The 72,089-nt window shown below is 39.2% G+C and overlaps 2 protein-coding genes and 2 long non-coding RNA genes across 7 annotated transcripts in view; 1 reads left to right on the forward strand and 3 right to left on the reverse strand.

The window, feature by feature from the left end:
* LOC111247654 (uncharacterized) overlaps positions 1-10,198 on the reverse strand; it is a 14,826-nt gene extending 4,628 nt beyond the window's left edge. The window contains exon 1 of the long non-coding RNA XR_015323737.1: positions 8,670-10,198. This is a non-coding gene — a long non-coding RNA (uncharacterized LOC111247654). The remainder of the gene's footprint in view (positions 1-8,669) is intronic.
* A 17,282-nt stretch (positions 10,199-27,480) lies between these two features.
* LOC111248083 (uncharacterized) lies at positions 27,481-31,629 on the reverse strand. Of its 4 annotated transcripts, none has more exons than XM_022799837.2 (3): positions 31,482-31,629; positions 30,859-31,054; positions 27,481-30,260 (listed from the first exon to the last, which is right to left on the reverse strand). In XM_022799837.2, the coding sequence occupies exon 3, from the start codon at positions 30,034-30,036 to the stop codon at positions 28,912-28,914; it is 1,125 nt and encodes a 374-aa protein (XP_022655572.1). In that variant the 5' UTR covers positions 30,037-30,260; positions 30,859-31,054; positions 31,482-31,629; the 3' UTR covers positions 27,481-28,911. The 4 variants fall into 3 exon arrangements, with proteins under 4 accessions (XP_022655572.1, XP_086840116.1, XP_022655573.1 ...); XM_022799838.2 differs by having other exon boundaries at positions 30,859-31,076; positions 31,482-31,627; XM_022799841.2 differs by lacking the exon at positions 30,859-31,054.
* Positions 31,630-36,103: 4,474 nt separating this feature from the next.
* On the reverse strand, positions 36,104-39,614 carry LOC111246843 (uncharacterized). Its single transcript, XM_022797113.2, has 2 exons — positions 39,457-39,614; positions 36,104-38,252 (listed from the first exon to the last, which is right to left on the reverse strand). Exon 2 carries the CDS (start codon positions 38,033-38,035, stop codon positions 36,776-36,778), a length of 1,260 nt encoding a protein of 419 aa, XP_022652848.1. The 5' UTR covers positions 38,036-38,252; positions 39,457-39,614; the 3' UTR covers positions 36,104-36,775.
* Positions 39,615-43,898: 4,284 nt separating this feature from the next.
* LOC147756622 (uncharacterized) lies at positions 43,899-46,259 on the forward strand. The gene is made up of 3 exons (XR_015324470.1): positions 43,899-44,135; positions 44,791-45,199; positions 45,666-46,259. It is a non-coding gene; the product is annotated as an uncharacterized LOC147756622 (long non-coding RNA).
* Positions 46,260-72,089: the final 25,830 nt, after the last annotated feature.

Raw genomic sequence — 72,089 nt, forward strand, 5'->3', positions numbered from 1 at the left:
TCATGACTTACTAATACGAGTATCATACGGACACAATATTTCCAAGAAATCAAGTGTTTATCACTTAACGGAAAGCTTTTTTTACAGTGGCATTGGTTAGAGGCAAAGGAAAACGTAAGCAACTTCATTTGTTTCACACCATACAATAATTCTAACTTAGTCTGTGCTATCTCTATAGCTTTTTCTATTGTTCGATGAAATTATATGACCGAATGAATATCGGAAATCCAATGAACCTCGACATTTTCTGAAAGTTTTTTTAAGCAGATGGCTTTGGCAATGGCAAGCGCTTTCTAATAAAAGAGCAAATACTAAGAGATAGATTATTGTCATACGACTAAGGACGATTTTCCTTATTATTTTTTCACAAAGAATGTTTATATTTAGATTCAACAGATTCTATTCTGTTTATGCTACCTGGAGCATCTACGTTGTCGGGCCAACAATGGTTATATGTAAGCTCCAGCTAGCATGCAGACTCATATCGCGGTAGGAAGCGCCGAAACGTATGTGGTATATTATTGTTTCTTCGTATCTCGGCTGTCAATATAAGTTCAGCAGAAGGTCACTTATACTGGGCGTTGTTAGATTTTCATTGTTTATAAGTGAGGCCAACTTATACACAGGTCGTTGATTTTATGTGTAGATCTGTCGGGTGATACCACCCAGGATACAAGTATTTAACGTTTGTTCTGTAACATGTGAGACATTTATCTTTAAATATTTTTAAATGCATATTTTTTTAGGCTTTTTTCGTACCTTAAGGTTTAGTTTGTACGGTTTGACGCACATTTTCTATTCTAGCTTGTGACATGTTGCAGATGCAAATATAGTCATATGCGAAAGTGCCGGTGACGCACTGTTTCCAAAACGTTTGCCAAATTGGCCATTTGCGCATTACTGTCTAATGGTGTAGACCTTGTATGCCCTTTTTTTTGCTATACATAAACTATCCCTATTAGCATTTATGACTTTTACGTAAATATGGCACGACCACGATTTTAAGAACTGTAAAACAATTTTCTATCCGACGAACGCGCGAATCCGCCGCTAAAATAGAACAATTAAGACTATCAATGCCATCACCGCAACAACAGCGACACCAGCGACCACCGCATTGTATTTGGTTAAACCGCAGTTGATCCTGTTAACACACAGACACGAACACGTATCGAAGCGTGGACCAAAAACGGGCAAGGTTCTAGATGTTGAAATGGTACGTGCCCACTTTCGTATTGGGTTTCCGATGATACCGCCATCGTAAGGACGAAGGTGGAACGGTTACGAACGACACCCAACAGCAATGGCTTGTCAGTGGCTGGACACTTGCAGGCGCCATAGCAATCCAAATGAATCAATTCGTCCGGTTCTGGTAAACCAGTTTAGCACCACGTGGTTATAACTCGAAAGAAACATTTTACCAGCAATGTCGTTGTTGTTACCGCAAGTGTTGCTGCTGCTCCTGCTGCTGCTGGTGTATTCCGAATTGTAGTTACTTCGCAGATATCGGCCGGCAATCTCTGATAGGACAGTGGACCAGCACACGGCCTACTGGCTGAGATGGAGTCAAACAACCAAGAGGCAAAGCAATTAGGCAAGATATCCAGGCATCCACGGGGCTCTAATTGGAGCTCCACTTTCTTTGCTTTTTCCATAGCCAAGCTGCCTCAGTCGGATGTATGTACATATACGTGTGTATAAATGTGTGTACAAGGTGCCGGCAGATTTGGGTGGCAGGCTGATTCGCATTGCCATTGCCACAATTACCTCCTGCTTAGCAAAGGCACGGGGCGTCAAACGTTATTGGTACGGAAAATCAATAGCAGCTGCACCAGTAAGCGAGAAATGCGAAATTTCGTCCTCTTTTTCTGCTGCAGCACTGATGGAAAAGGCGCGCGGTGGTCACGTGGATCTGCTAATCGATGTACGCGTATAGGCGGGCCACCAGCACATACAACAACACTATAACGGGCCGGCGTACGAAGCGGTGCTGACGTATCTATTCCCTGCTACTGATCCTCTTGTTACGCGTGCAGTTGCTGCCGATGAAATGTTGGGGAGGACTCTTCTCCCAACGTTACCGGATCGAATTCATCTATACAGATCGTTGGTCACTAGCTTCTGGCTAATCTAATCTTCTCTACTGCGAGAAATAATCTGTAGTATAGTGAATCGTTACACACCGACAGACAAACGACGCATGACAGAGCGTGAAAATATAAGAGGACGCCCCGTGAAAATATGTGGCTATAACATGTATGAAGTAACGGCTTGTTGTCTACTAAAGCCCGCTGTAATCAAAGTAATAGAAGAAAAAAGTATGTAATTACATCTTGCTGATTCGTGTAGTTAACATCTGCACATTCCGAAGCTCGTCTCATATAAATAGTTAAATTCATCCAAAAAGTTTGCAGTAGCGAATTTTTTTAATTAATTTTACTAATACTAACCCAAATCGTAAGAGGTCCGTGAACTTTATTATCTTATATATTGCTACTAGCTTTGAAAAGATGTACACGTATGAGCTGAACCTTGTTTTCTTTCACACTGCCAATGCGCAAGCTACATAAAAGAAATGGAAATGGCCTATGGCATATGAATAATTTAGTGTAACCTAAAAAAAAAAAAGCTCGAAGTTCCAACTATGTTAGCTGTGGACGACCGGTGCCTTGTAAACGGCGACGTTTTCGTGGAGGTGAGAAAAAGCGGATTAATATTAGTGCGCGAGAACAAAGTCGGCTTCAACGATGACTCTTAACGCTAATGCCGATCCTACAATAACTTAAAATTTCAAAAAATTGAGAAAAGTATCAACCATCAGAGGTTAGCTTTTTCGCTGGCTTACTTCTAATTCCCTTAACACGACTCCTACTGGTACGAGATGATTTCTGCGTCCGAAACGCGTTGAAGCATGGCGCTTTCAAAGCTTCCTACCGACACATCGAAGTTTCGGATGCGTCTGGCGTCACGAGCAGACAGCTGCCCGGAACACTTCTGCTGACATCCGTGACAATCCCAATGACAGTACGAATGGGCAAGTTAGAAAACGTCCAAATTAGGAACACGACAAGCGAATTTTGTTATGATTTGTATCATCGTTGGTGTCGCTGTCGCCGTCGCCACTGTAGCCTGTAATTGTCGTTGTGATTGTTGTATTTTCCATTGAGATAATGCGGTAGTGAAGGCACAACGAGGCGGCTCAATTTTAGCGGTAATAGCAACAGTAGCAACGGCGTCTAGTACAGACGCGGCAGTCTCAACAACAATCCAAAGATAAAATTGTGGAACAAAATCGTCGCGGAAGAGATCAAAACGACAGTATCTTAGATTGGTTTTGCGAGTTTTTTATGCCGTTGCCTTTTTCGGTGTTAGGCGGCATTGTTGTTGCCAGCTAAAAGTCTCAGTGGCAAGATAATAGACGGCCATGTAGCATCCGGTATGGTTAAACGAACGGATATACATATTGAGAATTTCGGCACTATCTTATTTTTCCAGTGAATTACCGAGGTACATGCGATCATCTAGTCTATATTGTTTCAGCTAATGATATCGTGTCATATTATCTGTTTTGATACGTGGCAATTAACTTAGCCCTATTACGATGTTCTACAGAAAATCAACACTTTCAGAAGTTTTTTCATTTCGCTCGGGAACAGCAAAATAGACCAAAAACAGTCCTTTTTTCAGCTAAAGCTAACAAACGATAGACCTTTCATGATCCTAACAATCTGAAGAGCAAATCCAATAGCTGATAGTGAGCAGCATTTAAACAATAAACATAATTTGGCGTCATTTCAATGTTAATCTATTGTCAAGGAGTGACAAGCATGCACACCATTAGTGACCGTGAAAAAGTTACGCATTTTCAATGGGTCCTGAAATAATAATAATAATAGTAATAGCAACTTCTTTCTATCTGCTTCTATTCAGTTTACATAGATCGTCATAATTCGACCGTTACTAGACTTCACACTTTTACGTAATAGCCTCATGAGGTTCGCAACTTCTCCAGAGACAGCAAGTCCGCCATCGAAGCGTGACAGTCCGGCAGTGTGGTACCCAGCGTCAGCGTGTGTTGTAGCGTCAAGCAGAAAGGGAATGTGTTAACGGTCCCTAACTGCGATTCATAAAGAGGATAGTTGAAATTCTAACGCTGATCGCACTGAATGCTTTTTCATCTGCTAATATTATATAACATACTATAGATATGCGGGGCTCTGTAGGGGGTACGAACGGCAACGTTATATGTTCGGGCGAAATCGAAACTGCAATTTCGAAGATATTGTTGCATAGAACGCATGTAAATGGCGCCTTTTGAGGCTCATTTGATTGAGGTTCTATAAGCACTTCTGTTGAAATTTGACGGGAATCACCTAAAAGTATACCTGTATTTGAGAAGGTTTCAGAATATCAAATTTTAACAAATATCTATTTCTGCGCTACTTGATTAACAAAACAACAAAGCACATACCGAGTTTCGATACTTTTCAAAGAAGACTTAGCTAGGTAACAGAAGAGGGCAGCTTGATTAGTGTGCAAATTTATAATATAGGAGGATTATATAATCGTCTAGCGATCGTTGCGACGTTTGCTACGAGCAGTATCTCGGTCATCGCTTCTAGATGGTTATGGTATGGCTTTTCAGATTTCAGCCTTACAAATATCAGGTACGTTATTTCGGCTTTGATTAATGTTACTTTGTTAACACCATTATAATGAATTCCAAAATTCTATACGTGGCACACGATTGAGTCGGCTTTTTGAAGAAGCTCCAATGACGTTCATGTTGGAAAAATCCTAAATATGTGTTACCTCTAACGGCACATATAAATTAGAGCTATAACCAACGACCAATCATATGTCAAAATGACCACGAAGATCTAAAGTGACATGGATATGGTGTCTCTTTTAAATCTAGATACAAACTTCTGAAGACTAGAACAACGAAAGTGACATCATGCAAGGGGTGCTTATACTATTCAGCGGATATCGAACAAGACAAAACCAGATTACTATTCACTTTTACAGAATTTGTCCTTGCAGGCTTTATCTTGTTGTTTGCTAAGTTCACACTCTGTCGTAATGCAAAGCATTGAGGAAGAGCTGTTGAGGACGCTAACGTATCTTAATTATTAATTAGGTGGAGCTATTGAAGTAAATTACATGTCGGTGTATGCAGGACGCCGTCTTCAATTGCTCTTTGTCTACCAAGTACTTTGAAGTCCATTTCATCCGTTTACGTGACCTACGTTTGCGTGTCATATAGCAGCGGAGCAACGGCACGCCAATGAGCCGAAAAAGCGTCTCTCTATTAATAGCAACACTGTTTCGACGTCTAACCATCGTAACGCGAAAATTAACTAATAGTAAAATTATAGCGGCCCCCATATTTAATCAAGATGATTGTGAATTGGCGAAAATGATATCAAAAACGAGGAGATACGCCGTCTCATAAATCAAACCCTTAATCAGCGCGATATTTTCTTGTTAACTTGTGTTAAATTAAGAAGTTCTCTATGGTATGCCGTTGACGACATTACTCTTATAAATAACATTTTCGTTGACAGTCGTGTAGAGTCAACGTCTTGTTCGTGTACGTACACGTAGAACGGGTCCACTTATACTTGTCCCAGCATGTGCGGCCGTTGTGCATATACGTATTTTGTATGAGAAACCCAATAGGCGCCGAACGCAGTGTCGATGAGGATAGTTCCTATGGAGGCAACCGATTACTCCGCTTAGGTATGGCTATTATACTGCAGTAATAGTTAAATAGTGTAATGCATTAAAGCTTTTTCCAAAGCTGGCTTTTACAACTACGGTCTCCGGTGGAACAAACCGCGTCGTCGACATTATTCAGACAAAGAATGAATCTGATTTTCATACAGATGTTCATGTTCAAGTGTTTTGAAAAATTAATAATACATTTTAATAGCAGGGTGCCTCGTCATATGAAAATATAATCTCATGCTACGTTAAAACCAATCAAATCCTACTGCCTCGCTGAAAAAAAAACACCAATGTGATAAGTTGTATCTCGAATGGAGATAGCAGTTGGAACTTGGTGTTGCCACGCTCGTTTTTAGTATAAACGTTTTAAACTGAAGGCCCATTTTTCTATTGCGACATAAAAATCTAGAATTTCTGGACTATATCATCAGATCAGTTTTCTTGATGAAATCAGGAGAACAACACTCGGTTTGGGCCATGCATATGTGTTACTCACTTCAAGGTAAAACCACGTTATGCCTCCTTATAGCTGACGTACAGGCATCATCCGAATAGTTGTTTTTTCGAGCCTGCGTGTATCACGCACCTCGTGAGAAATCGTGCTAAACAGCTTATTGATTGGGGGTCTAACTTGTAAAGCAGTTAGCTAATCGTACAATTATTAGATATGAAAAATATTCATTTGATGATCATACTACTTATATAATACATTCTATTCAAGCGGCTTCTTACACGTGATTCAATGATGAAGCATACTCAGCGTAGCAATCACTTTCTTCACGATTTTTTGCTTATTGTAGAGCAAAGCATAAGCATCACTCTTTTCCTTGAAGCTTGGTTTTAGCCCAGCAGTACGTTAATCGCCAAGATATTAAAAATTAATGACCCAAAAGCGCTACGAAACTTTGACCTTCAAAACGTCGTCACAAGATCCATAGGCCTTTAGGCATCCTATCGAACTGTCTACCTATGCCCGGGTACTAACCTAGACCACAACGTGTCCCTACTATCTACTTGGCAAACACGTATCCCACCGAACTGTCACCGCGATTACACAAGAACCGTATTTAGTTTTAAACCTACCGCTAGTGATCCATCTCAATGCCCAAATGCGTGTTTCTTATAGGTTCACGTACCTAAACGTTGTCACGTCAACAGCAAACTCCATGTCATAGAAGATGCAAGTTTAATTATAGAATTAGAAGCTTTTTTTAATATGAGACGCGCACAAAAAGTGTTTGTGGGTTCAGCGTTAGATTCGCAATAGGTTAAAAAAAATTGAAGAATACCAGTAGATTAAGATTTATTGGTAAACGAATACCAGCTTATCGGACGTAGGCGTATATATACGCACGTGGAAATGTGGGTTATTATGTATGTATACTGGGGTATGCCGAACGTTTTTTTAAATGAGAAAATATTTGCACTGCAGCTTAATATTATTACACTCCCTAGCCTTAATATATTCTATGTCGAATAACAAGAGGTAACACTAGTGTTATGATATGATGCGTCATGTTACGAAATTGGCCTGCACGAAGAAAATTATTAATTTATGCCTGATTTTTAGGTTACAACAACTACAAGACTTTTTTTCTTTTTTTATAATCCACACTTTAGATTGCCAGCGTTATAAAGGAAAAAAATTGACCTATACCACAAAGCCTTCCTCGTAAAGTACTCTAAATTTTACTGATACGTAACAAGGAGCCATGTGTAAAGTAGATATGAAAAAATGCTTCCGCCATAAACGTGCTTTCTGATGATTTCTTAGAGGCTTGAAACGCTTAGGAGGAAACGTTGTACATCTGTGGATGAAAACCCTAACAGAAAATTCTACTTTAAGGTTGTAATGCTGAACGCAGATACAGTAAGCAAGCATATCGAAACGAAAAAACATATCTGCGCTTAAATATAAATCATGCAATTTTCTAGTAAACCACAGTACATCGTCGTCAGCCAACCTGTTAGTTGAATGAAAGACAAATCACAGGCTGTGTCGAATAATTTCTTCTATTCTTTATAATTGTATTAAGGAATAATACGTTTGCAGGTACATTCTAACTGTTTGAGCCGCAGTTTTTATGCTTAAGCCATTAAAAATAACTGTTGCTCCTTTAGAGTAGCTAAATTGAGACATTTACAGGTTGGCGACCTTTGTTTTTACAAATTGTTAATGTGAAGAAGGTCATAAAATCGCGTGAGGTTCTTTGCTATACTTGGATCAGCTTTCGCTGAAATGAAAAGTATGTATTTTTCTATTATTTAACGCAACATTTCTTCTTGTAACTATAGATAAATATTGCAAGTGTGCGAATTACAGCTTCGATCATGATCATTTTGTCACACAAAGTACTATCTATGCCAGTCAATCTTCTTGGATTAGCAGCGGGGCTTCTATCATGCACTATATCATACCATGATCTTCTGCTTCAGCTAACGCACTTCCGCTCGAAACACTTAATTATTAGGAAATATAGAGTATCATGTGCTTTAATATTCTTATTGACAACTTACTTGTTATTTTTCATTAAATTCTAAACTTTCAGTATCTTCAAAGAGAATTTCACCGGACTCCTTTATTTACCTCTAGTAACTTTTCCTACTATTGTTCTCTAAAATCTTACGTTTTTTATGGCGGACCATATATATATGACTATAAACCTCAAAGTCAATGATTCATCTTTCATTGTGTCCTCTCCTTTAAATGTCCTTTTCCTAAAACACCTTTATGGCCATCTCTGACTGTTTTTCACGGCCTCTATGTTATCACTTTTCTAACATATACCACAGAACATGCCCGATTAAGTAAATCGGGTTAACTAAGAATCCTCGTGCCTTTTAAAGCAGGTTTCAGGCTGACATCCTCCAACTCTGAAGTCGAACGGACACAGGCCTAATCGGCTGCACGATACGGTATAACCAATCTCATCTCTTACCAATGATGATAGCGACCATGGCACAGAGTTTGAGGCCGATTGAGGACCACATGTTGCATCGGTTTTACATCTCGGGATGAAGTCGACAAGTCAGCCACGGCACAGACCACGAGCACAAAACAGCGCCAACGAATTAGAACTGAAGAACGACAACACGTCACGGTTTCACATGTAAGTCTACGCGGCATACATAGTCGTAGCACAAAGGCACGTCCGTACTAAATCCAATGTATGGTGAAAGTACCGATACGGGACTGACAGCTGAGGGGGCACAACAGTTACGATAAGAGCTACAACAACAATGACATGTACGAAGCATAACACTAGCGAACGCTAAAAGCAGCATCGAAAACTACGCCGTTTGCACGCTGACGCGTCACCTTCCGCCTTCTTTCGAAAGAATCTCGAACGCTTTGAATAAATTCGCTGAACAAAAAACCTTGGTGATATGGACACAGTAGCACAGGAAATCAACGGTAGCCAGGTAGGACAACCTGGAAGGCCACGAGGTTGTGTTTTGCTGGAAACTGAGCTGGGAAGCTGGCAGGTGGAAGTTCCTTGTTTATTCTAGCAAAAGCCGTACACGTTAACACACACATACACCCCACCATAGGACGGAGGTTAATACTTAACAGTGACACAGTTTATGCACGCCGACAGCACGATATCATGCTCAAATATGGCACATAGGCATCCAGGCACAGAGAAGACGTTTGAAAGGGAACAGCAACAGAGATCTTTACCTGAAGCAGTCAACGCGAACGGATGACACAGTTCACACAATGATAGGCTAATTACAAGTAATTATAAGAACAAACTAACATACTTTAGGCAACTGCGTGCAGAAGTCAGAATTCACCTATCATCACGTTTGGGCCGAATAGATCGCGATGGTGGTATAGATAACCATTAAAATGGAGGTAGGACACTGTACAGGAATGTACACTGCGTTCTTGAAGCTGTGTAGTTCGATTTTTAATGATCCTTGTGTAGGGTAACAAATGATTATTGCAATAACCAGATCAACGACGATGGTAATTAAACACTTAGATAAAATGCAAAGTGTGAGAATTACTTTGCTTAGGATTATCACAAAGCACAAAGTATGGGTTGCAACAGCAGAGATGGCCGAGGGCCCGAACAAGAGAGCACGTTCGTTAGACGAACACCCACGTCACAGCACGAACAGTACGCTAACGTAGACTCGTGCAATGTATTTCGAGTGTACAGGCCACGAAAACTTATCAGCCACAGACGTGAACAAAACAAACGGCACGTAACGAAATCACGAGCGGCAGCAGAACACCCATAACGAACACAGGACAACACGACACGCAACAGGACGAGCGGCCGAGAGTCGGCCCGGTGGCCCTACGCTTGCTGGCCCATGCTGGTGTCGTTGTGGCAAAAAAAGGACAACAAAAATATAGCCGGCCTATCGGAGGGGTGTGCTGCCGGCCTCCGAACGACGGCGTGGCACGAACTGGGGGCGATCGCGTCTGACAGCCGAAGCCACCGATTCAACGTCACCGTTAGATTCGTCTTTGGTCGGACTGCGAGCCGTATCAATTTGGACAACGCTCACAGGACAATTCGCTCTCGCCGATCGTCTCCCGTGCGCGATGCGAGGAAAGAGGAGGCAGAGCGTCAACAACGGCGAAAGCCCGATTGCCGCCGCAGCGGCAGCAGTGGCGCCTGTTGTGGGCTTGGGTGACTTCGATGCACCACGAAGCAACAACCACCTGCCTACGGCCAACACCATCGAACGGCGCACCAAGGCAAGAGCTCAATCGACATCGCTCGCAGCAGCAGCAGCAGCAGCAACAACAACGGCTCAAACAGCGTCGTCGGTGCGTCCAGCAGGCGCGAGAGCGGCAGCTGGCGAGGCTGAAACGTGAATACGCTGGAAGGCTTTTAGACTGTTGTAGGCCCATTAGTTTGTGATATACATATAACCACAAGCGTATGGCTAATGCCTGGATGATACCGAGTGTCGCCGGGCAGCGACGACATTGATGATGATTTTTATGAATAATAATAATAATGAGTTGATCGAGATAATAATTTTGTTAGGGGATATTATAGTGGTGATAAAAGAGACGATGCCAGATCAAAGCAGCTGGCAGAAATGCACCATCTGTCAAGGTGGAGACGTCGCAGGAGGAAGACGATATGATTCGGAATGGATAATCCCACATGTTACCCGCTATTCTGGTCAGCGAAATTCTTCACTATTTTCACAGCGGACGCTCTTGAATTAGAAAACAATGAGTAAAGCACGCAAAAACGACCTGCCCCAAAAAATTAATTATTACGTACAGAATGCGCTTTGCTGACGTTGAATTGCACCGATGATTATGATAGTATCAAGGAAAAAAGGGCTAGCTATCTGAAGTTGGCGGGGCATTTTTGGTTACGCATGCTGTCAGATACAAGAAAATAGATCAGGTTATCTAGTACTATAAGCGTGCAGTATACTTCATTGTTATGATCATTATTTCACAACGTAATAGTAAATGTTCTTACTATAATTTCTAGCGGCTTGTTGAGACTCGTCGATGTCAATTTACAGGGTTTCACTCTCGGGAAGATTTTTTTTCTAATTTACATATCTTGATTTTTCGAGAAATTCGAGTGCAATCATTGACCGTGTACAAAGCGATCTGGTAAAAGACGGATCAAACGGCTGCGTCCTTTAATGTAGAAAGATCAGATTTTGATACTGTATGACAAGTAAGTGAATAAGAACCCTTAAGGCCACATGCGTTTGACAGCCTTAGAGAAAATTTCAAGTAACAAAAGGCCCAAGTGTCCCAAACCACTAGGACCCATTCAGCTTGAAACATGAACGTAGCCTTTTGCAGGTGAAATACACAGACGGGTACTGAAAACTCTATCAATAAGCAGCCGGCTCCGAATTTGATGACGAGTCTCTCCGATAGAAATGACGGCATTCTCTTTGTCACGAAAACAGCTTTTACAACAAGGAACCGTTAGAAGTAAGCTTGCAGCAATTTTGGACTTCGTAAAACTTTCGTAGATATGAACATGACAGAATTGCTACAACTGTTCGAATATTTTTTCGGAAAAGGTAAAATGTAGAATTATTATGCTTTTAGTGCATAAAAGACTTCTTCGTCACTTTGGTTGCTTGCGGCATTAGTCGTTGCCTACAGATGCTACAGCACAAAAGGACATGCTATAAAGTGAAATAATTGTTTCGCTATTCCAAGCGGATATAACAGATGTAGCACATCGCTTCAGCCTAGAGGAATAATGACTAAGTTTCAGCTATCAACAAAAGTTAATGAAGTTTCCTTAAGCTATTCGTTCATTGTTTTTAACTTCCTCATTGTTCACATGTTTGTTTATACACCACTCACACGATATATTTATCTCTTTCTTTTTCTATAAACGTGTTTACAGCAAGTCTTATTTTGTCGTTAAGTATCAGGGTTTAGAAAACGTCATGTTTTATGCGTAAGCAAACCTGGACGGCACTACTAAAATCATTGTACTGTAATCAGGGATCTGAGCATAAACCGGATGCCATTATCAGCCAGCAAATGAATTTCATATGGTCTCTGATGCCACGAAACAGTGCGATGATACAATGTTTTCAGTGTCCTCACGTGATCTCGCTGCGAACCCTATCATCTTAACTGACCAAGGAACGCTCCTAGTTCTGATATTTTCGATAAACGATCTAAACAATACGATATGTTGCTTCGCATGATTGTGTTGTGAGTCTGCGGCGGCAATACATTATAAACACACTTAAGTGAAAACTCAGCAAATCCACGGGCACGAACTCGGTTGTCGAGCTAATGACAGTTGAGAGTGTTAGAGAGGAAGCCGAATGAAGCTCACTAAAGTGCAGCGTTCTAAGGTCAATCTTCAGAATATCGGTGCCCATAAACGTAAAAAATTGTTGAAAAAGTTGATGAAATAGGTGCACAGGCAGCCCTTCATGCCTTAAAGTTATATAACAGATTAATTAATAAACAAACAAACTGCACTAGAATAGCACGGGTCTTTCGTTTAAGGGAGAATGAAACATTTCTATAGACTCAAACGAAGAGAGCTTACTTTGTTTACTTGGCAACCAAATGCATGGTTCATCAATTCGAAGGTTCTAAGGCTAAAAATGTTTATGCGTCATTTTCAGATGTACATAATCGGATCTATTTAATTGTATAGTAACAGTTTAGTTGTTAAAGTGGCACATACTTAGAGCTAATTTTCTTAATATAAATAGAGCATGCCCAAATAGGGCCACTCTTTTGATAAATATCTAAAAAGGTCATCGTGCACAAAGAAAGTTCCTCTAAGTTTTAAGCTGATCCCTTATCAATTACATGTGTAAGGGATTAGGCGACAATATCGCCTATATAGTATAGAAAGAAACGTGTAAATAAATCAGCTCTTATGTTATGTATTAATGTTATACTAATTTCATAGTTATTATATATTATTCGAGATAAACTTGAAGTCAACACTTGTATCGCTTTTTCCTTCTTCTACACGATATGGCTATTACATGGCAAGCGGATAGTGGATTTTGTTCGCAACTTACCAGTTATCCCATGGTAACGACGATAACATCAATATACATACATGAAGAGCAGTATAAAAAGTAACACTTATACGACGATGTAACAGCCTAACGAAGGATACCGAAAGAAACGTGACGACAGATACTATCGTCGAAATTCGAGCGATGAAACCGAAGAAGTTGGCAATGAAGCGGACCACAAAAGAGGTGCAAGGAAGAAAACTCTGATGATCGACTGCTGAAGGTCTTCCTTTTTTACTTCACTTCTTGTTTGTAATGTCAGTAAATAGGCGAGCAGAAGAACAGGTAAGTTCTTAGATTTTTTTCCTTCTTATTTTTTTCTAGAAAAAAAATCATATTATTAGAATATAGTAATAATAATATCTATTTTTCTATCTGCTATTAAATCTCTGTATCATAGTGCTTGTGCACGCGGCCATGAGAACGTCTGTGTATGATTAGCGCTATCCGCGCGATAACGCGATTAACGCTATTGTGTATAACGGAACGGTACGAGGGCGACCCGATAGAATAGTCCTTTAGTGATTATACATATCAAAACGGCGGCGTTTCTTGCCTTCGGTTCAAGCCGAAGGATGAAAGAAAAGATATATCTAGGTACCAGCGAACAATGCTATAGACCCAATACACGAGATTAAAACTAACTGCATCGCCGACAACAGCAAGGGTAGCGGCCGTGATAGACAGCACTATTTCCAAATGATGACTGACTGATGTTTGTTCAATGGACGATTTGCACGACAGACACTTGGGCAGAAGCGACAATCGTTGTCCACGAGTCGCAACTCTCTGAAGGTCCAAGGACCTTTTCTGATGATGGTGAGTACCGGCGGATCCGTAGACTATCCGGAGGCGTGACAGTTAGATACCGATCATTGTCACCGACAACAAAAACTTCTCGCACTGAACTGTCTGTCATTGTCCCTGCTGCCATCTTGGGGATCGTAACAACGCTAATGGTGTGTTCGAGTTTTGAAATGAGTCAAAGTGCCTTATATAATTTCATAGAACTGGAGAATGTGGAGCGGACCATGCAGGCAGAGGCATAAACTTTACCTAATGAAAGGAAATGTATAGATAATGTCAGAGCTTCAGATCGGTGCGGTGATTTGGAATATTTTGAGAGAGTCGGGGGTGTTGTCACCGATATTTAATGCACTACAGGTGCGACGAAATAAAGCAATTTCAATATCTGTAGATGGAGCCCTATGACCTGTTCTATGCCAGCGTCCCGTTGGGGTCAGGGGAAAACAAAGGACATTTACTTGTAATAATGGTTTATTCCTCATAGGAGGTAGTTTTCTTGATTTTGCTTTTGCCGATCGGTGAAAGCGGTGCCGGTGAACGAAAGAGAGGTGGTCGTCAAAATTATTTGGCAAAAATGTATCACGAAGTACGCAAATCCTGTCCTATTCCTTCTTTTTCACAATATCTTTATAAAATAGAAGATAATTTAGATGTTTCTAATGTTAAATTTACCGAAATCAACAAAACGCTGCCTTGTTTTCGAGCTCTCAAATCACGCGTGGGGTCCCATAGGAAAATTAGCGTAAACCATTCAAATAGGCAAACTTAGCGGCCCATTCTAACTTGTAGAAATTAGAAACTTTAACTAAAGATAGCCTAACTTATCACGACTAATCAGTAGCCAAACGCTAAACTTATCATTTATCTTGTTTAGCGTAAGCGTTAATGATAGCGCAGCTTAGGTTAGCTAAAATAGATATTGCGGTAAAGGATTTCGTTGGCTCCGCGGTCAAAGCCAAGTAAATGAGAAAAAATTTCGTGGCAGCCAGCATGCTTCCAATAGGCACCATATGGGCAAGAAGTGTTAACGCCAAATTGGTCGCAGCGACCTAAATGATCTTAGCACTTGCTAGGGTCCTGTGAGAGAAACCCTCACCATTTTATATGTCTAAGTATTTACTCCGTTTTTTTTTTTTTTATCACCGATCGCTACATTCGACAAGGTCGGCCAGTAACAGCCCGCCGAAACTGTCCCGTACTACTTACCGAAGCCCTAGAAATCAAAAACACAACTGGAATAGTGTCGCCTTCCACTTTGCATTTGATTAATCGCGATGGGCCAATTGACAAAATCATTAAACTGATGGAATCGAGTCATAACTGTTGCTATATTAAAATGAAAATGGTTGGCTGTTATCTGTAAACGTATGCGGTTTAATTGTATTGCATAAGACCCAACGTTAACGATGAACTGTTAGGGCTCTCCATGTCCGTAGTATTTCCCATAATGGCGCTCGTTTTTACAATCAAGGGTAACTGAAACGCCTACTGATCGCTAAGGATACGCTACAAGTACGCATTACAGAACATGTATGATCCCGAATTTCTTGCAGACAAACACATAAATACGGCTCTGCAATAGCAGATGGGCTTCGATCATCAAATTTCGTGTAGAATACGTAACTTGCAAGCAGTTCTTTGAGACAAATAATAGCGGCTTCACTATATCTGAATCCTGCGCTTTTAGCCCCTTTTTGCCACAGTGAAGTCGAGCACCAAACCACATAAAAACAAACACCTGTTCTATTTGGCTGGAGTTGGTTGTCATGCATCGCTCTTTCGGTATTTTTTGCCCATTACTTTATTACCATGTGAAAAATAATATTATAATGTATACTATTCTATCGTCCATCAAATAAATATTCCCAGACAAATTGTGCTCCTTGGATTGCTTACCTGGATGACGCACCACTCCAACTGCTCTGATCGGCGATTCAATTTACTACGGGAATTTCTCGTCCGCCGTGACTCATAAGTGATCAGTTTACGAGGAAAACACGAACTGATGTTTCGTAATCTAAACGTACGATGATTTTTTGTCACGATTCAGTGTTTCTTTTCATAAGGCTAGCGCTGAAATTACTACTTTCAGACACAGGCGTTTAGCCACTCTATTACCCACTATTACAGAAGCTTTACCGAATTATCGCCGTTTTGTTATGGCGTTCACACATGACAAATGCAGTATTTGACATACGTATCTCTATTATATAACGTAAAAAGCAAAAAAGCCCATACATTTGTATACAAGGTAAAGGTCATTGATGAATGACGGAAAAGATTCTATGTCAAACAGTTAGAAACGATGCTTGCTATTTGCAACAGAAAAAAGACCTATTTAATTCTGTCTAATTTCTTTTTTTGGCTTGTATAGATAATGGCTTGACGTTATCATAACAGGAAGATATTTATTGTTATAAGTTCTACGCTACTTCTTATTGGTTTAACACAAGTGAAGTCAGCAATAACTAGCTTTGCTAATTGTTCATTTATACAGTGAAGTGATACGGCCTTCGAAGGACCGGTGTCGTCTAATCTCGTTATAAGTACGGGCGTAGAAAGGACACGCGTGAAGCTTTACAAGTACATAATTTATTATCTAAAGATGTTACGAAATAGCCACATTGGAAACCTTGTATTAGAATAACCTTAGGCTCGACTTAAATTACCGTCTACGGTCAATTCTTCTTCTATTTGTTATAGCGTTATATGTTATATGGTTTGTATTATAGCATCTCTCAATGAAGATCTCTGAAGCCGTTATGTACATTGTCATCGCCGTGAAGTGGTCAATTACTGATCTAAAACGGGCAGCTTTACAAGCAAGAGACGGATGCACATCGTGAGACACTAAACAAGCCATTCATCAGGAAAAATAATTCCAATTAAAAATTTCCAGTAATCTCGAGGTACGAACGCGTTTCATTCGACGGCATGATTAAGACACGCGATCGATGACCGTTTGTTAATTAATGTACAACAGATGTAGAGGCATAGTTTCAATCAATTCTAATGCCATACTAAATATATAACGCAGTTCCGTTCAAAACGTACAGCCCAACGACAAATCAAGTGCAGCCATCACCTCGAACTCTACAACACCCGAATTCAAGTAACTTCAAATAATACCGTATGGCGTAACTTCTTAACAGCAAAACAATCACATGCGACAACCGTCGAAACCTGCAATCAACCTTTTCCTCAACAGCCTTCCCCGTATCCCAATATCGACAAAATCTAAAATTAAAACTTAATAACATATATACAGTGATTACACTGTCATAAGGTATTGTGCAGTCTTCTCTCCTTTTTTACCTCTGTCAAATTGTAAACCATCCCCATCATCATCACAAGCAGCATGTGTATCGAACTATAACTGCGTACGCAGCTGGGGTACGGCGGTGTCGTGGTGACGAACGGTGACCTTGTTCGATCGCATCACCGCATCTGAGTCACCGGTATCAGCTGCAGGCAGATTAATAGCATCACAAGCTGTTTCTGCTGTTGAGGCGCACGTTACTGCTGCCCCTAGGATCGTCTGTCTTCATGACCGAGTGGATGTACCTGCAAGGCTTTGCGCGCCCGCGTCCGTTTTTTTGTCCATCTGTGTATGTTAGCTACCGTATATGTTGTTGTTGTTGGCCCTTTTGCTCCACGTTATTCGCTGAGTACAGCGTATAGGCAAGGAACCTAAACTTAGCTTAGCTGAACAAAGGTGACGTCGCCGTCATGTTATATTTGTTGTGGCAGCTCTATTTTGTCGCTCTTATATTCTTCTTGTATTCTAACGCGGTGCGTGTACATAAGCTAACGTATCTTAGACGTTATTTGTATCTTTACTTGTCTGGCCGTCTGTGCGTATGAAGCACCTTCGCGCTTTTGACGGCAACTGTAACAAAGGCGACGGCGCTTGGACTGCTGCAGCAATAGATGGACTCTGAGGTCGAGCGTGGAGAGGAGGGTTCTAGGGCTTTTTTTTTTTTCTTAATTTTTAGCTTCTAGAGCTGGGCGTGTTTCTTGACGCGCGATATGATGCGATCCGGATATCTGAGCTTTGCCTTGTTAATCCTATTTCTGTATTGAACCAAAAACGGGGATGAAATATGTATCATACAGTTAGACAAATCCATGGGGCTTTGAAGGGGCCAGTATTCGGTTTTTATTTCTATCATAGTTTCGTCGGTTCTAAAACTATGTTTTAGCGAAACAAGCTGAAACCCGAGGAGGTACGGATAATTAAGTGAGTTGTATTTTTGTAGGAGCTGATAGTACTTTAGGTCCTGATATTTTTATTTGCTTACAAAATAAACGATTCTTCTGTGGCGCGAATTACGCACATACAGAAATCAAGCGGATAAACGAGGCTACAAGGTAAACTAGTAAATCTTATTAAATTAAGCACGTAGACAGACTCAACAACCAATCGAGTATTTTTTGCCAGATAAATGAATTTGTCGTTCATCTGTGCTATAGCTTCATACATGTGTATCATATACATGTCTAGTTCTTATCTGTAAGACACCTGGACAGATTGTGATTTGGCTCGCATGCTGACGTTATTCAGTCTTGTGTGTGCACGTTTGTTAGTTACCGAGGGCGTTTGGCCGTGGGTGCCATTACTTAGCCAATTACTGCATATACCTGGTACCTGGTAATGTGTGCATATAGAGTTTCACTTGTTAATAACTCGGCCTATCAAAATGGAGGCGATAGCTACCTTCAGCGGTAGACACATTATAGGAAAAGCACAAAAAGAAGGTAGGCGTCTACCCCTGCAGTGTCTAACGTTATGGAACAAATGTTCTGCATCTTATTTATCCAGTGTAATAGTATCAGTAATATATTTCTGTCAATTATTATTGTCAATGTTAAATTCAGTTTTGAGACAGACAGAGTCACAATTCTCGTCTGTCATCAGTAGTAAAAGAACAGACACCCAATGAACGCTGGACGTTCATCACCCGCCAGAGTTATGGATCCAACAAGGAGACAATTTCAATTGGTACGCGATCGACAGCCAGGTTTCAAAACCGCTGCTTTGCGCTAGCTGCGATTGCTGACGCGTCCATTAGCCCTGTCTGTGTTTCTTGCTATATATATATATTTATATATACATATATATATATATATAGCATGGATGATTAACTACAATAATATAACCTGTATCTAATTGTCTGTGCAAGTAGACGAATTATAATATGACGTTGTAGAGACACAATGTCACGAATATGGTGCTGGTTGGATACCTTGGAAAAATCGAACATTGACTGAATAACTTTTGTGGCGAAGTTTATGGCATGGGCTATTAATATTGATGATCAAGATCGCTAATTACTTCAGAGAGGCAATAGTGTTCGGCTGGCGGCATAGATATTTTTTCTAAATCATATCGCAGTAAAAGCTAGTTGAATGTTCTGTAAGATAGGGATATCTGTTCGTTTTCCCCGAACCGCTTGTTTAAGCTTTGCCATCGACATATACTGCTCGACAATGATGATTAAATAAGGAAACAATTAAAGTAGTATTTTTAATTGTAGGAAACAAGGCTTCAAAGTCTCTAAGGTTCCGACGGTAATGCGCCTGTCTGTCTGTCTGTCCGTTGAGTCCGGAACCGCTCGTTCGAGTCCCATTCCTAATCCACGTAGCTCTTCTATCTAAAGGTTAAGAAAGCTACAAGTCAGCAAATTCCAGAGTACCTGCTAGCGAGATTCAGTCTCCCTCACGATGCGTGAGGACGACAATGATGAAATATATCAATTTAGTACGGTATCTAGTTCTAGAGCATTCGATAGAGCACGGGCTTGCGCAGAATGGACTTGTTTCGAAATTGGAAAATGTTTACCAAAAGCCTTCACTAGTTATTACATTCAAAAACTCTTTAAATTCTGACCAAGTTATGCCAAAAAAGGTCAGCCCGAGCAAATGTGTAAACCCACTATGAGAACAATGATTATCAAATCATGAACAAATGAAGGTACTTCTTCTTCTTCAATTTGTGCTTATTAATGAGTTGATTTATAAAAAAAAAATAATAATAATAATAACTTTTCCAAAATCAAAGCAGGTGAAAAATTCCTAATTACCCTCGGTTGAGCTGGTTCAGAGCGTAAGAATCGCATGTCACCGAACTTTCTAATTATCATTTCCTAATTCCACAGGTATACCCCAATAGGATACTCCTCACGTGCTCATCAAGTTGCCTTAGATATTATATAATAGAGTGCTATATATAGAGAGGCCCGTATGTTCCAACACGGTAATTAAAATAAAGATTTACTTCTTTCAAAGATAGAATTCTCTGTACTACCAGAGCCATTGCTGAACTGGGGGAAAACTGTTATCTACTAAATATAACACTCTGTAAACTTCATCGGTCAGAAACTCGGCCTGATGCTTTAGATTACCTGAAACATTTATTTTATACACACAAACAAACTGCTCTTAACAGGATTGTACAAAACGCCGTGGAACGTCGAAGAACAATAAAGGCCAACAACATTAGCTGGCTATTTACAGATAGCAGATGTCTAAATAAACGTTGCTATCTTGAAATGGTAATTGATTTATACCCTTTATTAAATTAATTAGACTAGCGCCAAACGAACACCTGCTGACGATGGTTTCATATATGATATTTGACAAATGTATTTATCATAGCCCGTGAGTGAAAGCCGCTTAGCTAGGAATTGATTCAGTATAAAATGTATGATAGCTCCTAAAACCTACGAGACGATTTTCTCTTATGTTACTGTGAAAAACGATACTAGACACGAGAAACCGTTAACGCCTAACGCATTTTTATGATTTAGACCTGTATACAGTAACGGTCTATTTTGTATTAAGGCAAAGGTTTGCATCACGCGTGTTCCAATGTATTAAAGCTATTCGAATTTGGCTTCCGTAGCCGTGTTGCAGGGCGACTGATCGTATGTTCCAAAATGAACGAAAAATTACGCCAGAGCATTGTATCACGCAAGCAACAAGCCACCTCAAAAATGAAACAAAAACTTTTCCTAGGGATACTTGAAATATTAAGCAGTGCTTTATTGCTGTCGGACGACCTATTGAAAACCCAAAATCTGAAAATCTGCAGGTTAAAAATACATACCTTCTAATGAAGAGAAATAGGCATTTTTACCAGTGCCAAATTGGGTTCGAAACAGATGCATTCAGGGTTATATAAGAGACAATATCAACTTGCTTACTTTAAGTTTGTCTCAACGCTTAGTCTTCTCCGTGTTTCTAGTGAGCCTCTGCGAATATTGGCACGTGACGACTGGCATACATAAGTCTTAGTGAGCTCTGTGAGTGAATGGATTAGAAAGCAAGGTGTCGCTGTTAAGACCTAAGCAGCAATCGTTATTACCTCATACGAATGATACCAGTCAGATCATTTAAAAATTAGATCAGCTATGTATACCGTTATATATGCTATTACGACCGAAGAGCTGAACTAAATTAATTACATATTAAACTCAAACAGAGTTTCATAAAATGCTATAATATATGGTCAGCTAGCAAACGATAATCACTAGAATCTCAAGACTAGGTCCATAGTTTATGCGACCATGAAGGCTCGAAGTGCAAAGCTGAGTAAGAATTTGCCTCAAACGTACCATCGTCCTCTCTAGCGATTTCACACAATAGTTATGGTTGCTATATGTTCCTCGAATAGGCTGTAACTACGCATCGGGTTGTCCGTATCTGGTCGAAACAAAACTTCAAGCTGATCAGTATGCAGTCAACTTAAGCTACCCTATATTACTATAAACTCTACTGTGCAAAATACGGACAGTATTTGACGGCCCAATACAAATTTCCTCCTGTATCCACCTGTGCGGTGCAGATGAATGAAAGGGGTAAACGGCTTAGATAATTCATCAACAGGGAGTGCACGCACAAAACCGTCGCACGATCAATGGCCGCGAACAGTGTTGCCGCTGGACATTGTTATTAGCCATTGTTATGTACACATAGCACACCTTCTAACTAGCGCAATATATAGATACACACAACATAGAACTATGGGCTTAGTCGTATTGTTGTTAGATAATGCCATTGAGACCTTGGAACTGCGACTAAGAGGCCCTATAGCGATTGTATTTACTACTCGTAATCTTTAGCGACCTGCACGGCGTTGCCATTTGTTTGTTTTTTCATTTCATGCCACGTCACACGGTGACCTGCATTTCTTGTTTCCAAGTTAGTAACAATATTAGTGATTCACCTTTAATTTGGACAGAGAATTCAATGGGACTGGCTCGGCTTCCTTCTGCATTTTCTAGGTACTGAATACAGCGATCGACAGGAAATGCTATAGACGCTTTTATGGGCCGCCACGATCAAGACCACGTGTGTACGGCGCCGCGTCGGCTATCGGTTTGTACACCTCCTAGAGGACCATTAAAAAAATGAGTTTCCTAGATTGTACAGAGTTTGCACATCTTAAATCGATTCCATGTGAAATATGCCTGCAAAGCACTGCTGCTTTAACAAGTAGTGATCCGTTACTAGTAGTCTTTTAGCGTTGCTTCGAGAACTACCAATAGAACGATTCCATAAACTTATGCGTAAACAGTAATTTAGCATTGTGTTAAATAGCGCCGCGGAGACAACAAAGTTGAGTAGAAAGTTAGACGTTCATATGCGCGGAAAAATATTCGTATCTTCACATCAATGAGCCGCTTATTTCTTTACCTCTATCGAAGGCTTATGGTACTTATCACGCCTAAAGATGCATAACTAGTCATGTTTGCTCAAAATTGGTTTCCGGCAGTTGGTCACCAATCCGAGCTACTACCATATAGCCAAGAAATCAAAGAACATAACGACAGTCCATTAAATTGGTAAATATCTCTTTGGAAGAATCTTTCCTCAACGTTGGCCGACCTTGTTCGTGTTCATTCACTTGTTATTATCATATTTTCTCAGCTCATATTCATAGCTGAACAAAAGCCAAGATCAATCTTCACGCGAAATCTATGGGGGACTCGTTTCTCCAGACGAACGACGCGCTCACTGATCGATAGTTGGCGTTATGTGTGAAATCACAAAATTAAGACAGAATAAGACGTTGATATGTATTGTAAGGCAACTTTTGCGGATTAAGTCTGTTGCCCTTGACCAAGGCCAGTTTATTTTCAATTTGAAAAATATTTACTTGTCTATGTAATATATGTAAGAGGATGTGTAACGCATTAAACAATTCCACAAGGACAGCTTATTCAGCTTTGTCCAGTAATCAGCCTCGCATCAATGTTATGGAAAGGGTTCAAAATAAGAAAGTTTTCGTTTCAGATTTTGCAGTGTGTGTTTGCTGGTCTATCAAATTAAATACAGTGACATAAACAGTATAAGATATAATTTATATATCATATTGAAAAGCTGCTGCCTATTAGGTGTTTCGGCTGTAGTTCTTCGAGGACAGCAAGGTTCCTTTGACCTTTGATTTAATAACCTGTTAACGAAATATTTAGATGATGGATCCTTATTTTAGGCAAATGTACAGTGAAAAGATTAGCGTACTTGCACATGAGAGGTGCATTATTTTCAAAATGAGAATTCGTTTGCGTATGCTAAAATTTGGGATTCTTCAAGTACTAGTTGCAACAATGAAACAATGAGGGTCTTTTTACCAGAGTTCAAAGCAGATTCATATTTGCAGACCTTTTTCATCCGGTCATAGTCCCAGTTTCTATAACAAGTCATCACACACGGATCTGACTGAATGCGTCAAGTAGTTACATAAAATCTACCCAAACGTATGCTAACATTGTTGTTCGGACTATTGAGCTAGAACCATTGAGGTCTGAATAACGTAAGTCGATTGATTAATGGCGCTCGCTTCCAGTAAGTAACTACAGCCTCCGTAATATTTATGATGAAAATAATTGTTTAACAGTAGATATACAGGAATTATCGAATGGTTACAATTATTGATGATTTGAAATTGTGAAATTTTTTTTTCAAAGAGCCATTTCTTGTTCTTGAAAGCCTAAATGATATGTCGTATTGAGCACGCATACTGTGGTTCCAGTCAGACAGAATTGTCATCTATTGTTATGGGTATGAGCGCTGGACCATTTTTCGCAAAATTTTTGGCGCATGGAGCAATGGTGGATTTCCGCGTAACACGTAGGTGCTATACCTGAGATATTTGTGTGGTATTAAACAATCTAAACGATTTATAATATTTGAAATGTGCTTCTTCTAGGATACCGAAGAGAAGCGCGAAGGGCGCTTCTTTGACGAAATAGGCTGATCTGACGAGCATGATTAGCTAGCATGATATGCAAGTAATGAGAGGAAAGTACCTTCTTCATTTATTTTGAAAAACGTCGAACTGTACAAACTAGAGGCTACAAAGTAGTAAAAGCTACAAAGCGTTTTGGTAGGGTTAACATTGACATACTAATAGTAACCTTGCCAGTACTATGTTGAATTGAAGGCGAAAATTTCTGTGTATGAGCAGATAATATGATTTTAATTATATACTCTTGACCTTCTTAATGAATTGACAACGGATCTGTTTTGGTTAAGGTCCAATTATAGATTACAAGAAACAAATGTGACCTTTTGATATCGAATTTTCGCACCGTACTGTTGCTAGTATTTGTTATTATATAGCATTATTTTGCTAGTAGTGAGTAGATCTGAGTTAATCACTAGCGCATAGCAGCAACAAGAATACGATAATGTACAATAATAAATTAGTGGTACAAGCGTAAAAAAGTACGTCTACTGAAACGTCTGATCACCCAGAAGATAAGCAAACTAATTAGTTTCAGAAACAGTTTCCTGATACAAACTAACCTGTGAAACCGGGATTAACGATAATACGCTAATTAGGCGGTTAGCGAACGGGTGGTGCTCAATAGTTTACCTAGCGGAACTAGACATGAGCCCGCTGCCGCGTCTTAAACATGTAAATGAGCATTATGATATTTTCAATATATTTTTTTATATTATTGTTCTGATGGCTATTAATTATTCGTATATAAGGCCCACAATTACTTTAGTCGGCTAAACGGTTCGTTGTATCAGCAACTCAAATGAATAACTCGTCTATACAAAGGCGTGGTACTAACGATACTCATACAAATATCGAAAACCATTGTATAAGTACAATTGATGGTGAAATATATCGAACACCATGGCTGTTTTTGCATTACTACTGGATTCACTAGTGATAAAGGCAGCAGCTAAAGGAAGAAAAAAACGTACATTTTTGTGCCTCAAAATCGTTAGACAGATAAATGATACAAATGGCAAATAACTATGCTTATATGTGCAGAGTTGTACACTAACTGGTTATCGAGAAAAACAGGGAGTGCTTTTTTCACCTCTAATAAATGCGTGTCAGTGCTTGACGGCTATCTACGATAATCAGACCTAAGAGTTCTTCGAAGCTTAGCTTAGCATAAACATGCAAGTAATAGTTGCAGATTGGTAGTTACGACCAACTGCAGTGCCTGAGCTTCAACAATGAGTATTAAAAAGAGGAATCATGAAAAAAGTAAAACAACTCAAATGTTCGGCTTCTATAAAAGTTTGGTAAAAAAAAAAGTTACGGGAGAACAGTTAGCAGTATTTTACTTTGACTCAGCTCATTCCAAACCAATTTAATGAGTTAAGAATCTTTTTGTCACCAGACAGAAGAGGTGGACAGAACAATGGTTTTCGGTTAAGTGCTGTCCTGGAGAACCGCAAAGCTACTACAGGCTGTTGTAGACCACCTTGCAAGCACTGCGCTCTATACGATGATCGGCTCTGAGGAGGCGCTGAAGACATTTGATGCATTTTAACGGACTGTGCACAGTGGCTTTAGATGATGGTCATGAGCCGTCGGAGCTTCGGTGAAACACAACTTCAATGAGGCCGCTTCACCCTGCACCTGTAGCTCGTCGTTCACCTTATCCGCTTTTGAGCGCCACGCAGATTACAAACAGGATAACGGCAATAGACGGTCGCGTGCAAAAAGCCTCAACAAACCGCGAAGTGCTTCTTTTATGCTAACATATATTGGTGGTCCTCTTAAGAACGATAGGAGCAATATTTTAAACTAAACGCAAAAAACATTATGCTGGCAATCGGTAATGTTGTAGAGAAGTGCCTAGATGAAAGGTTGTTGCTGCAGTAATCAGGCAATAAGAGAGAACCTTTCAAGCTGTTTCCCGTCCACTGTTACGAATAAAAAAATACGGAAGAAAGATCTAGGTATATTCTTCAAGTAATTAAAAAAAAAGAAAAAAGATTTCCGCCAAGAAATAGCATGTGCGAGCCAGTGACGTGTGTTGCCAGTACAGCACTTGCGAACAAAGCATTGAAGTCTTTAGAGGTTGTTGGAATTTCCGCATTCTTATGTAGCAAACCGGCCTTCTACTGGCCGTGATTCCAAAAAACGATAGTATATAGTTCAAGCTCTCAAAAGACTGTTTTAATATATTCATAGTTCACGTAATGCAGAAGCAGAGGTTTACTTGTAATGAAAAGCCAGTATATTCAAAAGCAAATGTCGGCAAAAGTGAGCACTTTCTCTGAGGTCCACCTTGGCTGGAGCTGTGATTATTAAGCATTCGCACGAATCAAATTTGTATATTACAGAATGTCACTTTATGGCACTTTATGACGCTGACCTTATCGACAAGTGAGCAGTTATCCTCTCCGTTTGCCACGAGACGCCGAGATCTTCTTGTTGACGTTGATTATTGCTGGATGTTATTGTGCAGAGAGTTCTCACGCCGAGCCAGCGGCGTAAGAACTCTCTGCACAATAACAAAAGGTTAGGTGCTTTTTTACGATGTTTTAAAGTACATATGAGCTCACTAACAGACGTTCCTTGGAATACATACGGAACAGCATATTAGAAGCACCTCTGCCATTTTGAATGGTGTTTTTCTAATTAAAACTGCTATTGTTTCACTTAGATTATACTTAAAACGATTAAACCATGAAGATCTTGTTGCTGTTGCCGTTGCATACATGTTTATTTGAACTAAATCCTATGTCATATGCACGCATTGCGTCACAAGCTACTCGGTTTATATTAATTCAAGTTAATTGTAAAACTAAATAATTTTTATTTTTGTATGACGGGTATAAGAGATACTTCCAGTAAAAACATATGTTATTAGTTACATGGTTCAATTTTTAATTTATTAAAAATATCGGCTTGGTGACAGTAGGAAGCCAATCTTCCGCAGCAGCACAAATTCTACGAATAGAGTTTTCAATTTTTCGAGTTTTCCGTCTGCTATTGCCATTAGGCATTCCATCAGATGGCTTGCTTCCAGCACAAAACGAGGTGTGTCTACCTCTGGGTTTGCAACGTGTTACCAATATCAACAAACAAATAAGTTAATCTGTAAGCTATCTCGAGAACCTGTGCATAGATCTACTTACCTTGGCATGGCATTCAAAACAGTATAATTTTCAAGGTTGAGATTCACGCAAACTTTATTTGACAAACAAAGGTGCTTTGTGAATACTAAATGACCATTTATTTTAAGCATGTATAACTGTCCTTGCAGCGAGTGTTATGATAATATGCAGAACCTAAATGCACTGCCTGATTGTTCCATTTAATACAACATATGACTATAATATGAGTAGCTAGGACAAACGGTTCCGCTGTTGTGGCAGAAGTTGAATTCTTAAGTTCTACAGAGATTAAATAAATACCTGTCACATTATCATAAGCTAGTTTATTAAAATCCAGCCAGGCAATAATACCGATGATTGTTAATTGATCATAGATTTGGCACTAAATGCGTACTCATTATAATGTTGCTCAGGCGGTATGCTGTAAGTTGAAATTTTAACAAGAAGAAAAGTTAACAGGGGATAATTAGGATGTGAGGATATATAAGTGTAATATAAGAAAAAAAAACTTTTACGAAAAATCAACGTTTTGTTACTGCAGGATCATTATAGAGTCGTACGACCCTATTGATGAGTAGAAAAATGCGTGAAACACGCACTGAAGCTAACGCCGGAGCTAGCGCCGTGCGTATCTCCAATATCAAGTAACAATCGCCACTTGACCTGTGCCGTAGCGAGTCTTACCACGCATCGGCCGTTGTTTGCAAATTATGGATACACTCAGTTTGAAATACTTCATTTTTTGTTATGTAGGCTGAACAATGTACTATATTCATTTTTAGAAAATTATATGGTTTCTCTTGCTAAGACCTTGCATAGAACCTTGCATATATATATTGATCAGCTTCTTTGGTTGACGTATCTGTTTCTTGTTAGTAAACGCTGACCCAGCATCACTGCTTCTCAATGACGGTCATAGTTTCCTATAGCATACGTCTCGGAATATTTTTTTTTCGAAATGTCAAAATTCATGATTGGTTAACCGAGAAGAAGAAAAGGAACTTATTTTTATCAAGTTTTAAACCAGTTTTAAGCTCAAATCTTAAATAATCATTTACTCACAAATTTCATAAGCACTTTGGCCACAGCAGAAACAATGTCAGCACCTACTTAGTAGTATTCAGACAGTAACTGCGATTAGATGTACTGAAGCACACACAGAAAAAGACGGCTATAGACACGACAAAGGAGTAGCGAATAAAAAACAATATTTTTGCTATTCAGAATATAGCCACATCCAAAGATAACGATGTGCAAGTTACGTTTTTCTACGTACGGTTTCGAAACGTCCCAATGAGTTTAGCAAAAAAAATAATACTTCTGATCATGAGCTGGGGCGTGAGACATCCAAAGCTGAACGCTGTGTCAAAAATCTGCTCTTCGTGACTTGAGAAAAATAGCTTCGCTCATTCATTAAGTAACGGCTTCCGTATTACTGATCATCACCAATTCAAGATCAAACTGCAACCTACACGATCTTCAGTTACGTATATATATATATACATACACAAATATATATATATATATTAGTATACTTGTGTATTTTATTAGATCGGTGTTAGTTTCGGAGCCATGATGACGGCCACTTCGTTCGTTATCCAAATTGTCTTTTCGATTAAAAAACTCGCTTTGATTATTCTCACGTTTTTGGCGCTCCATAGGTTCCAATTTTAGCCGCCTGGCAATCTCAGCCTCGAAATCTGTGTTAACCTGGGGCCGAAGATTTTTTTGTGAACTGCCAGCAGAAGTTCCACTGCAGGAGTCCGAGTCACTACAAAGACTAATTTTGGGGTATGGTGATTGGGAATCTGTTATCTGGGTGACCATTTTTTGTGGCTTGAGTATGAAGATGCGGGCTGGACAAGTTTCTTGTTTTCCAACTAAATAGTTATTTTGAGTGGATCGGTCTTTTTTCGAGGAAGTCTCATTATCACAACTTACATCGTTATCGGAATCAACTCTCTGAGGCCGTGGCTCATTTGAAGCAATATATTGTGAAGGCTGTTGTTTTGTTGTGCTTGCCTTGCGTTCCTTTGCATCAGGCTTATCACTATACAAGTTGCTTTCACTATCTTTGGATGTTATCACCGAAAGTACTTCCTGAGTGCTTCGTATCTTTGGAACTAAAACTGTCTTCTCTTTCATCGGAGATTTCGTTATTAAATATTGATTGTGCCGTCGTAAAATGGTGGCGGCATACTGTCTTTCGGAATCCGAGTCTGAGAAATACTGTTTTTCCCCATCCGACTTTGAGAAATAACTATTGTCCTGAGTAGACGTAATGGTATCCATCGGCGTGACAAAGCTGCATTTCTCTGTGGAATTCGGCGTAACTACAGGGTATTCATCTTCTTCCTCACTCGAACTTTCTTGATCGTTCATGTACAATTGACTACACGAAACTTTGAAGATTTTCTGCTGGCTGTATGTAAAAAAGCCGATGATATCTTCGTCTGACCATTCGCCTTCCATCAAAGTTGCTAAAGTACTGCGAACCTCACCGAGACTAATGCTGTTAGAGACGGACGCTAAGATTTTACTTTGTAGATGCCGGCACACATTAGCGGGATTCTGCAGAGATCGGAATTTGGCATTTTTCTCCATTGTGTTTGAAATATAGGGTCTTGAAACGACGGTTATTATTGTAACGGGTGCGCAATTAGCTTAACAAAGTGCAGATAGTCATTTAATGAAAGATGATATCTTTTCAATTAAGCAGAAAGATAAGGCCGGTGCTTTTTTACTGTCTTAATTGACAATCGACTACCGTTGTCATATGTTAAGCGTGCACCGGATCCGCCAGTATAACACATTTCAGTTGCGGCCACCTGCAGACATATGAATAATTCAGACTTTTAAATTTCTCTCTAGCTTGGCCTGGTATGGGATTGTAAAAAAAGTGCTATTTCAATATGTTCATTGTCGTAAACGATACAGTTGAATCACTACTGTTTATTACAATTTATATTATGTTATGTAATAACTTATACCACTATTCAGCTGTTTTTGTTTCCTTCTGAGCGGTTTTAAGGTGTTGATTTCCCTCTAAATAAACCTACAGAGACGACAACTGGGAGATCGCGTTATCCAAGTTCAGGTTTCTAACAGCATGTCAGGAGTTACCATACTGAACATGGCTGTGAATGCTCGCATAGTTGCGGATATAAATAAATAGTCAAATAATTAATTCCTTAATATATATAAATACATATTCAGCTCAATGACTCAGCAATAATTTCCGATAAGTTGACTACCAATTATTTTTAGTGATGGTATTGAGTTCATGTAATTTTTAATTTAAAAATTTTAGCGACAAAAAAGTACCTTCTAAATATTTCTAATTGCATTTTTAGTATTTGAGTCATATGGGTAAGACCACGCCCTTTCAAATATTTTACCCATTTTTAGTTATACGTAATTCAGAACCTTTTTCGTTATGATGTTCAGCTCGTTACAGCCACCAGGGAGTACCACGCTGGATACTATTTCGGTCGTCAGCGATCTATTGTCACGGGCTGTGCTACGCCTATTAGGGCTGTAGTTTGACCATATAGCGACTACCTTGTATATTTTAGAACCATGATACCGGCTGCCCAAATAGTGCAAAGTATCGAGTGCCAACCTGAAATGACGCTGACATATTACTAAACGCAAGGGCCATATTTGACAAAATACGTTATGCAACATTTATACAAAGCTAACGTAATAAAGCAAATGAAATATATATGGACACAGAATTCACTTTCTTAACTTTTTTTCGTTACTAGCAAACTATAGCAGTAATTCAGTCCAATTGAGAGGTGGAATAACGCACTTGATGCACCAATTTCCATTTCAATATATAAGGCAAGATAAATTAGAATTCAAAGGTTGCCGCTACACGTCCAACAAATTTTGAATAGCTATGAAATACAAATGTTTTTCTGTAAAAAATTAAGTGACATGTTTTTTTCATACGCATGAAGGTTAGCTTATCAAAAAAACTCAATAAGTTATTTCACAAACGTCGACTGTTTTTTGTCCACCACATGTCTATTGGCTCCTCTCACCTTAAAGATTGCAGGAGCATTTGTTGATCGTTTTATTTTAAAAGTTAAATCTTTTTATTTATAATTCATTTGACAAATGACATGCACTTTAATTTCCGGACCACCTGATTTTCTCACAAAATAAAGTGGCGCAATTGATCTGTTTATAGTTATGTTGTGAGAAAGGGTATATCGACCCGAGACAAACCTAAGCTTCCCCAATAACGCGCGCCTTTTAAATTTGAATCTACGATCGTATTATACTAAAAAGAAAATAAAGTTACAGCTGTTTTGACTTGCATGCAAACTGATACTCCATAATAACTTAACATAATGTACTGATTGTCAGCTAGAAAAAAAACGGTGATTCAATTTACAATAAATCTCGAAATGCAATTTGGTATATACCAAGAATACATTTTAATTATTTTATCCAAAGCGAATTATACAACATACAAATAAATACGCAGTGTATCTCAGTTATAGAAAATGCCCATAATAGAAAACTATTGTATACACAAAGTCTGTGCATTCGTCCAGGTTTCGAAAAAGAACGACGGTTCAGTCTCAATAAGATAATATTAACAATTTAACAACAAAACACGAAAAGTTGCCACTTCTATATCTGTTTTATTGTAAAATCGATAAAATTATTAGTTGTGTCAAGAAGGATCTAAAAACAATTATGAACTTGAAGAAGTTAGCGTTTCTTAAGAAGTTTCTTCAAGCGTAAAAATAAGGAATTATAAAGTCAACTAATATTATACAAAATGTAATTCCATCGTGACATAGCATATCATTTTTTGGAAAGTTTCACGTATGTAAATTACCATTAATACCAGGTTCAGATCAGGCTGCTAATTGGCCGTTTCGAAGTTATGATAAAGAACTGAAACAGAGTAATGTTTATATATTCTTTGAAGGTTATTAGGCACTGTATGTTGATAATAAGTTTGTGTATCTCTATTGGGCATTCTCCATTTTTCTTTGTACTTTCTAATTAAAAATGAAACATAAGGAACTCATTTTAATTTGCTTTAGGGGAAATTATAAGTTTAGTAAGCTAATTTACAGGTGGTTTGGTGCGTGTCACTCTTCTAATGCGTATTTAGCATTTCTGCAAGCCCCCTGAAGCATTCACCTACTTCGTGAATAAAAGATCTACTTTAAATTCTCAACAAACTTCAAATATTTATTATGTATTGTGGGCTAGTTGAGCATGCGTTATAAATTAAAAGCATCATTCACCCTGTGACATTTTTAATTGTTTATTGCTTTATTTAATCACATTTGCCAAGTAGTGTGCATTGTTAACGGTGTTTGAATAGACGACAGGCGCTTCTTTAAATGATAGTGGGTTAGAGGAAGTCGCTGAGTTGGACACATTTCCCAATACCGCATCGTGAATAGCGAATCTATCCATTTGTTGAACTAGCATGTTAAATGTCCAAGTTCATTTTAATGGGACAAATCAGTGCCGAGTGGCAGAGGTTTTATTCTTCTGAAACCAAATCTCTCTTTAAATTATCTACTGTAAGGTAAAAGTAAGGATGTAGTGTTTGGTCCGTTAAAACCCTGACGGCAAATGCCAGTACTGACTAGGTGGAGCTCTGCAGTAGATGTAGGTAACTAGTTGGAGAAAACACAGAGATTAAAATAAATAATATATATTAAAAACAGTAAAAGTGTAAAAGGTGTCATAGTTATAGAGCGGTATTTTTATATTCCTTCATTTTGAAAATAGTTATTCCTGTCCATCGTCATTCAGGTTTAACTTAGCCGAGGTCTTGTTAAAGGTACGTTTATTATTATTATTATTATTATATATATATATATATATATATATTATTTTATTTTGTTTTTTATTCTTTATATTTAATTTAGTTGAAGTGGTAACACGGCAGAGGTGCTTTCCTAATTTAGCTCACAAATGCCTACGTGGGTTGGCGAAGACCTTCAACTAGTGCATCTAAATCGATCTTAAACGAGTCTAAGGTTTTCAAATCTTAGATAATAATAGGTGACAAGTTTGCCAATTAAAATTCATAAATTTAACACTAACCTCACCGTTACTACTCGTGCTAGTGACTTAATTCAGTTAATCGTTTTGTTAGCTGCTAATTAGGTAATGTTCCTAATATCAACAGACAAATAAGTTCCTTTCTAAGCTATCTCGGAGACCTGTGCATAGATCTGCTTACCTTATACTTACATAGCATTCAAAACAGTATAATTTTCAAGGTTGAGATTTAAGCAAACTTCCTTGCTTCATAGGATATTTGACAAACAAAGAGTGTTTTGTGAGTTCTAAATGACCATTTATTTTAAGCACGTATAACTGCCCAGAACCTAAATGCACTGCCTGATTGTTGCATCTAATATAGCATATGATTGTAATAGGGGTAGCTAAGACAAACGGTTCCGGTGTTGTGGTAGAAGTTAAGTTCTTAAGTTCCACAGAAACTAGATATCTTTCACATTATGGTAAGCTATTTTATTAAAATAGGCAACAACACCGATGACCGTTAACTGATATAAACGAACATGCGGCATTTATCTAAGTATCATAGATTTTTCACTGAATACTTACTCTAATTATAATGTTGCTTAGGCGCTATGTTGTAAGTTGAAGCTTTTTTCAAGAAGAAATGTTAACAGGGGGTAATTAAGATGTGAGTATATGTAAGTGTAATGAAAGTGTATGTGTAAAACTTTTACGAAAGTCAGCGTTTTATTACTGCAGGATCATTATAAAGTCGTACAACCCTCTTGATGATTCGAAAAATGCGTGAGACGCGCATTGAAGCTCATATCGGAGTTAGCACCGTGCGTATCTCCAATATCGAGTAACAATCGCCACTTGACCTGTGCCGTAGCGAGTCTTACCACGCATCGGCCGTTGTTTGTAAACAATGGATACACTCAAGTTGAAATACTTCATTTTTCGTTATATAGGCTGAACAATATACTATATTCATTTTTAGAAAAAATATATAATTTTTCTTGCTAAAACTTTGCATAGAACTTTGCATATATATATTGGTCAGCTTCTTTGGTTGACGTATCTGCTTCTTATTGGTAAACGCTGACCTAGCATCATTGCTTCTGAATGACAATCATAGTTTCCTATAGCATATGTCTCGAACTGCTATCTTTCGAAATATTAAAATTCATGATTGGTTAACCGAGAAGAAGGAAAAGAACTTATTTTTATCGGGAACTATTTTAAACCCGGTTAAGCTTAAATCTGAAATAATTATTTACTCAAAAATTAACTAAACATCTATACAAAAAAAAGCACTTTAATTACAGCAGAAACAATGCCAGCACCTACTTAGTAGTATCTAGACAGTAACTGGGATTATACGTACTGAAGCATACGCAGAAAAAGATGGCTATAGGCACGACAACAGAGAAGTGAACAAAAAACAATATTTTTGCCGTTTAGAATATAACGATGTGCAAGTTTTTCTACATACGATTTCGAAACGTCCCAATGGATCTAACAGAAAAAATAACACCACTGATCTTAGTAAAAATTTTATTACTATCATGAGCTGAGGCGCGAGGCATCCAAAGCTGAACGTTGTGTCAAAAAAACTGTTCATCGTGACTCGAAAGAATTCGTTCAGACCTCTTTGCGGATCATTACCGAGTCAAGGCCGAATTGCAATCTACATAATCTTCAATTATCTATATATAATAATAGATTATAGCCAGCACTTAAATTTGTCACTGGTGGACTACTTCTACTCGAGGCGTCGCGCGACCTTAACGTCCTTGATGGCATTGTGTCGACTTCGAAGCTGAAGTCGATGGACTTCGTTTTCAACAGACACCCAGACAAAGCCCACAAACTCCTTGGAACTAGTTGTCCTGTGAAACTAGAAGTACCGTTCAGACCAGTTAAGAAGGGAATGCCCTAATCTACATCTGTCCTATTAAAGATTACTGCTTCCAACTAAATGATGTGCAGGCCAGACTTACAAGTTCACATATTGAGTGGACAACCTGACAGGCAATACAGAACTTAGAGGATGCAAAATGGATACAGCGGTACCATAGCGCAAACCTAGATGAACTGGCTTAGCTCCAAGACTCTTTGTTGAAGTCCAGGTCTGATGCGCTTTCGTAAGACAAAAAAACTATACGTCGTACGTATTAATAAAATTTTTCGTGATTATATACGTTTGCTCATTAAAGTTAAGGATGCGTGGTAGTTTAGATTCGAAGCCTCTCTTGAATACACTTAGCCCTGTTTTAAAACTCAGCCGTCTGAAGCTAAGCTTAACAACAGCACTAGACGTTCAACGAATTTTTCTATCGGAACAGAAATTCTAGCACTGCACGCAGGAGACGTGCTACCTTTCGCTCTCCCGTAGCTTCCTAAAATAACGTATGATCGTTTAGTATGATCGTAGACGTTTCTTGCTGCTAAAACCGTACCGATAATCTCTGAAAGAACAGCTGTTCCCAACAGATCTAGTCTAGAGAAAATTAAAGCTCAGTCTTTTTTTATACCTGGCAGTTTTTCCTTACATAATAGTATTTACATGATTTAGATGCGGCTCATGATGGTATAAACATAATCACACATGTTCAGTCTAGAAAGTTTTAGAAAATGAAGAAAGGCAAATCTAATGTATCTTATTATTTTTAAGGTATCATATTTATTTTATTATTTAAGTAGTGCACAGTTTGTGTCCTGCAATATTATAGTAAATACTATAATTAAAAAGATAAAGAATAGGGCGGGCTTCATTATTTTCGACAGCCGTTAGGTGAAATAATAATAAAGTAGTACTCCGGTTTGACTGTGGTAGAACGTGAAGCGCCTGAATCGTAAAATGATAACTGTCTTAACCTAAATTCTTTAACGACAAAAGGTAACACTGTTTATACTGTGGATTACCCCATCCTATGTGTACAGTACCAAACTAGCATGTTTTGATTTCGAAATTTTGTCAAAAAAGGCTAACCATAACATTTTGGGAATCGACCTTGAGCATGAAAAGCTCATTTTTGTTTTAATTATGATTTCCTGTATGTCATTGTAGGTATTGTTGAAGCGTCATTTTATTGCTCACACTGAAAGAAGGCGATGACAGCTCAAACTAACTTAAATTTGTGTTCAGAAACGGAAGCACTGAAATAGAAGTGTTCTGAATTATCGCACGCTATCTCTACAATGTGCAAAGTACTTGCAAGTTCTTACTAGGTGTAGTACAATGTATACTTACGCACGCTCATTTTTTTTTATCACATAAATCTCTAGTGAAAGTCGCCTCAAGGTAGTTTTCTATTTTAAGCTATAACTAGTCATGTTGATATTCTTGTTTTGCTCGTTCTAGGTTTACCAAAATGTCGTTGAGTCTTTCCTTGTCCTTGTCAACTTCGTACATATCGAGAACTGCTGCCACAACGCTGCCTGTAGATAAATAACCAATGTTACCACCTAACTTGGATCGAAAATACTCCAAGTAGACCTTGATTTCCATATACGTTAATTCCCCGTTTGTGTATCTCATTATATCGTTATAAATTTTGGTGCTATCATGACTACCACTTCGTTCCTCATCCAAAGTGTCTTTTCGATCAAAGAAGCCACTTAGATTATTTTCACGTTTTGTGCGCTCCATATGTTTCAGTTTGAGCTGCCTGGCAGTCTCAGCCTCGAAATCTTTTTTTTCGTGAAGATTTTTTCGTGAATTGTTAGCAGCAGTTTCATTATCAGACTCCGAATCGCAAAGATTAACCCTCGGCAATGGTGGTCGAGAATCTATAATCTGGGTGGTGATTTTTTGTGGCTCGCGCATAAACGCCCGGGTTGGACAAGTTGCTTCAACATTTTGTTGAGCAGGTGAATAGTTTTCTTTAATAGATCGGTCTTTTTTCAAGCAATCTTCAATATCGGAACTTACATCGTCATCGGAACTAATTCTATGTGACGGTAGCTCACTTGAAGCTACATGTCGTCGTTTTGTTGTGCTTGCCTTGCGTTCCTTCGGGGCAGGCTTGTCACTATCCGAGCTGCTTCCGCTACCTTCCGATGTTGTCACTAAACGGACTCTCGTAATGCTTTGTTTTTTTGGAGCTAAAACTATCTTCTCTTTGATCTGAGATTTCGATATTAAATATTGATTATACTGTTGTAGGATGCTTGCAGCATACTGTCTTTCGGAATCCGAGTCTGAGAAATATTGTTTTTCCCCATCCGACTTTGATAAATAACTGTTGTCCTGAGCAGACGTAGTGGTATCCATCGGCGTAACAAAGCTGCGTTTCTCTGTGGAATTCGGCGTAACTACAGGGCACTCATCTTCTTCCTCACTCGAACTTTCTTGATCGTTCATGTACAGTTGACTACACGAAACTTTGAAGATTTTCTGCTGGCTGTATGTAAAAAAGCCGATGATATCTTCGTCTGACCAATCGCCTTCCATCAAAGTTGCTAAAGTACGGCGAACCTCAGCGAGACTAATACTGCTAGAGACGGACGCTAAGATGTTACTTTGTAGATGCCGGCACACATTAGCGGGATTCTGCAGAGATCGGAATTTGGCATTTTTCTCCATTGTGTTTGAAATCTTGGGTTTTGAGACAACGGTTATTATCGTAACGCAATTAGCTTAACAAAGCGCTGATACTCATTTTACGAAGAATGATACCTTTTCAATTAAGCACAAAGATAAGGCTGGTGCTTTTTTACTGTCTTAATTGACAATCGGCTACTGTTGTCATTTGTTAAGCGTGCACCGGATCCCCCGTATGACACATTCCAGTTGCGGCCACCTGCAGACATATTTAATTCACACTTTTAAATTTCTCTCTAGCTTGGCCTGGTATGGGATTGTAAAAAAAAGTGCTCCTTAGGTATGTTCATTGTCGTAAACGGTACAGTTGAATCACCACTATTTATTACAATTCATATTATGTTATTACATAAATTATACCACTATTGAGCTGATTTTGTTTCCTTTCGAGCGGTTTTAAGGTGCTGATTTCCTTCTAAATAAATCTACAGAGACGATAACTGGGAAATCGCGTTGTCCAAGTTCGGATTTCTAATAGCATGTCAGGGGTTACCACATTGAACACGGCTGTGAATGCTCGCATAGTTGCGGCTATAAATAAATTGTCAAATAATTAATTCCTTAATATATAAATACATATTCAGCTCAGTGACTCAACACTAATTTCCGGTTAAGTTCACTACTAACCATTTTTAGTGGTAGTATTGTGTTCATGTGATTTTTAATTTACAAAATTTAGGAACAAAAAAGTACCCTCTAAATATTTCTCATTGCATTTTTAGTATTTGAATCACATAGATAAGAGCAGCCTCTTTTAAAGGTTTTCCCATTTTTGGTTATACGTAATTCAGAACCCTTTTCGCTGTGATGTTAGCTCGTTACAGCCACCAGGGGGTACCACGCTGGATACTACTTAGGTCGTCAGAGATCTATTGTTACGGGCTGTGCGACGCCTATTAAGGCTGTAGTCCGACCATATAACGACTATTTTATATATTTTAGAACCATGATATTGGCTGCCCTAATAGTGCAAAGTATGGAGTGCCAACCTGAAATGACACTGACATATTACTAAACGCGAGAGCCATATTCGACAACATACGTTATGCAACAAAGCTAACGTAATAAAGCAAATGAAATATATATAGACACAAAATTCACCTTCCTAAAAGTCTTTTTTTCGTTACTAGCAAACTATAGCAGTAATTCAGTCCAATTGAGGGTAGAATAAGGGACTTGATGCACCAATTTCCATTTCAATATATAAGGCAAGATAAATTGGAATTCAACAGTTGCCGCTACACCTCCAACAAATTTTGAGTAGCTATAAGATACAAATGTTTTTCTGAAAAAAAAATTAAGTGACATGCTTTTCTCATATGCATATCAAAAAACTCAATAAATTATTTCACAAACGTCAACTGTGCACATCTTTCCACCACATGTTTATTGACTCCTCTCACCTTAAAGATTGCAGGAGCGTTTGCTGATTATCTTATTTGAATGTGAAATCCTTCTATTTAGATTTAATTTAACAAATGACATGCACTTTAATTTCCGAACCATCTGATTTTCTCACAAAATAAAGTGACGGAATTCATCTGTTTATAGTTGTGTTGTGAGAAAGGGTATATCGACTCGAGAAAGACCTAAGCTTCCCCGATGACGCGCGCTTTTTGAATTTGAATCTACGATCGTATTATACTAAGAGCAAAAGTAAGTTACAGCTATTTCGACTTGCATGAAGTTATAAAATGATATAATAATGGCTTAGCATAATATATTGACTGTCAGCTAGAAAAAGCAGTGATTCAATTTACCGTAAATCTCAAAATGCAACTAAAGGTGTGAATTTGGTATACATCAAGAATACATTTTAGTTGTTTTATCCAAAGCGAATTATACAACATACAAATAAATACGCAGTGTATCTCAGTTATAGAAAATGCCCATAATAGAAAACTATTGTATACACAAAGTCTGTGCATTCGTCCAGGTTTCGAAAAAGAACGACGGTTCAGTCTCAATAAGATAATATTAACAATTTAACAAGAAAACACGAAAAGTTTCCACTTCTATATCTGTTTTTTTGTAAAATCGATAAAATTACTAGTCGTGTTAAGAAGGATCTAAAAACAATTGTAAAGTTATTATCCAGAATGTGTATTATTTATTAAATAATTGTGTGAGTGCGTAACTGAGCAATATGAGCGAATTGAAATGAAGTGGCGAATGCCTTCATAGAGGTTTTTGATCTTATTATGTTCCGGGCACAAGACAATCTGCAAATGACTTTTATCAATCGAAGGGTTGTAATTAGTAGAGCAGTTACCATACTGCGATCTAATGAGGCTTGTCTTCGTATTGGGCATTGCTGTTTGTGATAAAATAATTAGCTTGTTGCCGGGATGGAATCACATTAGTTTCCATACGTAAATATAGCACATAAATGTAAAAACTATATTCCTAAATATATTGCTCTTATTTGTGGATGAGCCGTATTTGCTAGCATTAGACGCTGGCAGAAACTTAATCTATTATAATAATGGGAATCACTACAACCTGCGGTGTGACATTTTCAGAAATAATACTTTTTCGCATCCACGAAACTACGAAAACTTTAATTAGATATAAATTTTCACTGAAAAATATTGCCCCAACACATATAGATATTTTCAAAATACGAAAGCCAGAATAATAGCGGTGGTAAAGCTAGATGACAGCAACGATTACTTCTGGTATTAGTTTGGTGAGCACACTACGGTGATCGTCATTTCAACATAAAGTCAATGTCAATTTGCTTATGCGTAGGCCCCAACAAAGCATTTGTTAGTGATGTAATATTTCCGTGAAATAGAAAAATTCTTCGTTTAATGATGTCTCTTCCCGCTGTTTCAGGGGATGCATCAAAGGCGAATTCGGTAGCCAAATATTGTGCCGTTTCTGTACTCGGGAAGAAATTGCTATAAGATAATTATAACAATAGCAATCCCTACAACCTGCAGTGCGACATTTTCAGAATTTTTACTGAAAAATATTGCCCCAACATATATTAATATTTTTAAGACAATAAAGCCAGAATAATGGTGGTGGCAAAGCCAGACGATAGCAACAATTACTGCTCGTGTTAGTTTGGTAAGCACACAACAGTGGTCGCCATTTCAACGTGATTAATGTCAGTTTGCGTTTTACTTTCAGAGTTCAGCGCGTTAAGTTCAGTTTGCACTTTAAACATTCAATCTATAACCCCGAACCGCATTTGCTTTCTGCTTTACGCGCTTGTTATAGCAACGTGCACTGAATCACTAATAATAATAATAATAATAATAAACTTAAATAATAATATTAATCAAGTTAGCGCTTCTTAAGTAGGGTCTTCACGCTTAAAAATAACGAATCATAAAATCAACTAATACTAGGCAAAATGCAGTTCCACCGTGACATAGCATATAATTTTTCGGAAAATAAAAACCATTAATACTAGGTTCAGGTCAGGCTGTTAACTGGCCGTTTCGAAGTTATGACAGGGGACTGAAACAGCGTAATGTTTATATATCTTTTGAAGGTTATTAGGCACTGTATGTTGATAATAAGTGTGTGTATCTCTATTGGGCATTCTCCATTTTTCTTTGTACTTTCTAATTAAAAATGAAACATAAGAAACTCATTTTAATTTGCTTTAGGGGAAATTATAAGTTTAGTAAGCTAATTTACAGGTGGTTTGGGGCGTGTCACTCTTCTAATGCGTATTTAGCATTTCTGCAAGCCCCCTGAAGCATTCACCTACTTCGTGAATAAAAGATCTACTTTAAATTCTCAACAAACTTCAAATATTTATTATGTATTGTGGGCTAGTTGAGCATGCGTTATAAATTAAAAGCATCATTCACCCTGTGACATTTTTAATTGTTTATTGCTTTATTTAATCACATTTGCCAAGTAGTGTGCATTGTTAACGGTGTTTGAATAGACGACAGGCGCTTCTTTAAATGATAGTGGGTTAGAGGAAGTCGCTGAGTTGGACACATTTCCCAATACCGCATCGTGAATAGCGAATCTATCCATTTGTTGAACTAGCATGTTAAATGTCCAAGTTCATTTTAATGGGACAAATCAGTGCCGAGTGGCAGAGGTTTTATTCTTCTGAAACCAAATCTCTCTTTAAATTATCTACTGTAAGGTAAAAGTAAGGATGTAGTGTTTGGTCCGTTAAAACCCTGACGGCAAATGCCAGTACTGACTAGGTGGAGCTCTGCAGTAGATGTAGGTAACTAGTTGGAGAAAACACAGAGATTAAAATAAATAATATATATTAAAAACAGTAAAAGTGTAAAAGGTGTCATAGTTATAGAGCGGTATTTTTATATTCCTTCATTTTGAAAATAGTTATTCCTGTCCATCGTCATTCAGGTTTAACTTAGCCGAGGTCTTGTTAAAGGTACGTTTATTATTATTATTATTATTATATATATATATATATATATATAATTTTATTTTTTATTCTTTATATTTAATTTAGTTAAAGTGGTAACACGGCAGAGGTACTTTCCTAATTTAGCTTACAAATGCCTACGTCTAAGCCCTCCAACTAGAGTAACCTAAATCAATCTTAAACGAGTCTAAGATTTTCAAATCGAAGTTCTTTTGTTTGTAATAGATGACAATTTTGCCAATTGAAATTCATAAATTTAACACAGACCTCACGGTTACTACTGACGTTAGTGACTTAATTCAGTTAATCATTTTGTTCGTTGCTAGCTAGGCAAACGCTAAGTACATACGTGTCAATGAATACTTTATATAGCCCACAATAATTACGAGAATAGTTAAGATTCGATTCGTGATAACCTTCAGTCGCGCAAAATAAATAAAAGGAGCCATGGCCTATCTACTTACTAGATGACAGCTTATTTTGAAAAATTAATGTTACATCTATTGATAATAAGCAATGGATTATATGTTCGGCGAATCTACATTCTCAACAGGTTCGAAACGAACCACCATTTTCTGCGCATCTATTGGACCTGAAATCTACATCCGGACATAAAGGCCTACTAATATTTAGAGGGCTAATGTACGATGAGAATACTCTGTCAGTAGGGCAGCTGACCCTTAGCTCGACTAATTGTACCATCAACCCGTACGCGTATGTCGCCGATTCGATTGGGTGGAATTGGCTGAGGAGTGTTTCATGTTGAGCAGCGCAGGGAAGGGTGTGCGAGTTATAGCAGAATATGCAACTGACACCTCGTTCGGAACTTTACCGATAGAGATTTCGATTGCACCACTCCTTTTCTTTACATATTAGAAATACAGTACACAGCTGATTTAACAACAAATTTAATACGCCTGTTTATGAAGGTCAAAAAGGATTTTTGCGGGTTAATATATATCAGCAGTTCATATTATGTGTAAATTGTCACTTTATAAGATGGCGTCGTACAGTATCTAAACTCTTTCAGTTTACTTTTCGGCTCCTTTTGCGGAATAGTTCGGGTTTAAAGATAAACATCAAATCAATAGTGAATTATGAACAAGGGCAATGTAAGACTAGGCCCAGCTCTTCATCGTCATTGTTTGTAATTGAAATCGACTTTAATGTTATATTACAGGAGGACAAACATGTGCACAATAAAAAAAACATCCGTGAAGCTAAATTTGAGGATTCCCTTAAGTCAGTTCAGATGCTTTCAAATTTTGTTTTTAGACAATCGAAGTATTTGAACAAGAACATACTTTATTATGTTCAACTTTTCAATTTGACCTACGCCCCAAGCTTATTCAAATAAAAACAGCTCTCTATTTGATAAGATAGTTTTTTTTTTTAAAAGCCAGAAAAAGAAGCGAACCGTAAATAGTAGCATCTAGTTCAAACTGTAGTCAGCACCTTCTCAACGCTCAGCGTTTGATGCAGGTGATATCTTGCGCTGTGTCTTTTAGTGCCAAGAACGCTGCGTTTTCATGTCGAACCCAGACGATGATCGCATAAGAGGTCGAAAATGAGCAAAATCTGCCCTGTGGACAGGAGTGTTATTCAGCGATAAGGTGACTCATGTTTGTGTTTTAGCTTTACGATGGACTAATCGGCCGATTACGTGGCACGAGCGGGGCAACATCGCATACCTTATCTACGAGACGGGCGGTAAGCGGTAAAAAATGGGAGTGGAAATAGGCTATATTAAAAGATCTCCTGAAACATTCCCAACATCCCCGCTTTCCTATTCGAAGAACAGAGTTGATACTCCAAGCGAATATATCTGCGCTAAAAAGCCTGCCGTCGTAATACATTTTTCAATTGAAATATAAAGGGATATTTGTCTGATGCAAATGGAGCACCCCCAATGATCCTATACGTGATAGTAAAAGTAGATCGCAAAATTCTCCGTACATTTTCGTACTTTCTAATAGAAATTGTGTTAGTTTAGACTGATGATGGGCAGGATCGAACGAACAAGAGCATTTGTTTATAGTCGAAGCAGTGTCTTTTTTTTACATTTTAAGCTAACAGGTGGCTTTCAATTAGCTTTGATAGCTGAGCGTATTGAGGATAGCATACGTTCGTTGTAATATATCACTAGCAGTCTCATCTGCGCTGCTTCTCTCCGGGTTTAATGTTTCGGAATGAATTGGAAGCTGATGGGCCAATAAGTCTATGTACTTGCAATATCTCAGTAAAGACGCATAAATACGTTGGGAAATCGTGTTCGATTCTTATTGATTAGAACAATATCATAAAAGAGTTACTGATTACGAACAAATTGTATTCTCTAACTTTTCATACTATTGTACTGCCACAGGTTCAGCTCAAGAAGACCTAGGAACTCACATAAGCCTTGTTTTTGACCTTCGGCACACATCGGAAATCGTAGAAGACGTAACTAACCCAGCGACATACACATTATGTAAATTTTGATGAAGTAGTATCACGTTAAAATAGATCTAGGCTCGGTCAGAAAGTGTGTATAAATAGTTACCATTGCTTATTCTGTGAGCCAGATTTAACTAGACAATGACGTAACGACACTTCTGCATAAATCATATGACAATGCTTGATCGTGATAGCTGGCGTTGAGAAACCTTTACCTCAAGCTGTATGGAAGCATCAAACCTGGTTTCATTACGATTTCTAAGGACGACTATTAGAATATGTCCCTTTATCGAGCAACAAATTTTCGAGCTCTGCGGCAATAAGCAAAACATTTAAAGGTAAGAACTTGAAGGAATCGAATTGATTGGTTGTAAAAGTGTGTTCTTATCAAAAAAAAACTCTGAATACTTTGCTTTGGTAATGAATAACTAAAATAAACATTCTTGATGTATATTTTGGGAACAGAGTCAGGTACTATCTATTTCGATAGATTTGTTGGATCCTCAACTTCGTTGTTAAATATTCGTTAACTGTCCTATAACGTGTAGACAGAAAGAACCGTAGGTCATAACCTCGTTCGTAGATGGATGCATGCTAGCAGTGATGAATTCTAAAATAATAAACGTGACACATCTTTATACGTGCGAAACAACGCATCTGGAAAGGTTGACCAACCTCAACTATATATTACGATATATATATAAATGTTACGACAGGTAAAAACATGAGCAAAAAGATCTTATGTAAGCTTGAGCTGAGCACAAGGTGCGTCTAATTATACATGGTAATTCTATTTTTGTGCAGGTCCTCTGGTAAAATTTGCATACATGGAAGACGCGTGTCGATGTTGAGAACTAGCGGTTTCAAGAGGTTGTAAATTTGTGTGATCCCAGAAGAGAAAGCTACATTAAAAGAACAAGTCAAAAAAATAGCCGTATCAGTAACGCAAAGCTGAAAAATCGTCGATTGTTTAGTGGCTTACGTCAGCGTTTGCAAGGAATCATAGGAGTTTCCTTACTCAGATACGTAATATATGCATAGTTACGTACTATTCAGCATCGATGTACACCTGTCGCAGGAGAAATTGTCCCAATTATGTGCAACTGAACTTTCAACCATATTTTTAAAAACCGTTTGTTATTTAAGATTCTAGAAAGCATTAAATGTGTGCCTGAAATACGTCGTATTACTGTAATGAGGGCATTATTATATGTTTTAGTTATGTGGAGAATGAAGATTCGCAAAAAATACATAAAATGTCATCTGTCAGGAAACACATAACCAGTACGATTGTATACTAAAAAAACATCCTGCTCGGAGATATTTGCGAACATATGCATATATCGATGGCGATACTGCTGCGTTCCGAATATATCTAACGAAGGTTCTACAATGTAAGTGTTCTAAGTTTGTTTCGTTCAAGGACTAGGTCCGCTATATGTAGGTCCGATGCCGACATATTCGACGCTTCCTTGTTATTGCTGAGTAGTATGGCTAGTATGAAACGAACACATCTTGTCTATCAGTGTAGCACCATTTTATCATGCATGCGTGCATTTAAAAGAAAGAATAGAAGTATAACTTCGTCTGAAGAATTATCTAAAGATTGTACGAACTTGAACTGGGCACGGGTGCTATCTCAGGCGACCAAATGTTTATTTCGCTGTAGCAATGAAATCGACCCTCATTGTAGGAGACGCACACGCAACCAGCGTGGCATCAAATAAGCGTTCCAACACCTGCGTTCAGTTCTATGGATACAATCCTTTGGCGGCGAATACCTTCAATGGGGATGGGCTCCCGAACGGCCGAGATTGAACGAACAAGTTTCAGTCTGATCTCTGTTCAGGCTTAGGGCATCTACTGTCGGAAATACTTTGTGTCTTTCGGCTTTCGTCGATGCGCCGCGCTGTACTGCGGAATCTCGATAACGACCCAGACAGGGAGGCCGAGAGAGAAAGCTCGCGCGACTCGTTGGTTTTTCCCGCATCCACCCACTCGTCTGCCCAACTACCACAAACTCCCCTTTCCCTGCATCCTGTTCAGGTGGTTGGGTGCCAATGGATGAACATACTTTCATCCACTGCGCAGAGTTATAAGGGTGTCTGTATAGATCCGCAACTTAGTAAAAAAAAAAAAAGGCGCAGAATCGAGCGAGCGAAAGCGCGAAAAAGAAGATAATCAGACGAACCGTGCAGAGTAATCGTTCACGCGAACACCCCCAGCCGCGTATGGACGCTATATAGACACCCTAGACTGCGCCATACCACCCTAATCCCAATTGGCAGTCGGTACAATTGAGTATGAGCGGTCGACAGTGGGGGATGGAACTTCGTTCTCGCTGTGAGACTGTAGCTGGCAGAATCCCGAACCTATTTCGAAACGAGTTGCCAACCCGGCAGCAGTCCAGCTATGGCCCACTACTGAACAATCTTGAAGGTATTTGTGGTGTTGGGACGCTGCTATCCGATGCGTGTTTCTTGTCCTGTCATCGTCATCGAAATAGCTAAAAAGTGAACACTTTTCGTTTTTACCAGCCGTCACCGTCGTGGCCGAATTCGAATCACCAGCCTTACTAGAGTTGAAATTTTGTTCAAGTGGCAAGACCTGCGGCAGTCCAGTGGACGAACTCGGGGCCAGACCTTGACGCCAATTCCCGCCAACCCAGAGCTCAATGCAGCTCGACGAACTTTCCAAGCGTGCTTTCTTCCCACTGGGTGTGAGACAGAGTGGAATTGATTGGTTTCTACTATCACATTACCCTTACTGGCGGAGCTGAACGGGCCAGCAAAGTATCCTGCTTCGTGACAAGCACCTGAATGGATTGCGAGTTGGCAGCAGGAAAAAGTAGCGGGGATGCGCTGCGAGACGGACACAAGACAGGGAAAGAGGGCGTTCTTGTGCAAAATAGATTTCATCGTCACGCCGCAATCCATCGTTGAGTTTAGGTTCGAATTAGAAGCATGGAGGGTCGACCTGGTCCAAATCGTACTTATCGACATTTAAGCGTAACGGACTTTCAGCTTACTCGCAAACCAGGGCAGGATCTTTGATCTTATCTGTCATCTTGGCAGATACTGTGAACATTTTATACGCCACATGTCGATTTTCCTCAGCCTTCACAATAGATGACATGAGGTTAGATTGCAACATATCAATTGGAAATGACGTATTTAGGATTTTTTGAAATTATGCACACCTTCGTTTTACATTTATGCTAGAATATCTCCGTTCTGACGATTAACCTTTGAATAACACAATTTGACTGTTGCATAGGAGCCCATTGGATGTCAATTCATGGGTTTTCAACAATAAGGGCAGGGTGGTTGCGGTCCTGAAGTCTATCATACATCCATCTGCCTGCCAAACTAGAATGAAGATAATAGTAAAAGACGCAATATTGAAATACCACAACGGGTAAGGCAATTCTAGTAGGATAGTACAATTGACTAAGGTGGAATGGTTTGAGCTTTAATTGTGCAATGTTTTGTGTAGCGATTGCCGAGAATACCAAAGAAGTTTTGAGTATATATTTATGTGCTTACTAATATCGAGACATAACCAAGGTGCGCTGACATTACTGTAGAATGACCTTCGCCAACGTATGACGCTTGAAATATCTATCTTCGAATCCGACTGATGTTCGTCTCTCTTATAAGCTTTTAATATATCGGAGCTCTGCATGTCCGTTTTACAGATTTACACGATGTTTGACACTCTGTCAAGAAGTCCTTAATCTTCTTTTTAACACACTGGATTACTGTCATCGATTCATTTGTTTTCTATTTTCAGCCGTGTCCTGTCTAACTTTAGCCATTTTTGGGTAATGACTATAGTAGGTGTATCGCTTTCATTATTGTTTGATGAGAAATTATCCAGTTATTATATTATTAAAATTTTTACTAGTGTTTAATCTAAGGTGGTTTTCGTTCATGTAGACATGCTGGCAGAATTTACCAGCAATCGAGACCTTTTTTGCTGATCAGAATAAAAGAGGAAAAAAGTGTCCTTCAAAAATTTTCTAATTGCTTTCTGTTGTGAGAAAGCCAATATGCGTCAAGCATTGGTAATACGTTTGGGTCTTGACAAACACATATGTAGTTACTATACCAGACCAGTGTCAAACAGGCAAAAATCGACTGAATTTTATTATTTACTAGTGGTTCTCTGGTGTACTGTCGATAGGAATAGAACATTTTCTTAACAAAAAGGTTTAGTGCCTAGTCTTAGATTCGTTTCTAACATAGGCCCCAATGTCCTTAGCGTAGTTTACGCACGCAGTTGCTGATCATTGTTTGTCATGTAAATGGTCTGCACTTTACGACAACACTATTCATGTCACTCTTGTATACAATATATGTGTACGTTCGCTCTCTACATTCCCTATATTGTACCATTATTTGCTAACCCTTTCTGCTATACAGGCATCGTCAACCCAGACATCAAATACGCAGCCGCTCGATTCAAACGGCACCGACTAACCAGTACTGATCCCTACCAGGTCTTCGCCGACGAGCATTATTGGCGACGGCGCAAGACCGTATCACGTGTCTTGTAAATGCTAATCTATCTTCATCGTATTCTGGTTCTTTGCCTTTTCCGCATGGCAAAAATAATTCGCAGCACACTCATACCTTACTCTCTTATGTTAAACGGTTCATCCGTCCGGATGTAGTTACACAAGCAGGGTCTGGGGGGCTACGGGTGAGGGGCATCATCACCTGAGAGAGGCGGGTTGCGTGCTAACGTGCGTGGCTTGCAGCGCAAGCAACGATTACGTTACGCCAAAATGCACCACAAATCACCTTTAAGTTCATATTAACAGAAATAGAGATCAATAAGAATAAATTTAGCGTTACTAGCGAGTTGTATTTAGTTGATCAGTAATTGGATCTTTAGTTGTGGCCTCATCACATGGTCATTTTTTCGATGAATTCTGAGCGGACCTTTTGTATGTAAAATTATGGCCCATACTTTTGTTACCATTTATTTTCTAATGGCCAATTTTAAATGCAAACTTTGAAGCTTTGCAGAAAGTAGCTGTGTACTGAAATGCCCAAGCTTGTCAAACACTCCGTGGAGTGATTTATTGGTGCTGAACGTATGCTTTAAAATATTGGCACCTCATACCCTTTTTTCCTGTAATAATGTATCCTGACGGTTGCACAGATGCGCCAATGATAAAAAAAAGGTGGAGGCGCTCCTGACTCCTGCCAAACTTCGTTCGGACCCATAATTCAACTTGCAAGGGGTTCGATAATGACTCTTGCCCGTTAATGATCTGAGGTTAAGTTTCAAGGCGTTCGTATTCTACCCTTGATACGAACCTTTGTGGCCTCGACGTTCAATAGTAGTGAACTACCAGATTATGCACACCTTGCTTATGTCATGTTTTATAGGACGAGTCCAGTCTATGTAATGGTAAATATAATTATTTATTAATTATCACATTAATATATGCCAATGTCTCAAGCTGAACTACTAGTAAATTAAGCACATTAAATATCGAAAACGTGCAACACTTGGATTGAGTCAATCAATATAATAATACGTGGCCATCTTCCATCAGGCTCGAATGACCATGTCATATCTATTAGCAAACAGGGAAAGATTGATTAATCTTATCTCTGATTTAAAATAAGGAACATAGAAACTTTCTATATGAGCACGTCCAGCAATTACGAATTAAAATATAGCATACCTATTATTTCCTTATAATATCACACGTACAAATATTACATATTATTAATTTGAGCGTATTCCTGAAGACGATTTACCCTGATAGCGCCTCTATTTCGGCAATTTCTTCTCGATGCGTTGAATTCTGCTACATTTATGCCTTCGTGTTTGCCCTTTGCGGCCACATCACAGCCGTAAATATCTAAGTTCTCTAGTTACGCGACGAGTCTCTTGGTGCGGGAAACGTGCTATCCGATCTTTAACCGAGCTAAGTTAAATTCTTGAACCAAAGAATACGGTAAGGGTTGAGCTTAGTTGAAATTTAATTAAGAACAATAATTGTTTCAATCAAATCAGGTAAAACTATACGTAGGGCAAAACGAGTAGCGAACGCGAAGTGAGTTGTTTGTGTGGAAGCGAAACAAAGACTTTTTGGAGGGCTGAAGCTAATAAATGTTCAGAGAGGGCAAACTCTGAGGGCAAATTAGATAAGGGATGCGTCCGAGCCCATTGTGAAATACAGCACCACTGTTTTCCCTTTTCGTTAGTACCGGAAAGGAAAAGAGGGCGCATGTCATGCTACTCCGTTGTTTCATTTCGCTTCACTATTGAAATACAGCTGAAATACAAATCGGCGAAAGAGCATCCCCGAGACGGTACTGACGCAAATGATGCAGTTGTCCAAAGGAAGAATTGAGGAAACAGGCTTTTTCGTGGAGGTAACGCGGAGGACTTGAAATCGTGGAATTACCGGTTGCCAAGCCGGCGAAGTTAGTACGAACGAAGCACTCCCTTTTGCTCTGTAAGTAACGTTATTTGTAATTTACATTACTACTATTATTTCATTCGTGTTTTAGAGAAACGATGCAACATTTAAGCTATCCAACTTCGATGCATTTAGTTGCTTTGGAAACACGGAGACTCGAATTTGTTCCATCAAAAATTCTGTCACGCTACTGTCAAACCATCAACTTTCTATTGGACATAAATAAGCTGCTTCTCATCATTGTAAGTCCATGGTCGGATTGAAAGGCAGAGTTCAGCGATATTAGAACTCGGCAGGTCGTGGGATACGTTGCAGGAGCTGGCTGTTGCATATCAATGACTATCTTCGTTTGATTTAGGAATTTGCCGCCTTTTTGCTTTTCACAACACCTCAAAAAGCCCAGTATATGAATACGCTGAGGTTACGATGTCTCGAAACCGTCAAGCTTGTACTTGCCCTATTGTATTCGTAGACTGGCATAAGGGATAAAAGAGAAAGGAAGCGAGAGAGAGAGAGAGAGAAAAGGACAAGAAACGACGGAAAAGAGAGTGCGCTTCAAAGGACGCCTTTTTGTGTAGAAAGCACAACGTGCAATCAGTTCATGATTGTACGCAACGATTTCAGGGAGCGATCTTTCCCGATTCACTTTTTGCGACTCGAATCTCGCTGTGGTGTGCACAAGACTTATGCAATACACAGAACGATATGTTCATGGCATTCCTGCACGTTTCTAGCCTAAAAACGTTGTTTGGATTATCGACTATAGGGATATGAAGCGTTAAAGAACACCACCCATTTGCTAGAGCGTAAGACACAGAGTTTGACACGAAACACAGCCAGTGTCTCTGTATAGTAATCAATTGACATCTTAGTTAATTTGCCCAAGCTAATACAGTAATACATAGTAATCAGTTCCTCTACTACAGTAATAACGTTGAGTAAAGGTGTCTAAAAGCCCTCAAGAATAATACGATCCAAGTTGATGCAGCAACTGGCGCGTGTTTGCTTCCATCAGAATGTAACCCGATGAGCTGGCCATCTGTACGCTGAAAGCAATGGTCGTCTTTTGTTTCATATGCGACGCGTATCTTTAAATGACCAAATTCGTTTAATTCCAGCTATACACATCTCAACTTACTTCAACTCATCGAGGCCTAGCTCAGAGGATATCGTCTGCCGTATAACGGACAGCATACGCGCATCTGGTCCACAGGTATTTCATGATGACTAATTGACTGAAAATCTTGTTGGTGACTCCTTTTTGCAGTTATCCTTTGACGAATATTAGGACAAGAGATATGTGTATGGTCGAAATATGTTCAGGGCCAACCAGCCTGATACCGAAAGACGTCCCATGGACGGGAGAGTAAAACGAGATGGCCCTATGCAAATATCGTCCCAAATATATCAACTCTCGTATAATAGAAGCTCTATCTGCTAGAGCATTTGTTGAAAACAGAAGTTTGCACTCGGGGTGAGTCGTTCGTTGACTCTAGCCTCGTACGACCCTGCTCAGCGCCAAACCTGAGGAAATGTGTTTTTTGCTACTCTATATATATATATATATGTATGTATATATATATTGTGAGGATGGCGAGAAATGCATAATTCGTTTCTAGTGTCGTTGTTGTTCCGTAGTAACTTGAAATAAACCCACTATGACCGGGCAGTAAATCTATAAGATGATAATAAGATATTTCCTGGAACATATATAGTATGTGTATTATCCACGTATAAAAAAAAAGGTTAACTGATTGCTAAGTGTGATTTACAGTCAAGAATATAGGACTCGTCCAAAGTATCTATCTAACTTTTTATTTCCACCAACGTCCTAAATCCTTTCTTGAAAATTCTAATTATTACTCGAATATTCGAAGCCAGCGCACCGTTCTTTATCTTAAGATAATTACGTAGGCTGGCGGATGTGTCAAACATGAATACGTATATAGCAGACTCGTAAGTGAAAAATTTTTCGTTCATATATTCACTCGCTCGTATATATTTTCTTGTATATAGATTAAATAATTTATATACTTACATGAAAATCGCCAATATCCAAGCAGTAGTGGTCAGTTGAGCAGTTTCCGATGACCTTTTCCATCTGCAGAATGAGACGGCATTGATGTCAGCCAATATTACCGTTTGAATTTAACTTTTTCGAAAAAGTTCACGGAAACGTGGTCATACGTATATTATCGGCCAAACCTACCTCGACTTATAACGATGTGCTCGCTTGCGAGCCAGTTTAATTTAGTTCATTATATTTACGTGCGCAGTAGTCGTCGTACGCTCAGTGAAGACGGAACTGTAGAGGAGTGTACAAAGCGAACCATTCGCAAAAGAGATCTCAGGAGCAAGCAAACTAAGGCATCCAAAGAGTTTACTCGCATCTCACACTCCATTGGACCCGAGATGCCTCTGGCCGCGTGGCTGAAGTGCCCGCAGTTCAGGCCGCCGCTACCAGCGGAGCACGGGTCATGCTGTTCGAGGCCTTGAATGAGTGGCTGGTGAGTGTTAGCTTGTGAAGAACCATCTTAGTTCGTATGTACTTTCCTTGCAATAGAGCCCTCCTTTCACAGGCTGAAACCATGCGATAAACGTCAATCCTCTTTGTTCGCCGACGGCCAGAGGCTAGTTTTCCCTTTGCCATTGCCCCACCGCCGTTCGGTGCCGTTCTTCGAATTCGAACCTCCGCTGCTCTTCCTTGATGACGTGGCTGTGCAAACGTAGCTCATTGCCGAATTGTTCAGATGTTAAAAGCTGCTGTAGCAGACTTTCTGCGAGTGAGAGACTGCATCGTACGTCCTGGTTAGATTGGAGAATCTTTTCGTCGGGCTGTACAGTCGGAACAACAAAACTGATTCGTTCGACAGATGCGCGTTGAGTTGTTCCACGGTAACGCAGAACTGGAAAGCGGAAGAGACACTTCCTCTTGAGACGATTAAGTTGACAGGGGCCCAATAAGGTATTGTACCGGCAAATGGCGATTTTGTCTAAGACATAGATGTTTCAGATATGGTTCGCTGAAGTAAAATTCAGCAAATGTAAAGCTTTGCCGTAGGGTGTGGCACAGTGGTTGCGCTAGACCTTGCTGGAGAAATCAACTCGCATTTGCAGCGTTTAAGTAAAAAAGACCTACGCGTTCTAGGAAGATTGCCCAAAAGGTCACGATCGTATTCACATACGAGACATCACATTAGCTTTGTTGCCACTCTTCGAGGGAAACTGATTAGCGCGGATAAACAAGCCCAGGCCAGATGTTTCGCATTTTCAGACGTTTCTCACATGAACAGTATGCTCATCATGTCCAGCATTACTGTTGTCTAACGTTGATGCGAATGCCTAGTATATTAGCCCCACACAAAAGACAGGCTTCACTATTAGCGACTTTCATAGAGTAAGATGATTCATTAATAAATGTCCTTAGCTGTTTATGTCTGCGCCCGTCTCAGCTATGGTATAATCCACGGCTTATTCTGTCAACAGCTGCCACTTAAATGCCGCTTGCTCGACCATTCGGATGGCGCAATTGCGCTATTTCGCAAATCGGCTTAATTATTCATCTGCTTATATCCTGGATTGACGTACATATAACTACCATATTAAATAAGTCCTAAAGATACTAACCAGATTCGTTGGTCGTTCCACCAATGGAGTTGTAAGCGTTTATGGCCTAGCACAAGTTCTAGGCTCGCTCATTTGAACGTAACCGGCCACTAATTTTCCGCTTGAAAACTTGGACTGCTCAGCGTCTTTTTGTCATACGTCACGTCTCACCTAAATTGTATTCTAATGTGATATTTTAATGTAGGTCATAGCGGGTAATGTATGACTAACTACGATGTTAGCATCATGCATAAACGGACGAAAAAAAACTATAGCACAAATTTAAAAAAAAAAAAAACCTTATTTGATGCTATAGCGAAAGGAAGACATGGTCTCTTCCTCCCTTGAAATCCAAAAATCACGTTAAAGATCGCATTCATAGTGAACGTTGGCCGTTACCATGACACACATGTCGTCTTCTTCTTGCTCAATACGTTTGTTCCAAGGACTAGACAACGTTACGCACTATGTGTAAACGTGACTCTGAGCTAATACCGCCACACACGGATTTTCACCGTAAAACCGACAATTGATTTTGATTTAAAATATTGAACAATAGCGAAAGACACATTTGACGGTCAACTGGCATATTTTTGTTGGACAAACATCCATTTTCTCTAAACGAATGCCATTGGGCCGTTGAAAATGGCTGACTTGTCTAAATACATTAAGGTAGGGCAAAAGGCCGTCGTACGTCGTGTAACTGTTACTGCCTTCAGCTACAGGACTGATAACGATCCGAGATACGTAATCAGCGATTTTATTGAACTAATGAAAAATATATCCGTCTGTTGTTACGTTCTGAACGCGTGGCAATGAATCTAGTTACACGCATGACAAATCGTACGTGAGGTAATGTTATTGCTAATTTCTCTTTATTTGCATTAGGTTACGTGAAATTTCGTCCTTCGTTACGAATCTTCGTTGCGATACTAACTAGCACGTTTAATCAAACTCTCGATCCGAACCTAATCCCTATCGGTATGTCGCGCCTACAAACCTACCTGTTACCTTCATGCTAGCCGCTACGTTGACGCAGGCAATGTAGTTGAATAGCTGTTTATTCCGATGCTACTTTAGAGAAGATTTTTCCTTTCTGTTAATCTTCCAGTGCGCTATTATCTTCAAGAGTGAGAAATAGCGGTGTCATATTGAAACGAAATATAGTTCGACCAAAGCGTTCAATCGTATAATGGTATATATGTGTGTCACTGTAATTTGTTTATATTATTATTGCATATATAAATACAACCTCACTAAAATGATGCATCTTAGTAGTTTCTGTCTTCAAGTTGACTCCGTTTTAGTGTAGTTAAACGCGATATACGACTGCCGCAATTGGTTGATTTCCAATTGATGATTTGGTCCATTATATATCACGTCGTGTCTATACAACTTACTACTTACATTGGCGAGAATCGAACTTTGACATTATGCACTCAAAGCGTCCCATTAAATAAATAATGGGACGCTTAGCTCTCATAGATATCTGCGATGAGTGATATCCGAACTCGATCTACTCGTATTCTGGAAGAGCTCGAGATATAGTGTTTGGATCGATACTATATCCTGAGCTCTAGATCGGAAAAATCGAATACGGTACCCGTTCGTAGTTGTGACGCTAAACAATAAAACAAGAAATAACAATAGAGATCATTGTGTGTACATGTGTGCACGTGCGGTTATTGATTACATCGTGCAGCATCGACTATTGTCCGTTGAAACGCTATTAGTAAATTTGACATCTTGAAAAGGGTTATCTGCGATTCCGAAAGCGAAAAGAACATGAAAGATCAGACCAAAATAAACGCTAGCGGCAAATACGCAATAGAAAAAAGAAAATTAATCAGGTTTGTCTAGGTATAAATTTACAAATAAATATGAGTATAATTTCTATCTTTCGACGAACAACCCTATCGGGAGAAGTAACATTTCTCATTCATTCTTCTTAACGGTCCGATTGACGTGCTAAGGATCACGCTTCATCGAAACAGTCACTGAATGTTTTAAAATGAGTATACTCGTTGTTTCTGGGATATTTTTGAACACATATTTTTATAGTAAATAAATTCACGGCGTAGCAAAGATGTCACAGAACATATTAAACTATATCGTAAATATGCTTTTCGAGATACACGAGTTTCAAAGCGGGAAAGATATAGCCTTAAAAAGGTTTTTATTTCTTAATACAACCTACGACAAGTGAACGCTTGCAAGGGATAGATAAATTGAAGTGTGACATCAAAATCACATTTAGCCTGCGGTCTCGTTTTAAGGCCCTATCAAGACTACGTCGTCTTGTAGAAGCTAAGTCTTGATCGTCTTCCTATGCTGCTATGATAGGTCTTCACGGAAGTGCTGTATCCCGGAGGCAAAGACAGCCACATGTTCGCTTGCGAAATCTTGTTGTTCACTAAACTTCATTCTGTTAGCTCAAATTATACGAATATAAATTGCGTTTAATATCCGTAACTGCAGCAGAGCTTGCTAGATATTTAGAACTCTACTCCATACTATGCGTAATCAACTTACATTTCTATTAACTTGTTCAACGCTGCAACATTAAGCGCTCCACAGATGAAGTCTGTTACTCTTGTATTTCGTAAACTTGACAGCATATTCTAGTCACCTCGCTTGAAACAGCTTTTGAGCCTGCTTCTTTCAAAAACATAAACTTTGGGAGCTCGAACATAAACATATATCGCTTGGAAAGGACAAATACTAATTATAGGTACCATACGACGTATAATACAGTAAGCAAAATTTCAACGATTATTGTTTCATTCTCGTACGCGACAAACTATTAGATCTCGTATTTTCAGGACGAAGAAAAAAGAATCGAAATATTATCCCGTTACGGCCTTTTCTGCCCTTACGTATGACACCACTATACGATACAAGTGTATACTTGGCACGGGTCACGACCAATATAACGTATCAAATATTTATGCCTATCAGATACTTATCATGAGATTACATTGTCGATCTAGTATATATAATTGTAGTATATAATTGTATACGACGCTGGTTACTTCGTGTCAGGGACCAGTTGCCCTGTGAACTCTTCCGATTCGAACAAAGTTGATCTATTAGGCTTGCTCGGTAATATGCTAACGCTTTCATTCGCAGACATTGCTAACTTGCTTTATTTACGTACTCCTCGATTCTAAAAAACAGAGACTTTTAAAACTGCTTGGAACAGAAATGTCATGATAAAATAATGCAAAATTAATTGAATTTTTTTGGGGATTGACGGCTGTAACAAGAGTGTAAGTAATAGATTGTGTTTAACGTCGGTCGAGGCCACAGGCGATGAACGTGCATCACACGATCAACAGCACCCTTCTCAAAAAACGCATGCCCTTGGGCTTCTAGCGTTAGGCTGAGCCATATCTTGTTCTATTGTGTTTGTTCGCTTTGCCCTTAAAAAATAATTATGCTTAAAAGTAGAAAAAAAGGGCCGTCCTAAGACGATTACCCGGGGGTAGGTCGAGGTCCTTTTATCAGACTATTTTTGTCTTGACTTGAAGCGATTTGAAATTTCAACAGAAAGTGCTAGAGTGATTAAGGGGAGACTATTGTGGTATCTCCCCAATTTACTTAACCTCGTAACTTAAAGATTACCTAATAAGGGTCAATCCTTTGTATACGGAGCCTTAAGATTAAACACCTGAACGATGGGACAGTTTATGCGAACCTAGAAAAAATAGGCAGTAAACGCACAGAGAATTATCGCAGAGGACGTCACACAGGTGTTTTTAATATAAGCTTGTACCAAAGTTAGAAAATATTGTCTAACTGCTAACTAATTATTAGTAATTCACAACTTAGGAGCCTTTCTGCTTGGATTTCCTTATAGAGTAGTCCCCTATGAGGGCTCACGTTGTGCCCGATGGCCGTAGCTTGTTTCGATCGAGATTCAGGCAGCCGTGTAATGGCAATAAGCATTCATGGCTGGTGTCTAGGCAGCGAAAACGCTTTGTTTGATGAGATAAAACAATTACAAGCTGGGTTGTTCATGTATAAAACAGAACATTCAGATAGTTCAATGCCTGGCTTAGGGACTGTATAGAAAGTACACGCACACAGCCTTATGTGTTGCAATAGCGAAAACGCGGATAGAGAGACGGACTATCAAATTGAAAACGTATTGCCCAGACGACGTCAGTGCTACGTTCCTGACGCTGATTTCAGTTATTTAAATATCTCTCCCTGCATGAGTTATTATTAACGAAAGAGGTAATCCAATGCGAAGTTAAAGAAGTCTATAATGGGCAAGAACTGATTTTTCCATAGTTCCCTAATAATATGGATTTCGTATATATATATGTTACAAGTTATGATATTAATTGAAGTGAAACTATAAGGTTTGTACAGCTTTTTTTCTAATAGACAGTAGCTTTTAGTATAATATTGTTTGGCTTTTGTTTTTGAGTAAAATTTAGATCTTACGTATGATACAATTTGGCATATGAATATTGGAAATAGACTGTTGTAGATCCTGTCCATATTTGCGCATGCTAAACGAAGCTCCAGAGCTTCTGGACACACGATTCCTTCGAAAAGTCATACCTAATTATAAATAATTAAGTATGAGTAACTTAGTTTCCTATTAGTTTAATAACAAGGTATTCTCACAGCCTACGCAGGATGTGCGCTATTATCTCAGGCGTAAATTAATTCTTCTGAACGTTTCCAGCGCGCGTTCGTCGTAACTGTGCTTTTGCTGCGCGCTAGGCTGTACTCAGGACATAACAGCCATTCATAGTATGCGCTTGTTCCACAGCTCACATCTGTCTACGCAGACCTTAGACAACTTTGCCGGACAACGAATGGACAGTACGACTCTTGGCCGGTCAGCAGAAGCACTATTCGATTTGAGTTCCATGGTAAAAACTAGAATTCGTCAACATGCATTTACTGCGTACCCATAATATCCGTCAGGGCTCTCCTATTCCAGTATCTTTCGGGGTCGACTATTATAGCATAGCTCCCTCGTCGGCGGTAGACGATAAATGTTGTGTGCTACAGTTGATCGGTTTCGCACGCACGTAGAAGGACACCAGACGAGGCGGCAATTGCTATCCGTAACTGCTTCACAGCTATGCAGTAAACACATAATTTGCGCTACCTGTAAGAATTGCGAATCATGACATCGGACCATGAGGAATGGATGCACAGGCTAGGGAACAGGGGCGCATGAACGAATGGTAAAGCCAATGGTCAGGAGATGCTTACTCTTACAAGCCAAGTTGTCCAGAGGAAACCTATAGCAACGTGTGCGCAGAGGAAATAGCTCTGCTTTACTGAACACGGGTTCAGCGATACTATGCGCGTTTGCTATATAGCCTTAGAAGAGGTGCGGCGTACGCTTTTGGTGTTTAATGTAACTGTTAGTAGTAAATAAGTTAGATAACCTGTTGAACTTTGCTGATGGTAAAATAGCGTTTTCAGAGCTAAATGGCTACCAGAGCTTTGCTCTAGTTAGTAATTATCGTTGGTAATTTTCACATGTCTTTTTGCTCCGTAGTATGTTTGTAGAAGTAAAAAGTAAGCCGTTTAAGAGGGGCCGTCGATTTGCACTTAAATTATCGGACATCTGAGATGATCTCGCCTGGTACACTTTCTTCGGGGGCTAATTGGAAACGCCAGTCGGTTGGGGTGACTGTCTACCAATGTGGGACTATCTTGGGTGTTTACGATCAACTTGAATTACAGTTGTCCAGAAACAATCGATGCAGACGGCGGCAATGCTCACCGTAGACGAATTCGCTAATGACACATAGCTACACGATCCGCGTAACTATAGGAAACTGCTATTTCTTCTTTCTATTATACGCTTTTTAAAAGCGTGTATGCGATGGACGTATATCTATATATCTGTGTGTGCTCAGCCTATTTGCCAATAAGCCTTAAGTCTGCATCTTTTACCTTAAGTGAAAAGTGGTGTTCCTCTTACTAGTTTATCTATCTGGTGAGGTAAACTGCAGTACACCGATTAATCTCCGACCTTTACTTTGCCTAAGCAGACAACAAAAGCAATAGCTATAGCTTCTTCGGAAATAGGTTATGCATATAAGTACTACCGCATTAAACGTAGTTGACACGTCATGTTGTCAGTCCTAGAGCCACGAATTACCAGATCCTCGTCGGCGTCTCGTAATCCCTCCGAAATGAATTACTGAATAAATCGAAAACAACTTGAAGTTAGTGAACGCATCTTAAGGGAAGTTTGCACATCATGCTTGAAGTGAACGAAACTTGGCACTCCAGTTAACGCAACTTCTCCATGGATCTACTGGTTCCAGGGGCTGAAGCCCCGGCAAAGAAGTCTTGCTCAGCTATGATTGTACATAGTACAGTATGTGCACATTACGACAACTTACGCATTTTTTCCTTGTGCTCTTCTGAGTCACTAATCTTGCGATGCTTAGGTTAAGTAGTAAAGCTGGGTCGACTTACGTTAACCTGTGCAGCACCTGTTTCTACGGGTTTCCGTCAAGACCCATGCATTATAGACGTTCATTAGCTACTTACGTAGAGATCCTGTGCTCGGGTGCTGAAACGACTCATCGCCGAGGAGTTTCGCTATCAAACCGAGAAAAGGCGTCCCTTTCCACTTCAAATTGCTGTAGGGAAGCCATTGGTTTTCGACGAGGATCAATGGCGCGTGTATTCGTCGTCTTGAGGAGGGACGATCTTCTCAGTCGTTGAGACGTTTCGACAGCATTGTCGCAACGAGTTATTCCAGTAGCATTGCTGAAATTAGCACGATTTTTTTATGAAGCTTGATCCTAGTCTATACTGCATAAGCTGAAGGCAACAGATAAAACGACGAGTGATTTTTCAGTCTGGTGTAAGAACCACAGTCAAGTGAAAAAGGTATTAAAACTCATATCCAATCATTTTTGTCCTTGAAGTTTGGTCTACGACAATAAATCTGCCCGTTTTTATAGAGACTAAGGACCCGATTAAAACGAGTTCAGAGTTAACTGGCGGTAAATTGGCTTCTGGAGATAAAGTTCCGTCTAACTGTGAACGTAGTTCAGAATAACTTTATGTGATCTAAATGGCGCTGGTTAGCATCGATTTAATAGTTTAGTTTGATTTGAGTATTTGTTGAATAATATATGCATATGAATAATTATTATACGAAATATGCGCTTTTATGCCAGGCGCGATGAAGTTGGCTAACAACCAATAACGCTAGATAAATATGTTTTCCGCTCTTTTTATCGGTACTGACGTGAAGCTTACTTTGAGAATCTATGTGTGTTTTCATCGGAAAATGTTTTTTTATCATATTATATCTTCGTAGTATTCGACTGGCTCGAATTTCCTCGGAGCCGCATAGTATTATTATCTATCTATAATCTTGAATTATAAGGATATATAGTAAAGTTATACAAAAATAACTTTAAAAAGACAACAAATTACATTGACTTTTCCTTGGGCTGAAATCTTTCATGCAACACCAAAGCAATGTGTTTCACTAAGCGGTTGCTCTACTGAAGTTACTGCCTTTTAAGCTACCAGCGTTAGTGCTTTTTAAGTTCACGGACCAATATGACCTTCAGATCTACGTGCGCTACGGATGGCGTGTAGTTCGCTCATGAATTTCCTGTTCTTTATATATAGTCGTTCGAATTATACATAACTTATATCGGCCTAATTTTTACGTTCGGCTCTCCGGCCACAGCAGTTGTCAAGGTTCGTAACGTTCAGAGTACTCTTATGAAATCGATGCATCTTGTAATACTGCAGGGAATAGTTTGGGAGGATATTGAACTTGGAAGACATTCATACTGCGAGTATTAGGGGTAGCGTACCCAGGAAATGCATAGGTATTTTCCGAGAGGACCAAATTTCGCTTGGATCTTTGTCGTAGTTTGTAGCTGTTTGACTAACAACAAACAGTTCTCACTTGATAAGGACGCTGTCATAAAGTTACAAACGTTATGAGATTTGTAATAGGTTTACATTTGTGCTTGGACGTTGTTTTCACAAGAGTTATCACGTGCACACTAATAATCATAGAACGGCTTATGTGTTGATGTAGCTAAGGAACAACAAATGCACAAAAAGGCCTCTTAGTGTGTTTCGATATAAGACATTATGTGTTCACCAGCATTAACAGACATCTAAATAGTCTTTTTGCTGGTGGCCAGATTTTTCCCACCTTAATTGCTGGACTCCTTCTAAATAAGTGCGCGTTATACTATTTTTTTTTTTTCTATAAATGCAAGTTCAAGTACTATTTGATTCAGAAGATGTTCCAGCAGCAGAAACCTAAGTAGCGCCAATCGAACATAATCAGTATTCAGAACAGGCCATTTACACTATGAGCATAAAGTCGATTGTGAGTTCCCATTTTCTCTATCGTATACAAAATAGATGTTTGATTATACTCCCCTAATTAGCAGGCGGTGTCACGAGGTTCGGTAAAGTGACAGCTTAAGTAGAAGGCAGTATTAATTTAAACGATTTCAATAGCCAGATCGATCGCTAAGAGGTGACGTGTGCGTTGGGCTAGAGAGGGGAGAAACAGCAGACTGATACAGCCCTCTCTAGCTGGAAGAGCGACAACCTCAGCAAAGTCTAGACCGCCCACTTTGAGGATGGTGTGGGTAGTTTCGTCGAGGCAAATTAAGGATCAGCTTGACGCTTCAAGAGCACGGATACTAAGAATGCTTGGGGCATAACATCTGGAGCCGATCCCGAAGGAATCTGTTTTTTGTATGCTATGAGTCCTCAGGGCTAGCCTATTGAGCTCGGTCTGCTGTGCCGATTGCGTTCGATGATGCCTGCACGAAGAAACAACGTAGTCGTATGAGTTTCATCTTTGTTGAGGGGTATGGTTACGAGAACTAGTTGTACAGCTTGCACTGCAGCTGGGGTTAAGGGCCTGAGTGTTGATATATTCAACGATATTAGCTCTTGGATTGAGTACAGGCGAGAAGTTGGACCAAACAATAGTTCATGCCACCTCGACCTTAGTGTGCTCTTACTGGAGTTCTGGAGTGTGGGGCAAAACGATAATATTGACAGCCGATATCAAACCAGCGGTGGCCTGGTCGCTGGCTCAGAAGGAAAAGTGGAGAGATCATGGGAGAAAGCAGCTTAAAGAGATGCGGCGGCTATAGGATCTTCTAGTCACGACAGACCGATGGGGTGCTGTTCACAGGATAAACTTTCTTGCTATAACTCGCTTATAAATTGATAATCATATGAATAATCCATTACATACGAGTTTGACAATCTAAGCAGTGGTGCCTAGACATGCAGTCGATAACTAGATCGTAACTGGCAGAAGTTGTCATTTTCTTGACTTGGAAAATTTCTGTTTTACTGCAATGCAGTATGCACTAACGTAACAATGGTTCGTGCTAGATTCAAGCTGCGTCAGAATATCGTAATGAACATGCACCAAGTACGTAGCTCACGTGCTACTGAGATATAGGTGTTTTTTCAACTCAGACGTTTGCTCTGTTATCACGTAAATCATTACTATAAACGGTAAAGCAACGAAATAAGCCAGGTTCAACATACGCCATAACCGAATTCAGCTTGTATGATTCGCAATTATACACACACATATATATATATATATATATATATATATATATATATATATATATATATATATATATATATGGTGTAGAATGTGATCTGTAGCTCTCACTCTGTTGATCCGTCATTTAGTCACCAGACAGTATTCCCTATAGCACGAACCGTATGGATGCGTCCGTTTTCTTTCCTAGTTAGGGTGATCGACTATCAGCACGAGTATATGCATACTTAACTGCGTTCTTAAATGCCTAAATGTACATTTTTAGCACTTATATACGTATTAACGACAGATCGATAGTGCGAGGAAATTGTTTTTGCATCAAACTACATTTAAACGTGTAGAGCAATGATTATATACTAACTTGCATTTAGATCCGTTCTAGAATATGAGTAGATATACGTGTTCGAGATAACACCTTAGCTTAGTTCACCATTTAGACATCGCGAGACGTATTAAAAAGAACCTGCGAGAGACAATAGTTCTCAGAAAGAGAGGAACAAGTCGATCGTTCAACGTATTTCACATTCAAACTTATCAAAGAAAACAGTAAGATCAGTTTACGTATCTTCACCCTCATTGCCGTTTGTCTGTGCTGGCTAACGGTTCGTACCAGGTGTGGGTAGCACCAGGCGTGCTGTCATCTAACTATTAACTATCTTCTGTTGCTTAGTTCGTACGTTCTACAAGACATGCGCAGCCGTAAGCGATGTCCAAGCCGTCCTCGTTTTCGAACACAAAATCTCACACGTATTATTCTTTCTTCTGTTTTTTTTTATCCTTTCGTTTGATGCGGAGTCTGTCAGGTTAATGATAACTTACCGCAAGCTCGTATTTATCGTTGTGATTTGGATTTGATTGCACGACAGGTCAGCCGGTTGTACGTTCGCAGCGTGTGGATCTTCATTATTATTATCATTTCATAGTCTATTTAATTGCACTACATTTATGAAGAGCACATATGTAAAAACCATATATTAATATATGGCGTTTGTAAGGGTATTACACAAAGCACAACAACATAAATCACAACAAAATGAAATACATCATTTCATTAGAATGGGCTGATATGTAGGTCTCGACCCGTAGTAAAGCTGATAGATAACCCAAAGAAACGTCGTTGGACTGGAGGTAAATCGTTTCTAGGTAACTTCAAAATCGCACGATTTTACTGACAAATATTTGAAAATAAGGAATAGTAGTCGTCAGTATTTTGCGATATGTCCAACAGGAACACATTTCTTGTACAAGTGCGTCTGAGCTCGACTTCTTTTCGCAAAGGAAATAGGACCATAAGCGTTTAGGAATTAACAGTGCTCTATAAATAAATAAATATTTAGGATAAATCTAATAATAAATATATAAAATCTGGTAGACTTTGCTTGTTTGGTATAGCACTGATAATCGGCTGTCCTATCACCAAATCGTTTTCCTGCTTTCTCGTCATCTTCTGTGTTGGTAACGTATCTGTATCTGGCAGTATCTATCGCGTACGTGAAAGTGCTTCCTATTCTGCCCCGCCGAGGTAACAGTAACGGTCCTAAGCTTAGGTCACTCGCGCAGTTCGGAGATGTTGAATAACTTCGATCCGCTGACGAAAAAAATAGTTACGCATACATCGGGCGATCTTCCAACACGAGATTCGGTACCCTGGTACGTTTCCCATATCTGAAACTTGTAACGTGTTCCTTATGATGCATACTTTGGTTCGAAGGGCACAAATGTTGCGTATACCTTCACCGAGCTGGTATCAAGCGGTTTATATCCATTTCAGCCTTAGCTACTACGGTTGTGAATTTTCATCTGCGTATCCGAGGAGTGTAAAGGCCTGTGTGTCGTCTTTTTTTGCATACAACCAAAACAAATGCAGGATGCAATAACGGCACGAATAGAACATACAAGGGAGAATATCGATTCGATAAGTTCGGGAAAAAAGAAGGGAAAAAGATAAAGGAAAAAAGCCAGAAAAACGGTGAAAAAAAAAGACTAAAAGGAGCAAAATGCTAAGGAAGGATGTCCAAGACAGCAGCATAAGGGCCGCGGCACTTCTGCTGCTATCTTTCTTTCACAAGAGTCACAAAGTCAAATAGGAACGAAATAGAGGGGCGCGAGACCCAAGGAACCGTGGGTAGAAGCCGCTTCCGAAGTTGAATTGGGGATGCAACTGCGAGTGGAACGGAAGAATGGCCTCCATTCTATAGTAGAACAGATAGTGAAAGCGAATCGAGAAGACAGATAAACCTAAAAAGACCGACGGGCGGGTACGAAACAAGTCAGACAAGTTGAACACGGCACGTTTGTATGTGTAACATCGTCCCGTAATTCAACCATATGATTTTAAAAAGCTAATGCAGAGGTGCATGCTAGGCTTTGAATAGCTACAATGAAACAGAATACAACGGATCGAAACGCCAGAAAAAGCACCCAAGAAACTCAGTAGTTTGAATAAATAAAAACGCCGCTATGATTGAAAACTGCTGTCTTCACCTTATTGTAACATCGTGTGCGTTCACGCATCTCTAGCAAGCAAAACAGACAAAATAATGCTTCACGTTGCCTTCAAATATTCAAACGGAGAGGAATTCTACGTCTGTTTACGTCCACGTCAATGCTGAACAGCACTGGACTTCGTATAACCCCAAAATTGCAGCTAAAGGTGCCAATATGGGCTCCCCACTATTATAACTATTGTAGGTATCCAGTCACCGAAACTGGCTGATGGGTCTATCGGTTAACTTAGCTTTTTAGAAAGCGAAGAGACTATGATCAATGAGACTGTCACTGCAATCGTCTGAGGATTCCTTCTCCCAAACTGTCTGGGGCAATGTGGGACACGTTCGCACCATTGTATTGAACGCGCACTGCTTAAATTGCAGCAGCAGATTCAGACCCGGACCCAGACAACGAAGGCGTCGGACCTACTGTGCATTGAGGAAAGGTTATTGGCTCAACCGGCAGTGATCAAGGCCCTTGAAGTAGAATTTCATGGAGAGTATTACGAAAAGTAGTCTCATGACATTAAGGAACGAAACTGGAATAACAGGACAACAGGAGGGGATTTTTTTCTTCAAAAATCGTCAAACAAAATGCAGAGGGGAAGCGATGCGTAAAGCTGCCCACAGACAAGCGCTGGCTTGATTTATGGCGAGGAAGGTCTTTTCGTGTTTACGTTACACGTAACGACCTATGGCTTTGATAGAGTCCTGTTACTTGTTTCGGTCCACTCTATGAATGTAGACTCCTGCATACATAACTGAAATTGTTCCTAGCGTTACTGGGATGTGTTACTAGCACGAAACAGAAAATAAATAGAGAATCTGTACGCAGAGTCCAGTTGTAATGGAGTCTAACGAAGGAATTATGTTAAGAAATATATTATCAAATTAACTACCAACTCCTAACCAAGCCAATATCTAATATTCACCTGCTGTATAGGTGCTTCAATAAAAATAGCTATGACGTTGAACTTTAGTGCTAATTAACATATGCTTAGCCTAAAAGGTGGTGTTTAAATAGAATTAAAGTATACGATCTTTCTCTTCCTCTTGTTCAGTTGGGCTATCTTCACTGTTAGGCATGTCAACTATAAATAATTAAGCTGGCTATATAATAAGCAGTATACTTATTTGGGTGGGTTCTCTATGTGTGCCCAAATAACGCATGGAGACTGGTCTTCAACATTTTCTGTTGATTGAGACAGGATCTGAGGATGCAGACAGAGAGCTGGGTTCGTTAAAACAGTGGTCGCTGCTTACCCATCGGAAGTATACTCTGCGAATATGTGTTTGCATGACACTAGCTATGGGTTCATTAGTATAAGGCAATGAGCAAACATACCAAGTTTGAACCCATTGCAGTTAATGGCGAAAATAAGAAAAAAACAGCAGGCGTCATAGAGTTCCTCCGAGAATACTTCGCAAGGAATTTTTATGTCTGTATCTATATAGTTAAGGCACCAGTGTTAAACGTAGAGGTTTGTAGCTATGATAATCATGCTATTAAGCTCTAGCTTGCTGTAACTAGTTTCGAGACATATAATGATCAGCACGATTTAGGGATCAGATGTTCTGTTTTAATCATAATATGTGTGTGCTTTTGTTATATAAAGAACCTTTACGGAGCGCCTGATGGTCTTCGACGTTTTAATCACTGTATACCCTCCATGCGGACATCTACCTTACCTTCTTCGATAATTGTCTGCAGTGATGGGTCAGGTTTTACTTTCTTATAAGATCTCGATTGTCAGGCCTTCGATGGAGGGGCCTATTAACAGAAAGGCTTTATTTCTGAGCAAGTGAGGTTTGTTCGAATGTCCATCAACAACAATGTTTTAGTCAAATTTTCCGAGGAAGAGTTTGATCGGGGTAACGACCACAACAGTATCATATCGAATCTGCTTTTTGCTGTTTCTACAAAACTCTATAAGAAACCAGTGATGTTACTTAATACAGCAGTAATAAGTGATCAGTTTTTAACTGATCGCATCAAACAGCCTCAGCGCGTCCTTTTCTGGGTCGATATCCCTCACAACGACTGGACAGAAGATACATCCAGAATGAATTTTCTTAGAACTTTGGCAGTTCAGTCGAGCGTAGGTATGGCCAAATTCGCTCGTAGCAGTAGATTTAATTGTCATCAAACCTTACTTGTTTAAAATACTGATAATCTTTGGGCTTCAGAAAACTACTGCGTTTGTTACGAATTAAGTTTATGGTTAAACTGCGTTCTCAATATTGTGTCTTCCCTTTTCGGTAAGGTCTATCTTAGCAATCCCGAGGGTTCTGTATGTAAAAAAGAAAATAACTGAACACTTAAGCTATCCATAATTGCGTAGCGAGGAATTGTGGACAGCTTTTATCTAGCGAGTTAGTTTAGCATATGGTGTGCCCTGCACCACGCATCAGGAGCGCCCTTTGGGGGGCCGGAGGCGTTCCCGGGCGTGTTTACGTTTATTGATTTTTTTAATTACCAGCATGTTTATTTATCTTAGAAGTTATTCTTACCATGAAGAGAAATCATATAGATTATTATTGATCGTCGTTATCGTGTAGTGCACCGATTCGTAATAACTGCAGCTTGACAATTATTGACACCTATCGCAACACTCATTTTGTTGCTACCCTCGGTGCCATGACTTGTGCTGCTATTATTCTTTTTTGTCTTTAATGAATTATAATGATATAAGTAGGCAATACATATTATACAGTTACGTATCAAGGTACATTTGCGCTTATTCCTGAACGCTTTTAGAAAGGATATAGCCACGGCATACTTGATGGTTGATGGAAACCTTGACCTTCGCGGCCGCCTACGAATTTGGCATGTTAACCTTTTCAAGTTGGAACGCTTCTTGGCATGTCCTACGCTATTCTATACGCTAGCATACTGGCAAAATGAATCGTACTTGTATATACAGCATCGAACAGAATAGTTATATGTTGGACGACCACTCCGTGAAGGTATGCCATATCCTATGTATACACCTGCATATAAATCCAGTGATACTATTTTCGGCCGCATTTGAGAAAAATATCTCACCTCCTTTGTTCCCTATTAAAATCGGCATAAGTGTTGCCATAAATCCGACAACAGCTGATACTACACAACTAATCCTAATCGGTGAACCTACGACAACCTAGCTTGTATACCGTCCTTGTCCAAAACCGATAATGTCAGATTTTCATATCTAGGGTGGGGGTTTTTACGAGTCTCTTTATTGTCTGGCCTGAGTCTTTTTGTGACCTGTTTGAAATTTCTACTACTTAATTCTTAATTTAAGCTACTTAATTCAAATGCGTAAGCATGACAGTGGCATTATTCGTAGGTAGCATTATTTGAAAATGTACAAGCTTTATTTTCAAGAAGAAATTGGTGCTCCTTGCTGGCTTCAACGAGATAAGAAATAGAGACAATGTTTGCAGGCCAGTGATCAGAATGGTGCGAGAAAAGCCCAAGTATCCGAGATGGAACTAACGAAGGCGCACTTAATTAGTAGCAGTTTTACACTAGTTAGAGCTAAAGCCAAATAGAAGTCAACAAAGTATTTTGCAAATCCAACCTGGATTGTCATTGAATAAGGTAATAATTACTGTTATCACTATTTAATTTGTATTAAACAATCTTATGCCTCTTCTTGCCTGTCGCAAGAACAGCCTTGAAAGCAAAAAATATAGCGATGTGGTGTAGCGCCGTGGCAAACCACGCTTTTCACAAAGTATTCTATCAGAGATCCGAAATCTACAACAGAAAGGAGATCAGAATAAGCAGCAATTGTCATAGCCGTAAAACACTAAGAAAAATAAAATTTCAAAGGCTAGAAAATGCATCCGTCATAGAATTGACCTGAAACAGTTGGTAACGGCGTTCTTCAAAGAACTATCTTAAGTGAAAAAGCTGCCAGCGCATAATGACGGCCAAAAAAGTTCAAGGCAATGGCAAATAAGTTAAGAGGCAAGTGAACTTGAATTGAAGACATCGGGAAGAAATCGGGATTTCTACTCTGGAAATCAAATACAAGCAGACTTGATTTCTGATGATTTCCTCGACGCTGAGGTTCTAAGTACAGGCAAAAATCTTCTTACTGGCCAGAAGCGAATAAACGTTTAAGCTTCAAGAATCGTTCGGCCAAGTACTCGATAACATCTATGTATAATATCTATGACCCTTTGGAAAACATAATCTTTTTGTGTGCCCGTCACAACTCCTGCACAAACTTTGTATTAACTATTTCACTTTCTTGAGGCATTTAGGAAAAGGCTTCCGCGTACAAAAGTGGTGGTGCTGCATCTAACAACATTCGATCGATAGAAGCGTTTGCTGTTTTTGGTAAATATTAATCAGCTTAATTTCTAAAAGAATATATGGAATATACGTTGGTAATATTTTGGGGACTTTTTCGGCAACGAGCGAAAAAAAAGAAAGAAAGCACGAACGACCCTTGTTTTAGCAGTGAAGTAGGCACTCGATAGAGTTAGTAGAAAGCGTTTATATTTTTAGGTCCAAAAGACCAATAGTCAAAAAACTAATCGATTTTATTAAATTAACTAATAATGCATAAATGGTCAAAGATGAGAGAGCTAATTTTAGCTTAAGACATAAATATCGAAGTTCCCGAAGGCTTCCTTTATTGGACATATATGTAAGTAAGTTTTATGATTTGTGCCGTAAGATTGAACTAGCGTCATTTTGCTGATGAAGGAATGAACGTAAAAAGTACGTTACAAAACAGACAGCAACAGTTGACATGAGAAAAAATAAGAGACTTTAGGTTTACCTTAACAGCATAAAGAGGAGGAACCATGTGGTAAACGCTGTAAACGAGAGATGTTTGACATTGAGCGATGTAGGCATGCAGCAACTTGGAAGCCATTGATCACAGTAGGAGGGATTAAATGCCATAATTTTCCATTCTTGTGCTATTAACCTATCCAGTAACGTATCGCCTGGAAAGGGCCAATAACTGCTTTGCCCTGTCATAACGAGCTCTAGCGGGACACATTTATTCAACGCGTACGAAGGATTTACGTTCAATTATACGAAGAAGGAAACACCTCTGCAACCGAATTGCAGAGCAAACTGAAACACCAAGAGCCAGTACATCCGTACCCCT

Source organism: Varroa destructor, unplaced genomic scaffold, assembly GCF_002443255.2.
Source record: "Varroa destructor unplaced genomic scaffold, Vdes_3.0 BEIS01000003.1, whole genome shotgun sequence".
Classification (NCBI taxonomy): domain Eukaryota; kingdom Metazoa; phylum Arthropoda; class Arachnida; order Mesostigmata; family Varroidae; genus Varroa; species Varroa destructor.

Bases quoted from the DNA above. Each gene is read 5' to 3' on its own strand.
- LOC111248083 (XM_022799841.2), bottom strand. From the start codon at position 30,036: ATGGAGAAAAATGCCAAATTCCGATCTCTGCAGAATCCCGCTAATGTG.
- LOC111246843 (XM_022797113.2), bottom strand. From the start codon at position 38,035: ATGGAGAAAAATGCCAAATTCCGATCTCTGCAGAATCCCGCTAATGTG.